At 36.6% G+C, this 72,089-nt stretch overlaps 4 protein-coding genes and 1 pseudogene across 4 annotated transcripts; 2 read left to right on the forward strand and 3 right to left on the reverse strand.

Moving 5' to 3' along the window:
* Positions 1 to 4,605: 4,605 nt before the first annotated feature.
* LOC140641051 (olfactory receptor 13D1-like) lies at positions 4,606 to 5,544 on the forward strand. The gene has a single exon (XM_072840339.1). It carries the CDS (start codon positions 4,606 to 4,608, stop codon positions 5,542 to 5,544), a length of 939 nt encoding a protein of 312 aa, XP_072696440.1.
* Positions 5,545 to 11,781: 6,237 nt separating this feature from the next.
* Positions 11,782 to 12,723, reverse strand: LOC140641052 (olfactory receptor 13F1-like). The gene has a single exon (XM_072840340.1). It carries the CDS (start codon positions 12,721 to 12,723, stop codon positions 11,782 to 11,784), a length of 942 nt encoding a protein of 313 aa, XP_072696441.1.
* Positions 12,724 to 21,543: 8,820 nt separating this feature from the next.
* Positions 21,544 to 22,524, reverse strand: LOC140641053 (olfactory receptor 13C2-like). Its single transcript, XM_072840341.1, has one exon. The coding sequence runs from the start codon at positions 22,516 to 22,518 to the stop codon at positions 21,544 to 21,546; it is 975 nt and encodes a 324-aa protein (XP_072696442.1). The 5' UTR covers positions 22,519 to 22,524.
* An 11,248-nt stretch (positions 22,525 to 33,772) lies between these two features.
* On the reverse strand, positions 33,773 to 34,729 carry LOC140640987 (olfactory receptor 13C9). The gene has a single exon (XM_072840322.1). It carries the CDS (start codon positions 34,727 to 34,729, stop codon positions 33,773 to 33,775), a length of 957 nt encoding a protein of 318 aa, XP_072696423.1.
* Positions 34,730 to 37,110: 2,381 nt separating this feature from the next.
* Positions 37,111 to 47,036, forward strand: LOC140641054 (BTB/POZ domain-containing protein KCTD5 pseudogene; annotated as a pseudogene).
* The last annotated feature ends 25,053 nt before the right edge of the window (positions 47,037 to 72,089 follow it).

Genomic DNA, 72,089 nt, shown 5'->3' on the forward strand with positions numbered 1-72,089 from the left:
TCTTATCTGAAAAATGCAAATGAAATTCAAATCCGTGGAAATTTTCTCTATTACTTAATAGGATGGAATGGTGTGGATGACTTTAAAGTCTAATCAGGAGGTAAGATAAAGAGAAAAGTTTTATTAGAATTATTTCAAAAGGAAAATATCCTGGAATTTAAATAAAAATGTATAAGAAAGCTATTGAAAATTGTACTTGATCTTTGAAATTTCAAACTCATTTCCTCATTGGTAAAATCCGTAATAACATTTGGGTTGTTTTGAAGGTTAAACTATATGAACTATATGAAGTATATGAAGGTTAAACTATATGAAGTGCCTCATACTAGGACCTCACATGACAATTTCTCTTCTCTTTGTAAGCTAAAATAATACATCTTTCCCTGTGGTACATCAATTGAAGATTAGAGTTTACAAAATCTATAAATTGAGGGTCAACAAATCCAGTGATTTTTTATACAGTATCAGTTGTCTTAATTGATATCTTTAGAAGAGCTGGAGAGAATAACAGGATTATTTCCTCTAGTGAGAATCTAGAGTGCAGATAGTGTGTGTTTTTCATTGAAAAGTCTTACCATTTTAGATATTAGATCTTCAAGTAGCTAAGTCAATAAAACAAAATGACAAGTTTATAGAAAGTTTCCTTCTAGAGAGTTAGAGAGCTTGACTTCTGGCTTGGATAAAAAGTCACAAACTTTCCTTACATCTATTACAAACTAACAGTGCCAAGATGACATCCCACAGCATTGAACCACAGAGTGGTTAACTCTTGTAAAACACCAGGGGTTGCAGGAGTTGGGAGAGTGGGATTAAGATCCAGGCCAGTTCAGATCCGTTACAAATAGGAATGTCATTTACTAAATGATAATTCTGTTCTAGGCATCATTAGCCTGCAATCTCCTTTTGTAACATATGATAAGGTCAAGAACTCCTTGGCATACCTCCTAAAAACAAAAAACACTGTTACTTGGACGATTTGGAGGGTAGGGATTATAAATGCTCCCTATCCACCAGAAATAGTAAGTTCCTACCAATAACTGCATAGGATACACCCCTACAGCTCAGCCTCAAAGTGTAGTTTCTAGACACTTAAGATAATCACTGTACTACTTAAATTGTTTTAACATTTTTTGTTCTGAGTTAGTTTTCCTAACATAACTGGAACCTGCATCAGTGTTTTTCTCTTTTTTAATAATTTTTTCTTTATATATACCTATTTTAAAATTTGGGGTAATTCAGAAAAGTAAAAAAAAGGTCTCTAAGATGACCATTAATGTATTTCTTTCCAGTCTTTCTATTCTATCTAGGTTATCTTGGTTTAGGCTTTAATTTGGCAAAAAATGCTGTTGTTTTGTTTCTGTTTCACTTAATCATTTTAACATAATTTAAGCATCATTTTTGTTTTAATGCAAATTCCACACAAATGTCATATTAATAAGTGCATAATGGCCCATCAAATTAGTCTGCTATGATCATTTAACAATTCCCATTGGCATTAGCTAAGAATGAAAAAGTGTTTCAAAAGATAATATTCAATAACGGCACAGATTTAGTTAAAATAGAATTGTCCGATATACACTTTGCATGGAAAGTGATTTATTTATTAGAACTATCAAGAATCTTAAAAATCTTCATTCCCCTGTTCCCAGGAATCCATTTTAGTGAAGTAAGATATAATGAAGAAAAGATTTCAGTCACAATGCTATTAAAGAGTACTGTCAATTGTTAAAAATCACACTAGCATTGCAAGAGTAATGAAAGTAACGTCCCCTGTACTGTCCATCATCCTTCCTCTCACCCTCCAGTTTATTTATTTTTTTAAAAAATATATTTTATTTTTGTATTTGAGAGAGAGAAAGAGAGGACAAGCAGGTGAGTGGCAGAGGGAGATGCAGGCTCAGTGGCAGAGGGAGAGGGAGAAGCAGGCTCCTCGAGGAGGGAGCCTGAATGAGGCTTGATCCCAGGACCCTGGAATCACAACCTGAGCCAAAGGCTGCCACTTAGACTGAGCCACCCAGGTACCCCCACTTATCCTCCAGTTAAAAAGCATAAAAGCAAATTGGTGATTTTTCTTATAAATGTTTGAAGTGAATTTTTTTTACAGCAACTACATCTGAACTGTCAAGATACTAAATGCACACCATGATTATTTTCTGCAAGTAATTTCCAAATAGGAATCAACTTGTCCCTAGAAAAGAAAAGAGAAGGTATTTGACATAGATTCACATCTTCCCTGACTCAACAGACCCCAGACACTGATGGTCCTTCAAAGCTTCTATCAGAATTTTATTTTCAGATTCAAAGTAGGTTGATATATGCACCTACAGTCAACCAAACTCCTATCTTAACACCAAATAGAAGTATATCCTGGCCTACTTAATCTTTCCTACTCTATTTGTAATGTATGCCTGCAAAGTACAATACCGCTTGAATTGGAGGAGAGTCCTCCTTTCCATGGCCAATAGGTATTTAAACATTATTTTATGCTCATTAATATGACTCTATAGTATTAACTAGAGTTGCCAATGAAAGCAGCATAACCTGTTAGGAAATGACTATTACAGAGAAAAATGGAAAACTCTATACCAGAAACAAAACCTTATTTAGAAACGCTAAGTAGAAACTCATCCATTCAATCAATTCTTTTCTTTTCCTCTAGGGATATCTTTCTACAGATCTATTTATTTGTTTGAGAGAAAGAGAGAGAATGTGGGAGGGGAGGGGCAGAGGGAGAAGGAGAGAGAGAATTTCAAGCAGACTCCTGCTGAGCAGGGACCCTGACTCAAGGTTTGATCCCAGGATCCTGAGATCATGACCTGAGCTGAAATCAAGAGCCTGACAATCAACTGAACCACCCAGGTGCCCCCCTCTAGGCACATTTTTAAGTTTGATAAGATACTTTGGGAATGAAAAGGTGTTTTCAGAATTATGTTCTTTGATTTATTTACTATAAAAAATGGTCATCTAGTAATATTCACTCTTTGTTTTTTTTCAAATTAAAGTTATTTGCTCCATGCTCTGTGATGCACAACTCAGATACCTGAGCTGACCACAAATTCCTTTTTTGGAAAATATTGACCCTAATTGCAAATTCAACAAATGGAAAAGAAATGACTTTAATATAGACAGAAATAAAAAGCAGTTTCTTTTGTATGCAATTTGGTCACTAATATACCTAAAATCTAAGGAATACAAAACTGACTGCAATATATTCACACAGATGTCTCAACTCCAAATCTCATAAAATGCTCAGTTTTTCATTATCTACTATTCAATCACAGTCCTACATTACAACGGAAGCACTAGTGGCACTCCACAATAGTATTGGGAGATGGTCTAAAACGCCTTGTGTTCATGTGAGTTCTGTAGACAGCAGCAGCAGAATCTGGGAACATGTTAATAAATTCAGATCTTAGAGTCCACTTCAGATCCATTGATTCAGACTCCTTTACAAAGACTCCCCACGTGATTTGTCTATATACCAAAATTTAGGCACTCTACTCGGCAGGTGGTTTTCTTCCACACTGCACATAAGAATCATCTGGAGAACATTATTATTTTTTAAGACTTATTTTATTTATTTGAGAGAGAGACCACAGAGAGCACAAGCAGCAGGGGCGGCAGGGGGAGAGGGAGAAGCAGGCTCCCCACTGAGCAGGGAGCTCAGTGCAGGACTTAATCCCAGGACCCTGGGATTGTGACCTGAGTCAAAGGCAGATGCTCAACCAACTGAGCCACCCAGGTACCTCCCTGGAGAACATTATTTAAAAAGATGTCTGATTCCCACTCCTTAGACAAGTTAGATAATTTGGAGAGGGCAATAGCACGTTGTTTAATAAGGGCAGGTGATGTAAAGTTAGATTACAGAGATTTGAATAGTGACTCACTCACTGTGATTTTTTGTACACATCTTACCTCTATGAACTTTACTTTCCTCAGGAAATTATAGTAGACATAAAATGAGTATTATGTGTGAACATATTTATAAATTATAAAGCCCTAAACCAATTATATTGTTAATGATTGCCATGACATAAAATCAAATACCTAGATATTTTAATAATAAATTTATTTTTTTATTGGTGTTCAATTTGCCAACATACAGAATAACACCCAGTGCTCATCCCGTCAAGTGCCCCCCTCAGTGCCCGTCACCCATTCACCCCATCCCCCTCCCTCCTCCCCTTCCACCACCCCTAGTTCGTAGATATTTTTAACCAATTAGGCACACTCTCTCCAAAATGATGATGTTCAAAAGTGGGGTCTGTGGGTCCAATAAATTGGAAATAACAGATGTTTGTTAAAAATGCAAATAGTTCTCCCTTGCTTCAGAACTATATATCACAATCTCAGGAAATGAAATACAAAAACCTATATTTTTAATAAGCTGTCAATGTAATTATTAGACATCTTTAATCCTCTCCCTTATAAGCCAGAGGAGAAATTCAAAAAGCTACACTCACAGCTGTTACCACAACTCCACTGGCACTGACACACTTGTTGCCCCTCCTCCAATGATCTCTCACTGCATGTGATAATAGGTAGAGACTCATTAAACTCACAGGAAGTTTTCTCTTCTGGATCACTCCAGGTATATAAAAGAAAATGGACAGGACAAATTGGACAGAGATTGAGTTCATTCTGCAGGGACTTTCTGAGTACCCAAGAGTGGAAAAACTCCTTTTTGTGATGTGCTTGATGATGTACCTGGTGATCCTGCTGGGAAACAGCACCTTGATCATCCTAACTCTCCTGGATTCCCGGCTCCATACACCCATGTACTTCTTCCTTGGTAATCTTTCCTTCCTAGACATTTGGTACACATCCTCCTTTATCCCCTCAATGTTGATACACTTCCTATCACAGAAAAAAACCATCTCCTTTGCTAGATGTGTTATTCAGATGTCTGCCTCCTACACTATGGGGTCCACAGAGTGTGTGCTCCTAGCAGTGATGGCATATGACCGTTATGTGGCCATCTGTAACCCTCTGAGATACTCCATCATCATGAGCAAGGCACTGTGTATTCAGATGGCAGCTCTCTCCTGGGGATTGGGCTTTCTCAATTCACTGACAGAAACTGTTCTTGCAATACGGCTGCCCTTCTGTGGAAAAAATGTCATTAACCACTTTGCTTGTGAAATATTGGCCTTTGTCAAGCTGGCTTGTACAGATATTTCCTTGAATGAGATTACTATAATGTTGGGAAATGTAATATTTTTATTTTCCCCATTGCTGTTAATTTGTATCTCCTACATTTTCATCCTTTCTACTGTACTAAGAATCAATTCAGCAGAAGGAAGGAAAAAGGCCTTTTCTATCTGCTCAGCCCACTTAACAGTAGTGACTTTGTTTTATGGGACAATCCTCTTCATGTATATGAAGCCAAAGTCCAAAGACTCTGCTTTTAATAAATTGATTGCTCTGTTCTATGGAGTAGTCACTCCCATGCTCAACCCTATCATCTATAGCCTGAGGAATACAGAGGTACATGGAGCTATGAGAAAATTGATGACTAAACACTCATATTGGAGAAAAGGATGAGAAACTTACTTCTTTGAGTTCATGCTCAAAATAAGCTCATAGATTCAAGGCAAATGCTTTTAATATAAGTAGAACAAAAGAAATATTGTATGCAGAATCACAGAATTTAGGAGTCGGAAAGAAATTTCAAGATAATAGTCTAACCTCACCTTTTTAATGAAAATGACTGTTATAAAAAATTTAGAGACAACTGGTATAAGACTTGAGAGTAAACTTTAAGAAATAAGAAAAAAAATAAAATTTGTCTTTTTCCCAGTAAATCCAGTATAGATCTTCTTCAACTGATGGGGTTATGTCCTGATAGATCCACTGAAAGTTGAAAATATCATAAGTCAAAAATGCATTTAGTATGCCTAGTCTACTGAACATCATAGCTTAGCCTAACCTACCTTAAATGCATTCAGAGCACTTACATTGGTGTACAGTCTGTCAAAATCATTTCACACAAGCCTGTTTAAAATTAAATATTGAGTATTTCATATAACAATAAATTATAGGAGGACTATACTGAAATTGGAAAACAGAACGGTTGTACTGGTACAGAATGGTTGGGAGTGTATTGGTTATTTACCCTTATGATCATATGACTTGGACTGGAAGCTGCGGCTACTGCCTAGAGTAATAGGAGAGTATCAAGAGCTGCAATGTTGCTAGCCCAGGGAAAGATCAAAATTCAAATCTCAAAGTACTGTTTTTACTAATCACATTTCACTTTCACATCATCATGAAGTTGAAAAATCCAAGTGAAACCATTTTAAGTCATGGACCATCTATACCTTTATCTACTGAGTAAGTAAAGCATTTTTAAGTTCCCTTTTGAGAGAACTACTTCAGCTTTTCTGTTTGTCTGTCTATTACTGACTTTTGTTTTACCCAAGGACATGATCTGGCCCCAACCTCATTTTTCATGTACATATTTCCTCTTCTTTCCCTCTTCATGTTTCTCCCACCGCCTTTAGTTCTCCAATTATATTATGTTCTTTCCATACCTAAAGACAATAGCATATGCCACTTCATCCCCATCATCACATTTCTCCTCATATGGTAACAATCTAGCAATCTCACTGAAGACAATTCAAGTGTTAGATCTGCAAATCCTTCCAAAATTTACTCAGTTAGTTAGTTGTTCCATCTTCTATTCTGCCTTTAATTTTACCTCTCTTATGGCAATTTTCCTTTTATATTAAATCATTTGTTAGATTCTGAAATCACCCCAATAGCAAAACTCACTGTTCTCTGTGTGAAGTCTAATGTCAAATAAACTTAAAACAGTAGGCAATAATTAACTACAGAATTAACTTACATTCTTAAAGAATAGTAAAATGTAGTCCAAGTACTTGATATAATACAGCGAGATAGAGAATTAGAAACTATGTATTATTTCATTGGCTAAATAAAAAATTCAAAAGATTTTGGTAAGGGATCAGCTAATTTTAAATGTATGGAAATATGAGGGCAGATAAATGATTGATAAATACACTGAAGAGGTCATCTGGACTGGGTAAGACAAAAATCATATCAATGTATAATTATTCTCTAATAAGCAATTGCTAAGAAAAAAGATCTCTCAGTTGCATAAATCTTTGTTTAAGAATACTGACAATTTCACTATTTCAGTAGCGATAGTTTCATTTTAAATATTTTCCTTTCAATAAAAAAAGAAAAACGCCTGACTGGCATGAGGTGGTATCTCATTGAAGTTTTGATTTGTATTTCCCTGATGCCATGTGATGAACATTTTTTCAAGTGTCTGTTGGCCATTTGTATGTTTTCATTGGAAAAATGTCTGTTCATGTCTTCTGCTCATTTCTTGACTGGATTATTTGTTTGGGGGGGTTGAGTTTGATAAGATATTTATAGATCTTTTAGACTACGCTTTATCTGATATATCATTTGCAAATATCTTCTCACATTCTGTAGGTTGCCTTTTAGGTTTTGTTGTTTTTAAAAACTTTTTATTTATTTATTTGAGAGAGAGAGAGCATGAGCAGGAAGGGAGAGGGAGAAGCTGGATCCCTGCTCAGCAGGGAGCCAAATGTGGGGCTTGATCCCAGAACCCGAGCTGAAAGCAGACACTTAACCAACTAAGCCACCCAGGTACCCTGCCTTTTAGTTGTATTGACTGTTTCCCTTGCTGTGAAAAAGCTTTTTATCTTGACGAAGTCCCAAGATTTCATTTTTGCCTTTGTTTCCTTTACCTTTGGAGATGTTTCTAGCTAGAAGTTGCTGTGGTCAACATCACAGAAGTTGTTGCCTGTATTCTCCTCTAGGATTTTGATGGATTCCTATCTCACATTTAGGTCTTACATCCATTTTCAGTATATTTTTGTGAATGGTGTAAGAAAATGGTCCAGTCTCATTCTTCTACATGTGGCTGTTCAATTTTCCCAACATCATTTTTGAAGAGACTGTCTTTTTTCCATTGCATATTCTTTCCTGCTTTGTTGAAAATTAGTTGGCCATAGAGGTGAGGGTCCATTTCTGGGTTCTCTATTCTGTTCCATTGATCTATGTGCCTGTTTTTGTGCCAGTCGGTACCACACTGTCAGGATGATTACGGCGTTGTAATGTAGTTTAAAGTCCAGAATGGTGATGCCACCAGATTTGGTTTTCTTTTTCAATATTCCTCTGGCAATTCAGGGTCTTTTGTAGTTCCATACAAATTTTAGGATTATTTGTTTCAACTCTGTGAAAAATATCAAAGGCATTTTGATAGGGGTTGTATTGAATGTTTAGATTGCTCTGGGAAGCATAGACATATTAACAATATTTGTTCTTGCAATCCATGAGCATGGAATATTTTTCCTTGTCTTTGTGTCTTCTTCAATATCTTTCATACGTGTTCCATAGTTTCTAGAGTACAGATCCTTTACCTCTTTGGTTAGGTTTATTCCTAGGTATCTTATGCTTTTGGTGCAATTGTAAATGGGATAGATTCCTTAATTTCTTTCTTCTGTCTCATTGTTAGTGTATAGAAATACACTGATGGGGCACCTGTCAGTTAAGAGCTGCCTTTGACTCAGGTCATGATCTTAGGGTCCCAGGATCGAGCTCCATATCAGGCTCCCTGCTCAGTGGAGCTCTGTAGTCTCACTCTCACTCTTTCTCAAGTAAATAGTCTTTTTTAAAAAAAGAAGAAATGCAGCTGATTTCTGTGGGATGATTTTATGTTCTACCACACTGCTGAATTCCTGTATGAGCTCCAGCAATTTTGGGGTGGAGTCTTTTGGGTTTTCCACATAGAGTATCATGTCATCTGTGAAGAGAGAGAGTTTGACTTCTTCTTTGACAATTTGAATGCCTTTTTTTTTCTTTTTGTTGTCTGGCTGCTGAGGCTAGGACTTCTAGTACTATGCTGAAGAACAGTGGTGGGAGTAGACATCCCTGTTGTGCTCCTGACCTCATATGTGGAATACAAGAAACAGCACAGAGAATCAGAGGGGAAGGGAGGGAAAACTGGCAAGAAATCAGAAAGGCAGACAAACCATGAGAGACTCTTTAACTATAGGAAACAAACAGGGTTTCTGGAGAGGAGGTAGGTGGAAGGATGGGGTAACTGGGTGATGGGTATTAGGGAGGGCATGGGATGTGATAAGCACTGGATGTTACATGCAAATGATAAATAAATGAATCTATATCTGAAACTAATGATGTGCTAAATATTAGCTAATTGAATTAAAATAAATAAATAAATAGAATTTTAAAAATCTCCTTTAAATTGCTAATGAACAATCATATGCAGTTTTATTTTGTATGAGATATCGTATCACGTTTATATGATATATAGTTGAGCTGCCTGGTAGTGTCACAGCCTGAACTGGATGAGGAGAGCATCTCATCAACAAAGCCAACCATTTCATAGACAATTGTCCTAAATTTCTCCCTAGATAACATCATCCACACCTAGGATTCAATTTCCATCTCTGTGCAAAAGACTTCCCAACCTATGTATAGCTTTGGTCCTGTTTCTCACCTGAACTTCACTAATCTGTCTTCACCTGGAAGTCTGACCATCAATGCATAGCAAACCAGGCAACCAATTTATATCCCTAGCTTCATGAAGTCATCATCCTTAAGTTTCTCCTCTCACTCAATCAAAGGCTGCATCTGAAATCTTTACTTAGACTAATGGACCAATCATCTTTGGTGACTATTTATTCATCTCTGAGAAATGAAATCCAGCCCTACAACCTTATAATTCCCATATTCACCCTATCTTCTTCATTCCATTGCTTTCTGGATCCAAGCCATCACAGCAATTTTGTTGACTCTGGTGACAATGTCATGATAAAGAGCAAATATGTTTTATACACTGACCTCACATTTAGACATCTGGTCCATAAAGTATACACAAACACTACAAATCCTGCTGAGTGTACAATTTTAATTCTTTGTATATTGTGGTTTATATAACAAGATATTCACGTATTTCAGTATTTCACACAATTTTAGTGGGTTTGGGATATTGTACATCTTATAATATACATATCATCCATTTTCTTTCTAAGTGCTGATGGGTTCATTTACACCCTTGGATTTAAGGAACTAGGTGTCAAGGGAAAGCACAATAAAAAAAGAGAAGGGTCGGGGCACCTGAATGGTTCAGTGGTTGAGGGTCTGCCTTTCGCTTAGGTCATGATCTTAGGGTTTTGGGATGGAGTCCCACATCAGGCTCCCTTCAGGGAACCTGTTTCTCCCTCTGCCTGTGTCTCTGCCTCTCTCTGTGTCTCTCACGAATAAATAAATAAAATCTTGAACAAAAAAGAAAAAAAGGGAAGGGTAGTTTCATGAAAACATCCTGTGGCTTCTTTGAATTCACAAAATAATGTCGGCACTCTAAGACCAACAATTAAACTTTCTGATATTTTTTTCCAGACCAGCACTTCTACCCCATTTCTTTTTTTTTTTTTTTTAAATATTTTATTTATTTATTTAGGATAGTCACAGAGAGAGAGAGAGAGAGAGGCAGAGACACAGGCAGAGGGAGAAGCAGGCTCCATGCACCGGGAGCCTGATGTGGGATTCGATCCCGGGTCTCCAGGATCGCGCCCTGGGCCAAAGGCAGGCGCCAAACCGCTGCGCCACCCAGGGATCCCTTCTACCCCATTTCTATTCATGATCTATTTGTGCAGACCTTTCTTACTTGTACATAGCATTCACATCACACACATCTATCTGCATGCACAAATATATCCACACATGTAAAACATAGTTACACTTTGTATTATATGCAGTTACTTCCATTAAATTTAGCGATGTTGAAAAAAAGATTGTACTAGTTTCCTACAGCTGCCATATCAAAATACCACAGATTGGTTGCTTAAACAACAGAAACATACTTGCTCATGCTTCTGGGAGCTAGAAGTCCAAGATTAAAGTGTTGGCATATTTGATATCTTCTGAAGCTTCTTCTTGGCTTGCAGATAGCCACCTTCTTGCTATGTCCTTTCCTCTGTATGTGAGCATCCCTGGTGAATCCATGTGTGTCTAAATTTCTTTTTACAATGACACAACTCAGATTGAATGAGAGCCCACACTGACAGCCTTATTTTAACTTAGTCAGCTTTTTAAAAGCTGTATCTCCAAATATAGATATACAATCTGAGGTACTGGGGAGTAAGAGCTTCAACACAAGTTTTGGAGGGACATAATTCAGCCTAAAACAGAGGTTAATCATAAATAAGCTAAAAAGTCTACTATAGTTATTACATTTGTATATTACATGCACATAATTTTGAATATTAACAATACACTAACTTAATGTTATGTTTATACTCTATAATCCAAAACAAAAATTAAAATTCATCATCATCAGACCTATTTGTATAAGATTTCAGATATGCTTATCTAAGAGGTATCTATATTATCTTAGAGTTTCAGCAGTCAGTCAAGGAGGAAACTTAGGAAATCATACATCTCATTTAAAATGAGTGTCTCTCTGGGGCACCTGGGGGGCAGAGTTGGTTGAGTATCCTCCAACTCTTGGTTTCAGCTCAGGTCGTGATCTCAGGGTTGTGAGATCAAGCCCCATGTTAGGCTCTGCACTCAGTGTGGAGTCTGCTTAAGACTCTCTCTTCCTCTCCCCCTGCCCCTCTTGTTCATGCTCTCTTGATAAAATAAGTAAATAAATCTTTTAAAAATAAGTGTCTTCCCCCATTATCCCAATGTTCTATTGTGTATTGACCACTAAAACATTCCTCAGGTTAATGTTTACTGATATTATTTGCTACTGGGGATTTAAAAAGCACAAAGAGGGTTCCTAATCAGCAATTTTTTCACAGCTGCTTTCACCTCTTTGTTCCGTAGACTATAAATGATAGGATTCAACATGGGGGTTAACCCAGCATATACCAGAGCTATAAATTTATCTATTTCTTGTGAATCCACAGCCAAGGGCTTCAGGTACATGGAGAGAGCTGTCCCATAGAACAAAACCACCACAGTCAAGTGGGCTGCACATGTTGAAAAGGCTTTGCTTCGACCATCCACTGAGCTGATTCTCAGAATGTTGGAGAGAATGAACGCATAAGATATACAAATGAGAAGCATCGGCATAGGAAGAAGAAGTACGCTAATCAACAGCATGATTAACTGCACCCTGGAAGTGTCTACGCAAACTAGTTTCAACACAGCCAGAATTTCACAAGTGAAATGATTGATGATGCTATTTCCACAGAGAGACTGATGCAGCACAGACATTGTTTCCACCAAGGCAGTGAGGCAGCCTGTCACCCAGGAGCCAGCTGCAATCTGCACACAAACCCTCCTATTCATGATGACAGGGTACCTCAGAGGGTTGCAGATGGCCACATACCGGTCATACGCCATCATGGAGAGGAGCACACACTCAGTGGAGCCCATGGCAAGAGAAAAGTACATCTGAATGGCACATCCTGAGAATGAGATAGTGTTTTTCCCCAGAACAAAGTTTGCCAGCATTGGAGTGAGAGCAGAAGAGGTGTACCAGATGTCTAAAAAGGAGAGGTTGCTGAGAAAGAAGTACATGGGTTTGTGTAGGTGGGAATCCAGGATGGTGATGGAGATCAGAATTATATTACCCAGCAGGGTGATCAGATACATCAGCAAGCATAGCACAAATACGATGACCTCAACTTTGGGGTAGTAAGTAAATCCCAGAAAAATAAATTTTGAAATGACTGTCAAGTTTGTCTTGATCATTTTATGCCTTTTTGGCTACCTGCAGTAGTGAATAAAAATATACATTGTATATATTTTAAAAATTAAATTCTACCAACTTTTCAGGGTTTTTGGTAGGGGTATTTCAAAAGAATCATTATTCTGGCAATACCATAATAATTATTCATTCATTCATTCAATATTTATTGAATACAAGTCACTGAAGATCTAGATTTGGATTACATAAAAAGCTGCTCTTGGGCAACTCACACTAGAATATCACACAGTCAAGTAAAGAAATAATTACAGTAACATGATATAAGTATGCCCTAGAGTACCAGGAGAGCACAAAGAGTAAGAATCCTAACTCTATGTTGGGATGTACTTAGTGAGACATTTTGAGACTTAGTTTAATCAAAAAATGCATTAGACCTAATGGAGTAAGGACCACAGGAGGTTTGCTGGGGAAAGAAAAAAATTTCATAAAAGTTACATTGAGGAAGGATTTAGTTGCATTTCATAAACCTGCCAATTACGTAATGTAATATAGATAGATGTGTTGTACACTAAGGAATATAAATAGATAAACATGCATCCAGTCACTACAGTATCACCTGATTTCCATCTTCAGGAAGGCATTTTTGAATATGGAATAATCCTGAACCCACTCATAGAAACAAAATCATTTTCAACGTTCAGTATTTTATGTTGCAATTCAATTTACTTATGATATGTGTCACAACTGGTCACGTATGGAGATGGTTTTTAAAACACTGTCCTACAAGTGGATTTCAAATGAAATCAATCACAAGTAGTCAGGCCTTACCTCCTCATCATTGCCTACTTCTCCCTCCTTCTCATCTCCCAACAATCCACCTCCACACTCTGCTCTGAAACAACCAATGTGTAGTTCTTCTTACTTACCATGCCATTTTATATTTTTATGTCTTTAATCAACAGTTTATCTACATGAAGTGGCCTTTGTCCCCAGCTCCAATTTGTCTTTCATGAATATTTACCCAGTTATCAAAACTGTATGCCAGTTTCTGAAGTACAGCTTCATTCTTTATACATACTTATGTTACTCAAGTATATTATACCAAACTGAGGCCATATATGCATGACCCAATTGCTCCCACCCTTGGTAAAAGTGAGTTTTTCAAGAGTTTGTTCCCCATAATATTAGAAAAGTAATAATTCACATTTAAGATTTTTAATAACGTAATACTCCCTTGGACATGGAAAATTTTGATACATATTCAAATAAGTACATTTTCACTAGCTCTCTGTGTCAAAACAAAAGCCTGAGGATTTCTCAACTTGTCACTTACACCTGCACTCTTTTCACAACATTAAAGAAACTAGTTCATTTAAGAAACAAAGATGATAAAAAAAAAGAAAAAAAAAAGAAACAAAGATGATAAGCTCTTAGCTTTAAATATGGAATGTACAGTGAGGCCAGGGGAGGCGATAACCACTTGTACTCTTAGAAGAGCTTGAAATGCTTCACAATCATGCTCTGTAGGGTTTTAGAGCACTGTCCTCTGAGTGTGAGAATTGGGCTTAAATCTTGCTGTGCTATTTACAAGTACACACAATTAGACAAATCACTTGGCCTCTTTGAAACTCAGTTTTCTAATCTATACAAGGAGGATGATAATTCCTAAATTAAATGTTTTAAATTCTCCCTCCACCACTCCATTCCATGAACTCTCTAATATTTCAGACAATCACAAAGAATTTATGATTTTGTGGTCTCCCTGATTTCCAGAACCATTGTTGCCCGCTATACTGACCCACTTCTGGTTCACATTGACTCAGATAAAAAAAACCTTAGCACCTTCTTTATAATCTTAAAATTTCAACCCCCAACCCATGGATGAATATAAAACACTTTACTGATCATTTCCAGAAATGTTAATGTTAAACATTTCTGTTCTTTAGTTCACCTTGGTCATCACATACCACTGTTTCAACTGAGGCTTTCTCTATTATCCTTCCCCATTTAGCACCTAATTTTCTTGCTCTAGCTCTGGCTTCCCTTGCTTTCTTTAGTCTTCTTTCTTCACCACTCTCTTTCCTTTCTCTCTTAAACAAAACAATGAGGTCTCTTTTTCTCATGCAGATTGAGTTCCTACTCATTCCCTTACCCTTATCTCATATCCTTATAAGGGTCTCACCAAACCTGTCATTTTATTGAGATACTTTCTCTAAAATGATTTCTGATTCCAGTGCTATGATAATTAAATGTTTTCTAACAGACTTTCCTCTTTCTTTCTAAATGTCAGAGCCAGAACAGACTCCGAGTTCTAATCCAACCCTCTTATTTTAAAGTTGATGGATGTTTGAAGGCATTTAATGACTTATTTGAGGTAAGAAAACCGAAAGGATAAAGCCAAAAGTCTTATCCCATATTCAGGATTCATTTCAACTCGGAATTTTTCCTACCAACTAGTTCCTTTTTAAAGAAAATATCTCTATTCCAGTTTCCTGGCCTACCTGAAACCCATTAATAGGTTTTATAAATCTGAGAATACTGAAAGAAATAAAATACATTTACCATAGCACATGTGATGAGCATCTTCCTTTTTGATTAATGTATGTTTCCATATTTAAACTTGATCTCCAGCATGGTCTTTCTCATGAATCTTGTGTAGTGCTCAAAAAAGTAAAAGAATCTGAGTTTTAAATTAGGACAATATTCCATGAAAATATATCAGAGTGAGTTGTGCAGAGGTATTTTTATTCAGAAAATTGCAATGAAAAAGGATATGGATGCTGTTAGTTTGCAAAAAATCAACCCAAATCTTGCCCGATTCATAAATTCTCAACATACAGAGCTTTTGCTAATTAAAAATATAAAAATAATTTCTTAAGTAAAATAATGACATACATATTTGTTCTTCCAAACTCACCCCCCTTGAGCTGCTCCCCAAAACTTCCAAAGGGTTATAACTGTTCTAAGACTACTAAAGTCTCCTGTTGCTATTAGGGACCTTCCAATTCCCATAACAATTTAGTGTTGTGATTCTGAAACATACAGAAGTTAAGAAACTTTCTAGTTCTCCAGGGTATGTTTCTCCAACTTCCATTAACTAATTGAGAACCAAAAATATTAGGTAAAAAAAAATAAATTATTTTAAGTTATTTGGGTTGAGAAGCATTTGTGCAAGCAGAATTAGAGGAGACTATTTGCCTATTCCATTCCTTCTGTAGATTGCCCTTGAATTACACAGCAAACTGCAAATAACTGTAGAAATGCCTGCCTAAATGGCATCTGAGCTTGTAAAATAACCAATTTATTTTCAGAAATCCACCCAAATATTTATCTGGGAAATAGAAGATAAAACATCCTTCCTGAGCTTTTAAATGGCCACAAAAAGAGAGCATTGATCAATAAAATAATTTGTTACTGTCAAATGCCCATAGATAGACTGTTTCTAGCACAATGTTGTGATTTTATAAAGATCATACAGTAATCTTTGAAGGAATAGTGCATTGGAGTGAGCGCTAGACTTAAAGAGTTATGGGTTAAACTTTAGCTCAACCATTGATTAGGTAAGTGATCTTATACAATTGTAGTATATTAATTGCATTAATGACCTCTATTCTTCATTCCTTCACAGGTCCACCTACTCTGATTTTGGCTCTACAGATGTGACTTGATTTGATCACTGGAGCATTAGCAAATATAATGAAAGCAGAGACTTGTAAAGCTCCTGCACAATTAGGTTAGTCCTCTCTTTTCCATCTCTGCTACTATCATGAAAATATGTCCAAGTTAGCCAACTGGAGGATAAAATGCACACTAAGCAGAACGGAGTTGCCTCAGTTGCCAACAGTCAAGGCTGCCCTACGTTAGCCAGCAGTCACTCAATCCCCAACAAATGAATGAGTCCTAAAACAATCAACAAACCAACTCACAGCTGATTTAAGATAAAAAGATAATTTAGTTGAGATCTCCTGGCTCCAGGGGGTCTCATAGACTTTAATAAATGTTTACTTTGTTATGCACTAAGATTTTATGACTGTATATTAATTACCCTGTACTATTGTAGCAATGTAAGACTAATGTAGCAATAGATGGTGTCACTGCCTGTCCATCACTGACGCATCTGGTCTTTATCCTTCTTAAAAGAATCATACTTTTATTCATTTGTCTATCCCATTTTATGCATAGGAAAATATCCTGATAAGTCCAAGCCTCTTATCTTACTTTCTAAAAGCTTTATATTTTTACCTTTTATACTGAGATATATATTCTTCTAGAATTAATCTTTGTGTATGAGTTGAGGGCAAGATTTATTTTTTACTATGTGCATACTATTTGACTCAACATGATTTTATTGAAAAAGTCCCTGTCCCACTGCACTGCAGTGTCACTTTTGACATTAATTAATTGACCATATGTGTTTGGATATGTTTTGAGCCTCTTGTTCTGTTCTACCAGTTTATTTTTCTTATCCTTGCACCAATATTCCATTGTCTTATTGGCTATAGCTCCATTATAAGTCTTGATTTTGGTCCTCTAAATTATTTTTTTCTTTATGAACGGATTGGCTGGTGCTGGCATTTATTTTAGCATCTGCTTTTCAATTTCACAATATACCTGCTTGTCTTTTAACTGGGATTGCCTTGAACCTCCATTTCAATTTAGAGAGAATTGATATCTTTATACTATTGTATCTTCTAATTCATTAATTTAGGTCTTTTTAGATTTCTCTCAATAATATTATATTGTCTTCTTGTATAAATGACTTACACAAACAAATAAAAATGTCTTACACATACTATATTAGATTTATTCATATAGCTTTATATTTTTGATGCTATTATAAATTGTACTTTAAATTCTCTTTTCTACTTTCTTGTTATTGGTATGTAATAATTTTTCTTTTTTTTTAAAGATTTTATTTATTTATCCACAAGAGACACAGAGAGAGAGAAAGAGAGACAGAATCAGAGACAGAGAGAGAGAGGCAGAGACACAGGCAGAGGGAGAAGCAGGCTCCATGCAGGGAGCCCAACATGGGACTGGATCTCTGGTCTCCAGGATCAGGCCCTGGGCCAAAGGTGGTGCTAAACCACTGAGCCACCCGGGCTGCCCTGTAATGATTTTTCTATGCTAAATTTATATTTAGTAATCTTGGTAAATTCACTTTTTTATAACAATTTTAAGAATATTTAATGAAGTATAGTTTACATTAAATCCACTTATTAATTCCGATAGCTTTAGACCATCTGAGTATTCTGTATACATATAGTGTCATTCATAAATAAGGATAGCTTTGTTTTTATTATTTATATCATTTATCATTACTTTTAGTATTGATTATGAATTCTGACACTATTACAATGTCACATTCAGGAGCTGAGAAAAATAAGGTAAAATGAGAAAATTTCATTTGAAAAATGTAATGGTGCCTGAAGATGGCTATGGACTATTTAAACCTAGGTTTTAGATTACTTAAAAATTAAGATTCCTCCTGTAACACAAACAAGCTGATTACAAAAGACATCAAATATTTCTAGTTCTTTATAGCAAATATAAAGTTTATTTTCTTAGTACTGGGTATAAATGAGCTCCCAGGCATCCTGTAAAATGCATTTCTAATGATTTTAGTGAGACAGAACATAAAAGAATAAAAATATATTTTTAAAAATCTGTCACGTTAAATGTCTAATAAGTATAAAGCAAATTGACAAATTTCAAAGTAAATTATGGAAAACATCATCATAATAGAATATCTGGGTAGAGCTTATCTAGCCAACAGATCTGCAATATGGGCAGATTCTGAGACAGAATTACTTGTGTCCAGGTGATGGAGATGCAGTACCTCAATAGAAAACTTCACATATTTAACTCAGACCAAGGTCAATTGTCCTGATGATTTTATATTCCAAGCTACTTTCTGCATGGGGTCCAATTAATGGGCCCTCACATATCACAGTGCTTCTTTAAAAACTTAAGGTGAAAAAAATATACCTGAGGATAAAACTATTTCCAGAAAAGATGAGAAACTGCTCTGATCTGCACTAGTTGAGACAGCATTATTCATGATAGGTTAGCATGCCTTCTAACTGAACCCAAACATCTAAAAACAAGCACACCGATACTCCTCAAAAAGTATGGATATTAATTTATTAAATTTCGTGTCAAAATTGCAATGACAATTTGCAATTGCATTTTGCAATTCCAGGAGCAGCTAAAGACTTGACATATTTATGTTTCAGGTCAATATTTTTTTATGAGTATCAAGCAAGCTATAGACACAAATCTATATCTGTCCAGAGTAACCCTATTTATTGACATATGGAGAAATTTGGCCCCCCCCCAAAAAAAATATTTATTTACTTGTAGCTTTAGTTGATCTTCCCCCATCATTCATTCCATGTGCAGGACATGGTTTCCTCAAGTCTCAAGGTAACTTAAAAAGCCAGTTAATAGCCCGTTCATAGGAACTTGAGAAACTTCTTATCCTTCTAAAGTCAAGATATTTCATGGATGCAATAACTCAAGATTATATTAAATAAGTACATTTTCCCTGGCTTATAAAATCCCAGAAATTAATTTTCCCGAATCTAGTGAAGAGTAGAAAGTATGGCTTATAATGTCAATCTTTTCAGTCATAGCAAATACATCTTGATATTTTCAAGCTACCTCAGAACTTATGGAATCACAAATGACATCTCATTTTTGAAGATTCCAAGTTATTTATCCTTTAAAATAATAGGAAAATCTCTCATGGCCTTAAAAGTCCATTAGCAAGAAGAATATCAAGGATGATAAAACAGTCTCTGAGCAATGAGAGATACAAATAAATGGAACAAATGAAAACCCATGTGTAAATGCATGACCATCAATCCATTTAACCTTCAAAGAACTGTTGAGTCTTTAGCAATGATGGTGAATAGGGAAGTATTTGAAATTTTTCCTCTTTTCCTGGAGATATTACTCTATTACATTTTAATATTTTTAATGTTAAAGATGAGTAATGGGCCAAAGTTTACAAGGTTTAGAAGATTCCCACATATCCCTCACCTCATGAGAGGCAAAGCCAAAGACTGATCTTCTGATGAAAAAGCAGTGTTCTAGTGAGAAAACAGAGTTGCTTTGCTTTGGATCCTCATTCTTTTGTTATTCAAAAATGACATACCATTTTAGATGAATTGGCTGCCAGTCCCTCCACAATAAAAATGAAAAGGACAAATAATTTTTTATAAGCATACAATACAGTTTTATTATCTTAACAAGGAGCTACCAAAAATAACAATCATTCTAGTTAATTATTGTGTGAAAAAAAGTCCACAGATCCAAACAAAGTTATTATTATGGGTAGATATTAAGTAATTTTTCAGGGACAACTGAAATCTAATAGAGTATCTCCAAATTTGATAAAAGAACCACCCATTTAACCTGAAGAGTCCTTGGTAGTATCTTGCATGTGCTGATATTATGTGTTCACTGTCTACTTTAGGACACAGATATCACAATGTTGATCTCTATCACAATGATCTGCTATTCCTATCATTTCCCTGGATTCTGATGCTCCTGCTGCTTCTAATAGACCCTACTTTTAGGGTGTCCATATATTAGATCATCCAAGCTAGGCTACTTCACAATGAAGGGGAGAACTAGTACTACTTACACCTGGGAAACTGGCATTAAGTAGACTAGTTCTGAGCAAATAGAAATATCTGCTCACCATTCCAAGGTTGGCTCTATTAGAAACATCATGTTCCAAAGACACAAGATGTTTCATTAAAAAAAAAGCAGGCATCATGCTCTGTTTGTGCCCTGGCTGACAGCAACTACTTAAGCTTTGGTCTGAACCTGATGTCTTCCAAGGTCCAGATCTAAGTTCATGGAGTCAGGCTGCAGAAGAAACAATCTCTGGGCAGATATCATGTTTCTCTGGGACTCAGAGTGATAATAAATTTAAGATACAATTCTAATCTGAGACACACAGTGAATGTACCCCATTAACATAACAAGAGACAAGGGACTAAGGAAGGAGTTGGACGAAAAATAATCTTTATGAAAGCTCATGGTGGAGACTAGGAATAGTGAGAACTGAAGTCTAACTAGGGTTTTTCTTTTTTCGTTTTCTATGCTGTCATTCCCTTATATCTTCCTCAAACTTTCAGTCAGTAAATAGAAGCTCAGAGCTAGCTATAGTTCAGGTAATGAAGGAAGTGTACATCCATGCATGGAATGAAACAAACTGGACCAAGAACTGCATCACCATTGATGACATCAAAGAACAGGCAGAGATGACTGGCTCTGAAGCCTAAATAGTGGTGTGGAACAAGAGATCAGCCACAACCAGTAGTCTCTGAAGACGCCCATTCAGTCACCCTTCACCTATTCTATCTCCCTCTGAATGGCACATTCTCCTCTCCTAAGAGAGTCAAGTAAAGTTTATAAATTGATAGTCTCTCTTTTTCCTAAGTATTTTTCAAAGAAGGGCCAATCTACAATATGGTGGTTCCACTTTCTGGGTTGCTACAAAATGACCAGGTCTAAATCCAACAATCCAACCATGAATCAGTGAAACAACTCTGATCCCATTTTTTTTAAGTCTTATTTGGACAAACAAGGTTCTAGCCAGTTTCTCACTGACCATAAAGATGAGAGAAAGCAATGCCAAGGAGTGACACAAAAAATAATATATATGACCTATCTGGAAAGAAATTCCCAAGAACTCCATCTTGGGAATAAATATATTTCATGTGTATCATGTTGTGAACCTGTTCTACAAAACCTTGAAAGTTTTGAGAGATGAATTTGACACAGCAGCAAGAATCTATCTGTTTGGCTCTTTGGTTTCCCTAACTGATTTCCACATTGTGATTATAAAATTACTTGTCCCTTTCCCATTTACTTGTTAAACACATTTTCTTCAGTAGGTGTTTAACTGCTTCTTTCACATCCTTGTTTCTGAGACTGTAGATTAAAGGATTCATCATGGGAGTCATAACCCCATAGAACATGGATATAAGTTTGTCAGTCGCATCCAAGTCATCTGAATTGAGTGTCTTTTTAGATTTGGGCTTCATGTACATGAAGAGAATGGTTCCATAGAATATTATCACCACAGTCAGGTGGGCTGAGCAAGTGGAGAAGACTTTGCTTCTCCCCTCAGAAGTGCGAATCTTGAGGATACTAGAGATGATTAATGAGTAGGAGATAATAATTAATAGCAGTGGTGTCAATATAAACAATGTCGTGGCCACGAGCATGATGAACTCATTGCCTGAGATGTCAGCACAAGCCAGTTTCATGACAGCCAGAATTTCACAGGAGAAATGATTGATGACATTATTCCTACAGAAAGGCAATTGTACCACAAACGCCGTTTGTACTGCAGAGTTGACCAGTCCTATGATCCAGGACCCAGTTGCCATGGGCACATAGGAGTCCTTGCTCATGATGACAGGATATCTTAGGGGGTTGCAGATAGCCACATACCGGTCAAAGGCCATCATGCCCAGGAGCACACACTCTGTTGTCCCCATGGCCAAGCCAAGGAACATCTGCACTGCACAGCCAGAGAAGGAGATGGTCTTTCTTTCTGAGAGGAAGCTCACCAGCGTGGAGGGAATGGAGGTGGTGGTGTAGCAGATGTCCAAGAAGGAGAGGTTCCCCAGGAAGAAGTACATAGGGGTGTGAAGGTGGGAGTCCAAGACGCTGATTAAAATAAGGGTGCCATTGCCCAGAAGGATGACAACATACATTATTAAGATCAGCACAAAAAAGAGTAGCTCAAGCTTAGGGTAACCAGAAAGCCCCTTCAAAAAGAATTCCACCAGAATGGTTTGATTTTCCCATTCCATTTTACTGTTTCTCTTTTACCTGTAAGACATTAGAATTTTTTAAAGCAAAATATGTATTTTGTTATGATTACTTTCAAATGTGTATCAGTTTATAAGTACTATATCCCCAGAGAGGAAATTTTTTTAAAAAGGAAAACATTAGGGGCAGCCCGGGTGGCTCAACGGTTTAGCTCTGCCTTCCACCCAGGGCGTGATGCTGGATATCAGGGATGGAGTCCCATGTCAGACTCCCTACATGGAGCCTGCTTCTCCCTCTGCCTGTCTCTGCCTCTCTCTCTCTGTATCTTTCATGAATAAATAAATAAAATCTTTAAAAAAAAAAAGGGGGGGGGGAACATTAAAGAAAAAAAGTAAACAAAAGTGAACCAAAGAGTGGTAAAATATGAAAAAAGGGGGGAATGGAAAAAGGAAACTAACATGTTTTAAGCCACATGCAATATACCACGCAAATTACTTAATCTCATCAGTGCTAGGAGACAGGTATTATTATCCACATTTTACAGATAACTAAAATGTAAATATTAAGTAAACTTAACTAAAGGTAAATATACAGCAAAGCAAAGTACGATTCAAACGTAACTGTCTTCCTTGTTGAAGCCTGGGCTTTTTGTTCTATTTATCATCACATATGTAAACTAGAAGTTGTAATAAAAATTAGCATTGCATTATGTGTAACTGAACAATAAACCATTTTTATTGACTACAAACCACCACACAATAAATCAATGATCTTGCCACTTCTTGAAATTATGTTGTTTACTATCTGTCTTGCATTGTAGCCTGTAAACTTTATAAAGGTAAGTACTTTTTTTGTTTACTTCCATAGCCCCAGTACCTACCACAGGGTGGACACAGAGATAGTCATTCAAAAGTATTTGTTGGATAAAGAAATCAAATGAAAGACAAAATAATGACTAACATTTCTCACTTTGGGTCAATCCTCTGTTAATGGTTTGCTTTTGTATTACCTAAATTAGTCTGAATAGCAACCCTATTAGGCAATTACTATTATTAGCATCATCATCTTTATTAATAGAGAAGGAAAATAAAGCACAGAAAAATTGAGTAATTTGCCTAAAGTCATATAGCTAAATAAATGGTAAAACACAAGCCAGATGGCTGCAGAGTATAAATTCTTAATCGTTTGCAGAGAACTTGGTTTGCAGACTAGAATACCTTGTAATCTTATTGACAATACTAATATTTCAAAAGAAATATCAGACCAAGAAAGGTGACTGTTCAGAAAGAAGCAAGATTTCAACAGAATGATTTGAGAGAAATTCATCTGGATACTTTATATTTTGCTACAAATGTATTGTCATAGAGTTGCATTTAATCCTTATAATCTTTGATTTCCCTTGTGAGAAGTTCTATCTCCTTTTTCATTGCTATTCTTAAGTGATTTTTTTTCTTTATTAGTCTCACAAGGGGTTTTCCTATATTATAGGACTTCTCAAAAAAAGGGAAATGTAAAAAAAAAAAGGGGAAATGTGAAATGTTCTTTTCATTGCCTTCTAGATGATTTTTTTCCTTTCCTTTTCTTCTTTAATCCAACAGGTGTGTATTCTTTACACCAACAATCCAACCATGAATCAGTGAAACAACTCTGATCCCATTTTTTTAAGAAAAGAATACACACCTAGTCATTAGAATTTTGTGTTCGATTTTTGTTATTTACAATTTTATTTTATTATGATAAGAAAACATGACCTGTAATTCTCTATTTATGTAGAGTTTGGCAGCCAATCACTTGATCCATGTTATAAATATTAACAAAAAATACGAATTCTCTTTGGGAGAGATATATAATTAAATATAGATATACATACAGGCATACATAAATACATATAATTAAGTTTATTTAATGTATTATTCAGATCTGTGAAATAATTATATTGTCACCTATATTTAATCAATTCTATATAAATATTTGTAAGCATGCTCGGCCCGTATATATAGGATTTTTTTAATATGCATAGCTTCTGTGTTGTTTATGGCTGATAATCTTTATAAATTGTGAATGTTATTAATTGACCTGTCTTTATCATGTTTTGTACTTTAAATTTCACTTTTATGATAATGTTATTACACTCCCGCTTTCTTTTAGGTTGCTTTGCTTTTGCCTGTGCTTTACACATCCCTTTATTTTGAACTTTTCTTTCTCACTTTGTTAAGTACCCTCCTTGCAGGCAACATATATCTGGGTTTAAATATTTAATCTCCTCATATAGTCTATGTCTTTTATGAGTATCCAATCCATTCACTTTAAAATACAATCATTAATGTACTTCATTATTTTCTTTCCATATGCTTTATTTTTATTACTTATTTTGCATTCTCTTTTTTCCCACTTCCTTATTTTTGCTGGTTAGGTTGTCATTTACTATTTGTTTTCATTAATTCTACTCACTTTTGCCATTCCATATGTGGTTACCTTCTCTTTGACTACACTCGTAATTTGACTTACAGGACCCAACCATTTGCTCATAAAAATTAACTTTTTTTCTCCTAGAGCATTATCTAATCCTCTAAATTATCCCTCAAACACTAAATGAAGACAGAGCTATCAGAATTCTTTTCTTCCTCCATCTCTAGCCTCAAATTCCTGAATGTCCTCAACTATATCAAATGTGAGACAATGTAAAAGTGCTTATAATTTCCTTACAATGTGTCTTTTTGAGAGCTCTTCCTCAGCCCTTACATTATACGTATTTGAACAGTCTTTATCAATGTATTTACCTCTCTGTATATCTGCTCATTGATCACCATTGATTCCTCTCTCTTCTTTCTCTTCTTTCTTCAGGACCATATTTTAATTTATATTTTGGTTGGGTTAGAGTATATTTCAAGAATTCTCCTCAGATGAGAATGTAATATATTATATGAATTCTTATAGGAACCAAATAACTTCCTTTTTTAAAATTGCATAAATTTTTAAAAGCATAACTTTTTCTACCAAATTCTACATCTAAGACTATATACCAAGGAAATAATATACATAATTATGGAAGCAAGAGCTCTCCTGAACAGAGATCTCAGAAGCACCCAGAGAGGCCCCAGGCAGCTTTGGACAATATATGTATATATACAATATATGGTCATATATGTTGTATAAATATATGTATGACATGTAACATATGAGTATATAAGTAGAAAATATATATTAGTAATACATATACATATGTATATATGAATTGTGCCTGTTTATTGACATCTTTATGTCAGTTGGTACATTAAAATTTATATATATGATTACATATATAAGTATAAATATATAAACATATTAAATAAATTATATATTTATATGTGTGTATTCTGAAAAAGGTTTTTAAGAAACACAGTGAACAAAATCACAGGGAATATCTAGAGAATTTCCCTAATATCTTTCACTGTGACCCATTCTTTAGGTGGCTATGCACTGATATCTTATAGCAAGGCATAGTTTCACCTCTAATGACTTGCTTCCTAAAGGTGATGAGACAGGAACTTCTATATATCCTCTGTGGAGGACAATTTGGCAACATCTACCAAAATCACCAAAGCATACATGCAACCTTCGGCTTCAGATTTACTTCTAGGTAATTATCATGTGCCAGTTATGCTGGCACATATGTAAAATGATTTACATTCAACTTGACTCATGAAAATATTATTTCTCTTAGCAGATGCTGAAACAATTTAAACATCCAGGAAAAGGGGACATAGAAATAATGGAATACTATTCTGCTGTCAAAAAGAATATGGGGCTTTTTGTGCATTGATGTGGAAAGATCATTAAGAAATATTAAGTGGAGGGGCGCCTGGGTGGCTCAGTCAGTTAAGTGTCCAACTCTTGATTTTGGCTGAGGTCAGGATCTTGGGGTCATGGGATCAAGCCCCAAATTGGGTTCTATGTTCAGTGTAGAGTCTGCTTCAGATTCTTTCTCTCTCTTCTTCCCCACCTGCCCTTCCCCACTTCCTTTCTCTCTCTCTTGCATGCACACTCTCTGAAATAAATAAATAAATAAATAAATAAATAAATAAATAAATAATCTTTAAAGAAAAATTAAGTGGGAAGGTAATACTCAAAATAGCATATATGACACACTAACATTTCTGTAAAAAAAAGTATTATATATATAGTGTTTGAAGTATGTATACACACACATAGAAATTTTTTTGGTCACACATAGAATATCTCCAGAAGAAGAAACAAGAATAGTTATCTCCAGAAAAAGAAATGGACAGTTTATTCACAGGAGTGGAAGGTAGGCTGTTTACTATACATCTTTTAGCACTTTCAAAATTTTGGCACTGAATGAATATATTTCTTATTCATAAAATAAACAACATTTAAGCTTTTGAGATTCATAGCCTACTTTCACTGTTCTAGCATTATGCTACATCAAACCATCCATTGCCATAAGGCACAACCTTGTATGTTTAAAATTGTTCTAACTTGCCCAGTATTACACACTAAATGGGAACTGAAGACTCATAGATACTTTACATAAAGTCACACTCTCAATACTCAGGACTCTTTACATAATATCATTAGGATTTCTAGGCCCATCACCATCTCCTGTCCCACTACCAAGCTGTAAACCATTCTTTGACTTGATTAAGGGTCTATCCTTCTATCCAATGTCATTTCCTTTCCATTAAATGCATTATTGCTTTTATGAGCTAGTAAAATTCCTGAAACAAAATTATAGCTCAATAAATGCTAGCTATTATTCTTGTTCCATTCTCATGGCCAAAGAGTCCTCCCTCTCCAAAATCCTTCAGGATCCTTCAGTATCTAACTTTCTATGGTATTTTGCTCTGACTCTCAGGTCCATTTTCTCATTTTCAGGACACAATTAGTCTCCCTGAGATCACCCAAAGCCCAATCTGATTTTCCTAGTCTAAACTTCTCTCTACCCCAGCTTTTCAAATTCTTTCTTTAAAAAAAAAAAAAAGATTTTATTTATTTATTCATGAGAGACACAGAGAGAGAGAGAGAGAGACAGAGACACAGGCAGAGTGAGAAGCAGGCTCCATGCAGGGAGCCCGACGTGGGACTAGATCCCGGGTCTCCAGGATCCTGCCCTCGGCTGAAGGCAGGCACTAAACCACTGAGCCACCTGGGCTGCCCCACTGAGCCACCTGGGTTGCCCAAAATTCTTTCATTTTTGATAGTATTTACATTTTATAGACTTTTTCAGATTTTCTGGGTTAGGTGTCAAACCACTTGAAATCCCAAAGGGAATTAGGGACATGAGGGCTTTTTTTGAATAGTGGAGAGTAAATGCACACCTATAAAAAATCATCTCTGCAAAACCCATTGTTCTATTAGCTATCTCCATGGTACACGATATTCTATCAAGCGCATTCCATAATACTGTCAAGAACACAGGCCTTGCAGGCAGGCTTAAGTCAAACACCATCTCTGCCCCTTATTAACTAGATGGCCTGGGCATGTTTCTGATTATCACATCCCTAGCTATAGAATGAAGATAAAAACACCTATGCCATATTATTTGTTGGCAAGATTAAACGAGCTGGTATATGTCATTCAATTAGTGTTAACAGTGGTTCCCACTGTTAGTGGAGTTTCTCTCATGCCTCTCTGTTAATTTCTTCCTTCTGTTAGACTCTTTTTACATCTCTTAAATAGTCATCATTTTTTTCTGTAAGATCAGGTATATGTAGCTTAAAAGCTTAATCAGATCACACATAGCATTCTGACAAATGGTTTTATTTTCATCCTACATACAAATTCTAATACACTTTATCACACTCACTCTCATCCCCTGGAAACCAAAAAATTAGGTGCCAAAAAGGAAAAGTCATCCAAAAGATATACCTTACAACAAATTCAATTCACTCTATAAAAAGATAGGGTTGTAGTAAGGTACCAGTGTGTTCCTTGTCTCAAAACACATGACTTTTTTGACCAAGACTATTTTAACATTTTTAGCAAGCCTCTTAACATAAAAAAGAAAAGGAAAAGTTACTCAGTTTTATAATTATAACCTAATGACTGAAAAACAAATATTAAAAATAGTCACCAATATTGCATGCAAACACACTAGAATAATGCCCGAGCGGGTCTCTTTCTGGCTATGCACAGCTTTGGTAAATTATCTTTTTCAGATCTCAGGAAATGATAGTGTTCAGATTTTTATTTTTTAGATCCACATTGGTCATAGTATCGTCCTCATATGTGATCTCTGTATAAAGAGGCCATAGGACAGTACCTGGCACATAGTTCGCCAGGTTTTCAGCTGACTGAAGCAAATGCAACTGAGTTTTTGCCAATGGGATCAGTGAAGACTTGTTTGTTATTAATTCTATAGGACAGAATATATATATATATATATATATATATATATATATATATATAGTCTACTATATACCCTGCAGTGGGCCTCAATTACCTCAAATAGGTAATGGTATCCAAATACTTTGTAATGAACTATAAAACTACACACTGATAAAAAAGTAATTCATACCTTCTGGGCAAATTCCTTTCAGTCTGTTGCACAATGACCTTTGCATACAGAAGTGCTCTTTTGGTCTCATAGCTATTTTTTCCCCACTATATCTCAGTGAATAGGCCCTTAAATCCCATTCCTAACAGTCTCTTCTCAGTGAGAAAAACATCCCATTTTCAAACTTGACACCTCTAACCCATCAGACCAATTTCTTGCTTATAGGTGATGAGTTTCTTTCCTTTCTTTGCAGTAACTTACCTTCAAACCAGATACTGTCTGTCTTTCTAGGTTGCAGCAACAACAGATAATTTCATCCTGTTTTTCTATTTGCAGCCAATCTTCATGGCTCCTCATTAGTAGCTGAGCCTCCAAAGAGGCTGTTACTAGTGTGTAATCGTTTTGTCATAGAAATTCATTGATTGACATTTATAGAAATATGATTATTATAAGTGTGATTATGAAGATAAATTCTTCTAGTTCAAATAAAGCATCATTAAATTTCTCTAGTTGAAAAAATTAATAAATTAAAATGTAGCCATAAATTTTAGGAATGGGGAAATTTGCCCATGAAGCCCGGGCTGAAACACTACCCCATTGTGGAAACCCACAAACACCTAAAGAATCTGCTCCACACTTTAGGACACAATTTAAATGTTCTTAAGGACTTCTCTAAGCCTCTATGTACAACTTTAAACTGCTTCATAAATGAAATATCTATAAAACATATGAGACTTCAGAAAGAAAGCCCTAAAGACCTAATTATAGGAGGCCTATTACTCTGTTCCACACAAAAATCATAAAAGAGCTCATGTATTGTCATCAAAATTTCCCCAGCTGAATTCTCTCTCAATCTTTGATCCTTTTTCTCCCTCTCTTACACACATACAAACACACACACAAGCATTCAGATGCACACACATACAGAACCATTTTGGAAGTATGGATTATTTACTATACAATTTTATGTTCACTTTATAATTTAGCTTATAGTAAAAGTTGACTTTCTAATAAACATATGTTTACATTGTAAATACTCCAAAAGTAACACACACTCATTGGAAAAGAAGGAGAATTTTTTTTTAAAGGAAGGAAGCAGAAAGGAAAAGAAAATTAGGCAAGAAGGAAAAGATATGGTCAGGTAATACATAAAGGTTTAAAACGCAAAGCTGAAAATAAACTATAATTAAACAACCTACTGATAACCATAGTTCAGAAAGGAGCCTGATTTTCATTATAAAACAATGTAATAGGGGGCCTAGGTGGCTCAGTTGGTTAACTCAAACTCAGCTCAGGTCTTAATCTCAGGGTCATGAGTTCAAGTCCTGAACTGGGCTCTATGCTGGGTGTGAGCCTACCTAAAAAAAGAAAAAAGATAAAGAACAATATAATAACTCAAACTAAAATCATTTGCTCCTCTGAGAATTAATGAGGCATCTTAAGGCTGGTTACTTTCAACCAATTTTTTTTCTTTTTCTTTATCTTCAAATTTTATTTATTTTACTTTTTATTTTTTATTTTTTAAAGATTGATTTATTTATTTTAGAGAGAGGGAAGGGGCAGAGGGAGAGAATCTCAAGCAGACTCCCACTGAGCATGGAGCCAGACATGGAGCTCAAACCCAGAACCTTGAGATCCCAGCCTCAGCTGAAATCAAGTCAGATGTTTAACCAACTAAAATTTAAAGGCACCCTTATAAATTTATTTTTAACAACATAAATTCAAATTATGTTGTTAAAATAGAATTCCAGAAGTTAAATGATTTCATCAAAATAAATGAAGATTTTTATGAATCTAAAAGATAAGACTAATTTATGCTCCTACCAGTATTACAATGTTGCTAATTTTCTCTTGCTCTTATCATCACTAGACACTGACCATTTAGTTTTTCTTTTTCTAAACTAAAAGGCTTAAAACAGTATCTCTTCATTGCTTTAAATGAAATTCTTAATTACTAGAGATATTTAACTTGTGTGTACATCTTAAATAGCTGTATTTTCTTTTAAATGCATTCTGTACTCATGTCTTCTACCAATATTTCTATTAGGTGTTTTATATTTTCTAATAACCTCTGTTTACATGACATTTATTGCACATCTACTCAATGAAGCTGATAGTAAGAATCTCTGTAAATATAAAAATGCCCAAGATGGAGTCTCTACCTGTCCTGAGAAAAATATCCATGTAATCAGATGATTTTAATAAATGGGGGTAAATGCTTCAATATCATTTTAGGTGGTTTAGTGTGCCAAGGAAGTATAAGTGACAAGTAATTCAGAATCAAGACAGAATTTCCAGGACAGGTGATACCTGAACTGATTCTTAATTTGTGAGTGAGACTTTGAGAGGTAAGTAATCTAGAGAACATTCCAGGGAGAGAAAACAATAACAACATGGTGTAAGACAAGAAATAGCATGATGGAGGCAGGAAAATAAAAATAACTCAGCATCACAAGAAAATAAATAAATAGAAAGTCATATGGGGGTTGGTGGAAGATGAAATAAATAGACCAAGGCAAAGAGGGCTTCATATGCCATATGTATTAATCGGGGTTTAGTTGGAAGTGATAGGATACACTCTGGATGGTTTTAAACAGAAAGAAATTAAGTCATTTTACTTCATTTACTATTGTTAAATGATAGTGTGGGAGTGTTTCATTAAGTAATTCCTTCCCAGTATTCCCAGGAAATTTATGTGTTCCAAACCATAAAACTCTAACTAAGAATTGGAAAAAACAGAATAATTTTCAAAATAAATTTTCTGAATGGAAAACGTTATAGAGGCTCAAGTATTAAATAAAGCATATCAGTATTGTAGTGATAATGTATTTGCCCAGCAAATGTAAACACATGGATACATCAAGATAGGTGATTTGCCCTTTTTTTTCTTCAGCCCTTTATTCTACAACCCTGAGAGGGAGGAAACACTCCTGGTCTTTTCCTCTGAGAAGAAATATGCACATTAAAATTTCTGCTTTCTGTAATTTTCTATCAAAAACGTGTAAGTCTGGGGACCTGGGTGGCTCAGTGATTGAGCATCTGCCTTTGGCTCAGGTCATGATCCCAGGGTCTTGGGATCGAGTCCCACATTGGGCTCCCGGCAGAGAGCCTGCTTATTCCTCTGCCTATGTCTCTGCCTCTCTCTCTGTCTCTCATGAATAAGTAAATAAAATCTTTTAAAAAAAATTTATAAGACCAGAACCTAGATCAGTCATCCCAGATAGCTTGGAAGCAGTTGGTTTTAAGCTTTGAGAAAAAAAAAAGTAGAGTCTGAGTATCCAAGATGGCCGGTGGATTAAACACAATATGCTTGACTCTAGAGATTTTCTACCTAACTGGAATTCTTAAGGACAAAAAAAGTCATATGAGCATGTATATGGAAACTGATAGGTTTTTATAGCATATTTCACTAAGGTGTGAATCTGAGACATCAATATTCTTAGCCTTTGCCATTAAATTTAATCTGTGATTAACTATGATTGAAGCTGGAGGTAATTAAATAGACTTTATGATTGATACTCCTGCCAATAAAATTAAAAGTGAACTTGGAAAAGAGACATTAATATACCTCAGAATCCCACAAACATTTCTTACTTGCCTGTGTAAAATATGTTAATGCACAACATCCTCTGAATTTACTGCTCCATCAACATAAAATTTATCCAGGCAAATGGATTTCCTAGAATGTGGCTCACTTGTGAACACACTTTCTCATTCCTGTTGGCTTGTAAATTAGAAATGTTCTTCAAAAAAAAAGAAAAGAAAAAGAAAAAGAAATGTTCTTCAAATAGAGTAAAAATTTGAGAAGAACATCAAGGAAAATCAAGATAATACCACATCCTGTCTGACATCCCCCAATCTTCTTCCTCCTCGGATTACTAAGGTCACAAGGCTATTAGTAACAGAGACAAGACATCAGTGCGGGACTACACTAAAAATCAGGAACTTAGATATTCTTCTAAGTTTTGGAAAAATATTAGAATAACCTTAGGATATCAAAGAAATAAGTCTTCTTCTAAATAAGGCACAGATACGACTCCTTCCAACTCAACATTTGTCCACTTTATTATCTAGACCAGTAGCTTGATTTTCCAACCCAATTTTAATTTTGCAAAGAAAAAAAATTTATGCTAGAGCTAACATGGAAGCTGAAACAAAGAAAAGAGATAAAAGAAGGATATCCTAATTCATTACATAGGCTCCACCCTAAGGCTCATTTACCCATTACCTCAATAGTCTCAAATGCTCAGCACCCTTAGTTACACAGGGAAAATACTCTAAATATTAAACAAGGAAATACCATCTAAAGACAGGAGGTTTTTGATATTAATGTGAAACTATAACACAGGGCTTTCCACCAGAGAATGTGGGTGCAGTGTTTGGGTTTTTTCTGTTTTTTGTTTTGTTTTGTTTTCACAAAAAGGAGCTTATTTATTTTGAAAATTTTGATGGAGTGATGCCTATGAAATAAGACTATGTAAAAAAGTGAACATAAAATGACATATAATACCCATTTCAAAAATTGGAGTATACACAGAATATGAAATATTGTTCAAAATGTTTGAAAGTAACCATCTCCTAGTGTTAATCAGTGATCTCTTTATTTTCCTCACCCTGCTACCCTATATCTTGCAAATTCTCAATAATGAACATGTAATGATATTGTAAAGCCGTATGTCATCATAGAAAATGTTAAATAATATATGAAAGTTCAGAAAAAGTAAAAGCAACCAAAATTCCAACATAATAATAAAGTTTCAACCATATCCAATGTGTTCACAATCCAATACCTTTTCTATTCACTTGCTAAAGAATCTTCTGCTAAATAGATGTTTAACTGCCTCCTTCACATCCTTGTTTCTGAGACTGTAGATTAAAGGATTCATCATGGGAGTCATAACCCCATAGAACATGGATATAAGTTTGTCAGTCGCATCCAAGTCATCTGAATTAAGTGTCTCTTTAGATTTGGGCTTCATGTACATGAAGAGAATGGTTCCATAGAATATTATCACCACAGTCAGGTGGGCTGAGCAGGTGGAGAAAGCTTTGCTTCTCCCCTCAGAAGTACGAATCTTGAGGATACTAGAGATGATTAATGAGTAAGAGATGACGATCAAAAGCAGGGGCAGCAAGGTGAACAATGTCGTGGCCACGAGCATGATGAACTCATTGCCTGAGATGTCAGCACAAGCCAGTTTCATGACAGCCAGAATTTCACAGGAGAAATGATTGATGACGTTATTCCTACAGAAAGGCAATTGTACCACAAACGCCGTTTGTACTGCAGAGTTGATAACCCCAGCAAACCAGGACCCAGTTGCCATGGGCACATAGGAATCCTTGCTCATGATGACAGGATATCTTAGGGGGTTGCAGATAGCCACATACCGGTCAAAGGCCATCATGCCCAGGAGCACACACTCTGTTGTCCCCATGGCCAAGCCAAGGAACATCTGCACTGCACAGCCAGAGAAGGAGATGGTCTTTCTTTCTGAGAGGAAGCTCACCAGCATGGAGGGAATGGAGGTGGTGGTGTAGCAGATGTCCAAGAAGGAGAGGTTCCCCAGGAAGAAGTACATAGGGGTGTGAAGGTGGGAGTCCAAGACGCTGATTAAAATAAGGGTGCCATTGCCCAGAAGGATGACAACATACATTATTAAGATCAGCACAAAAAAGAGTAGCTCAAGCTTAGGGTAACCAGAAAGCCCCTTCAAAAAGAATTCCACCAGAATGGTTTGATTTTCCCATTCCATTTTACTTTCTCTTACCTATAAGAATTCAAAGAACTTTTTTAAGCATAATAATTTATTTATTATGGTTAAGTCCAAGTTCACCAATGCACATATATGAAAATTTGCAATGAACCCAATAAGAAGAAGGAAGAAAGAAAATAAAGAAGGGGAAGGATAAAGAAAAAGTAAAGAAGTGAAATAAACAATAAGGGAAGTGAAGTATGAAGGAGAATCTGTTGTATCGACCATTCTGGGCCAGCAATTTGTAAGACCAATTTCACACATGAACTCACTTAAACCCCACAATTATGATTATTTGAAAAATAAGAAATTTATCTAAGTTAACCAAAGCCTAAAGTCATATAATTAATATGTCACAAAGCCTAGGCCCAAACTGAAGCCTGCTTTGGTCCCTAATTATCTGAAATATTTTATGAACTATAAAAGCAATAAGGAATGCATTATATCAGAGATTTGGTTAGTTAACTTGTAAAGATAGCCTGACTCTTAGGAAGACATTCAATAATAACCCATTGCACATTAAAACGTGGAAAATGTGTTTATCGGATGGGACAATGGTCAGCAATAAACCCAGCCAGTGTTTATTGACTGCCTGATTATTCAAAAAACAAGTACAATCCTGTAAAACCCAATTATCTGAAGTCTTCTTGTTACAATACAAATATCCTTTTTTTTTTTTTTTTTTTTTTGGTGAGAGACAGAACAAAATTTTGATAATTGTCATACAGAAAAAAACATGTAGTAAAATTGCTTTTGCCTCTTTTAGTGTATAGTTCTATGATTTTTAAGACATTTATAGATTCAGGTAACAATCGTCATAATCAGAACACAGAACTTGTCTATCACCCTCAGCACTCCCTTGTGCTATCCCTTGTTAGTTCCCTTCTTCGGTCTACTCATAAATCCTTCAAAGACTAATATGCTCTTTATTCTATAGTTTTACCTGTCCCAGAATATCATATAAAATTAATCATATGACCCATCAGTCTCTGCCTTCTTTCTCTTAGCATAAAGCCTCTGAGATTCACCCAGGTTGTAACACTGAGTAGCATTCCACTGTATGGATGTACTAGAGTTTGTTTATTCACCTTCTGAAACACATCAGTTGTTTCTAGTTTTTGGCAATTATGAATAGAGCTGTTATAAAATTTATACCCAGATTTTTGTGTGAACATAAGTTCATTTTTCTAGGGTAAATTTCAGAGTGGCATAGTGGATAAAGAATTATGCATATTTATAAGAAACTGCCAGTTTTCCAGAGTAGCTGTATCAGTTTTGCATTCCTACCAGAAACGTATGGGAGTTATAGTTGCTTTTCATCCTCATCAACACTTGGTATTGTCAATATATAAATATATATATACACATTCTTATAGGTATGTAGTGATATTTCATCATTAATTTAAACCTCATTTCTCTAATGACTAATGTTTGGGAGTTTTTTTGCCATCCTTATATGCCCTTTACTAAAGTGCAATTCATATCTTTTGCCCATTTTAATTGGATTGTTCATTTTCTTATTGTTGAGTTTTGAGAATTCTTCATATATTCTGGCTATGATTAATACATTGGATATATGACTTGCATATATGTTTACAAGTTTGCGACTCGTATTCTCATGTTCTTAATGCAAAAAAAATTTTCATTGCCACTTTATCCAGTTGCTGCTTAAGTTCAAATGAAAGAACAACTGACCAAAAAGACATTTTCTAAAAAGGCAGTTCTTTGACACATCTCACCTCGGGTTATTCTTCAGGGAAATATTCACTGCTAACACTCAGGGATCGAACCAATAGGTTTTGCATCCAAAGACTTTGCCTCATAAAGTCTCAGGCTATTTCCTTTCATTTCTCTTCATAAATAACACCCCTCCCACACACACAACACAAATTTTCTTTCTCATAGACACAGAATCCATTGCAGACTCTAATTCACTCAAATAAAAGGGTACCTAACATGTAGAATATTTCTCTCTATTCAAGAAACAATGTGAAATTTAGGTCTGAATCCTTAGGACTCAATTCAACTGGCTTCTAATTATGTATATTTGCCTTTGGTCATTATTAGGGCACTACTTTCATCCTATTTTTGTCCTTATTTCAATTGACTTCCTCTCTTATGGATTTTTTATACCCTAAGGAATGCATGCTTTTTTATTCTGAGTCCCAGATTCACCTTCTTTAATGTGAGGCAGCCAAATCTCAATTCCTTGCTAAATGATGACTAAGAAATTTCACTCTGCAAGCTTGCTTTGTCTATTAAATGTTTGTCTATTAAAACAAACATTTTTTTATGAAATGTAGGTTTTTACTGACATGCAGATGTGCATTAGAGTTAATGTTTCTACAAGAAGGTTCTATTAGCAATAGAAAACTTCTAACATGAAGTCACAGGATGTTGAAATATTACAACACAATAAATACAACAGCACCCTCCAAAACCCAACTACAGAGAAAAGTAAGCATCTGTCAAGTTTGGAAGAATCTCTACCTACAATTTCCCCAGCTTTACCTCTTCCCAACCCTACCCTGCCTTGGTAAAAGCTGTAGCTTCAGTACACGTTGCTCCACTCAGTCATCACTGAAACCCTCTTGTCAGTGGGTTGGATCGGTAACAGGCCTGAGTCTTTTTTCCAGAATACATGGACACAGGTTCCTTATGGTTCTGTATGGATTAAGCTTGGCTATGGCCAGCAATGACCTCAGGTCACATCCATGTCCCCTCTGCTTTCAAGGCCAGTTACTAGCTATGTGACCTTGGATAATTTACATAATTTCTGTGTCTCAATATCCTCATCTATAATTAATAGTATTGCCGTGATGTTCCTGGGAGAATAAATAGTGCAAATTAGGCACCTAGCATATACTAAACACTATTTTGGTTTCCTTCATCTTTCTTGACTTATTCTTTTTTCAAATTCTTTTACATGTCTATCCCAAGTTTCATGCTCCTACAAGGGTCACATTAGATTTTTATCAATCAGACCTCCTCAGGTATCTGGTCTTTTCTTAGCCATACAGCCTATTAATTTTCATCGCCTGGATGAAAATTTTCATGACATAGATGGGTGTTATATCAAACTCTACTCACTTTGTAATGAGTCTATGCCCCTATAGCAAAGGCCAGCATCATTTAAAACACGAAACTCAGGTTGACATTTTTAAAGAAAGGCTATTTCAATTCATTCACATAAAAGTTAAATAAGCGTGTGTGTGTGTGAGTGTGTGAGACAAATATGAATTTCAAGTTACCACAGGAATGTATTACCAGCAACGACAAAAAATTAAAAGTACACAAAACAATTCCCCAAATACTCTTATAACACTGATAATCAAAATTCTTCCCTGTTAGCCAAGGACTTTTTGCTCCTCTTCATTTACTTTTTACACAAATCAAAATATGTATTCAAGAGCAAGTAATAAACTTTTCTAAATAGCACCCCCAGTGAAAGGCTCCAGGACAAGGACTGTTGGTTCATGATTCACACCGGATAAACATTTGCTTAACAGAACCAAAGAGAACTGAACTGGTGCTATGGTAAATTTTTATAGAATCAGAACACTGGTGACACAAACTTACTTTACATTCTGGATCAAGAGTGCAAATCTGCTACCTATTAATACAGCAACCTCACTGGACCAAAGGGAAATGACACCATTAGACATGTAGGCATTACTGAATCAAGGACCCAGATACTACATTCTGACTGAATAAAGTTTTATTCCCAGTAAAATAAATTCTAGACCTAAATATCCATCTTTTTGGATATTCAAATTATTCTTTTGGTAATATTTTTAATTTTGTCTCCATTTTCTCACTATATCAAAGAAAATCCTCTTGGAATTTTTTTGTTCCTATTCTCTATAGACTTTTTATAGCAAGAAATATTTTATCCCCCAAACACATGGCTATTTCGACTCAGTTCATTGGACTGCCATCCCCTTGGATTTGTTTTATTAGTATGTTTTCAGCAATTACCTCTAAACGGAAGATCAATTCACCTCCTAGGTTGTAACACACAGCAGACTGTTTTGCCTTGATCTTCTATTTACAGCCCATTGTACAAAATTTTCCATAAGGTTAATGAATGTCTGAAGGTATTACCACTGAGGGACCATAATGTCATAGGCCTTGTTGTGTAGAAAACATTGATGGCAAGGGTACTATTTCAAAAATGTTTTAAAAACTTCTATACATTATAGCCAAATATGACTAATTAAAAATGGAGTATATTTTGACTGTGGTAATTCAAAAGTAGGATAAAAATACATATCTGAGAATATGGAAGATTTCATTTGCCCTTGTTCAAACCCAGGTGGAAACACTGCCCTACTGTGAAGACCCAGAAAATTCTTCTAAGAATTTTCTCTGGGCTCAGGAAGACAATTTAAATATTTCTTACTCTAGGGGACTTAAGCATTTTTTCTAAGCCATAGCTTTAAATTGCTTCAGGGGAAAGACGTTCAAAACTTTTGAAAACTCCAAGAATAATCCCCTAAAGACTTAATTATGTTAGATCGATACTGTATTTCAAATAACCAATCAGGAGTCTTGAGGATGTGTCTTAACCCATTCTTTATTATCATTTACTGCTGAAATCCTTAATCCAAATATATTCCAGTGGCTTTGTCCATACCTTTGTTCATCCTATCATGTCTTATTGATGAGATAATAGAAACATCTCATTTAGTTAATTAGCTCTTGGTTATTAATATAAGAGTAAACATTTATAAATTTCTAGGCATTAAGAATTATATATATAGAATTACATATGAATTCTGTAAGAATTCTATAAGAATTCATATTACATAAGAATTACATATATAGAATTACATATATTATATATATAAGAATTATATATATATAGAATATACATATATTCTATATATAAAATTTAATTCCTATTTGTTTAATTAGTGAGTGAAGAGAAAAAGTATTTTATTGTACAAAATAATCTAAAAATTACTGAAGTTGAAAATCAGAATCTACTTATGTGAATATGAGTGGCATTTTGAAACTCACAACAAATTCAGAAATTTTGCAACCATTCAATGAAAACCTAGAGGCCATCAAGCTATTCAGTTTTTTTTTGTTGTTGTTGTTTGCTATTCAGTTTTCTCATTGCAATTCTACAACCTAATTTGTAACTCAATCCTACTCCATACTGTAAACATCTCCAAAGAATTCACCTAAAGAGGAGCACCTGGGTGCTCAGTCAGTTGAGCCACTGACTCTTAGTTTCAGCTCAGGTCATGGGAACAAGCCTCACCCCACTTGTGAGCAAAAGTGCATGTGCCCTCTCTCTCTCAAATAACTAAATATTAAAAAAAAAAAAAGAATTCACTTAAACAGATATATCTATCACCCACATTAATTGGCATAAAATTACTATTTATCTAATATAAACAATTAGGAGGTAAAGGTGAACATATGTATAAAATCCCAAGTACACTCAGTCAACTCTTTCTGAAGGGACTTCTCTCCTTTCCTTGAACTGCTTCACCAAACAATGAATATAATTTGTTTACCACAAAACCACTATCCAGGTAAAATAAACTTTCACTACAAGTCTAAAGACAGTAGGAAAAAATTACAGCACTGAACAAAAACAAGTGAAAACTGGGTTTCCAAAATCATTGTTTCTGAAGTTTACTGACCTGACCACAAGAACTTGCTTCCTGGACATTTATTTTTTTAGATCCTGATCTGTTACCACATAACTAAGCTTTCTCCCCAAGAACAGAGCTCTTTACCCATTTTTTCCTTTCTTCTCAAGTCATAAGGGACCCTCAAAATCCTCTATCCAACATTACTTAAGTGAACACCCAAGTAATTCATATCAGAATAATATTTCAAGAAAATAACATTATTCTTTTACTTCTTTTACAATGAAGTTTTAGTCATTATTTTTTAACCTATCTCATCAAAGCTAGGACATGGTCATAATTTAATAAAACCAAAGGGCTCATTAAAGTGTCCCCCACCAAAAAAAAAAAAAAAAAAAAAAAAAAAAAATTTAACTATAGTTATCTTTTCTGTCATCACTTAGGACGTACAAAACATCCTAATGGGCATGCAGTGCAACTCAGCCTCAATGTGTAATCTCCAGACCTAAAGAAATTGCTTAAATTATTTAACTTGAGATTTTACATTATTTTACTATAAATTAATCTTTCTAACAATTAGGCACCTACCTTAATTCTTTCCTCTTTTTAAAATTGGATTTTCTGTTTTCCATATGTATATATGTTTATTTGAGAAACTTAAGACAATTCAGAAAAAATGCCATAGCTATGTTTTTAAATATATCTTTCCAGCATCTATCACACATAAGTTTTCCCGGTTAGGTTTTGGCTTTGCAAACAATGCTGAGAACTAGTTTTTGTTTTTCTTTCAAGTAACCATGCTAACATAAGTATTTTTGTATTAATACAAATTCTTTAAAAATATTATTCAATAGTTGTAAAACAATCCATCAAATGATGTACTATGATGATTTCATAATTCCCCTCCATCAAAATAGACAAGTGTGAAAAACTACTTCAAAAGGTAGCAAGTGGGAAGATGACACTGGAATAGGAGGACCCTAGGCTTGTCTCATCCCACAAACACAACTAGTTAACTATCAAATCATCCTATATCCCAGAATCAACCTGAAGACTGACAGAAAAAACTCCAAAACTAAAGGAAGAGAAGAGGCCACCTTGAAGAAGGTAGGGAGTGCAGAGACATGATTTAGGGGAGACAAAGATCAGGAATGCTACAGAGGGGAGGGTGTCTTGGTCATGCAGAAGAGTGAGAGAGAGAGAGAGGAGCAAACAGATAAAAGTACAAGGAGAACATTTCCCCAATCCATTGGGTGGGAAAACTAGAGGGGCTGAATTTTGAGAGTTCTTGCAATTGGTGGGCTTAAAGCCTAGAGTTTTAAAGGCTTGGCTAGGATAGTACCCAGATGGCACTGAATTGCTCCTGGAGAGAAGACAGGCAAACAGTCCAGAGGGGGAGATGGCATGGAAATAGCAATATGAAGAACATCTGGGGCACACAATAGGGAGACTATTCACTCTTCTAGGAGCATGTCCCTGAGACGCAGCACTCACAGAGACACCTCTCTGGGAACAAAGGAGCTGGCTGGCACCATTTCCCTCCTTTGCCCCTCATCATAAACACGGAGCCACCTGCAGGAAACAGTACAGCACCTACACTGGCTGCCTAACTTTCTTTTCTTTTCTTTTTTTTTTTTTTTTTTGCCTTTCTTACACCAAGCCTGGTGCCCTCTGGCAGGACTGCTCTTCTCAGTCACTTGCCTCTGTCCTAGCATGATGGGCCTCTCCCACAGAAGACAAGCACAAACTCCAGCCTAAACCATGTCTCCCCACCAGAGAGTTCTGAAGGCCTCAGTCTGGTGGAGTTGGTGTTCAGTCTCATATCGCAAAAGCAGACAAGAGCACATTTAGTTAAAACTCACCCCATTTAAGCCAAGAACCAAACATTGTCCACAATAAGCAAGGAGAGCTTCTGCAAATGATTGGCCTGAACGATAGAGCAGCCACAACACAACAGTAGAGTGCACGCAATACATGCTGGAGATACTTCCTGAAGTGCCCAGCCCTGGGCACTGTATGACCTATTCTTCATAAGGCCATTATTTTCAGGAACAGGAGACATAACTCCCTTTTCTAATGCAAAGAAGAAGGCAGAAACTTAGACAAAATACCAAGATTGAGGAATTTCTCCCAAATGAAAGAAAAGAATAAGGCCATATCCAATGATCTAAGCAAGACAGTTACAAGAAGTATGCCTGATGGAGAATTTATTTTTTTTCTTTTTTTTTTTTCTGATGGAGAATTTAAAACAGCAATCATAAGGATACTCACTGGGCTTGAGAAAAAAAATAGAAGACACTAGTGGGACCCTTATCACAGAGATGAAAGAGTTAAAAAAAAATCAGCAAGAGATGAAGAATCCAATCCAATCAATGAAATTAGAAACAGGCTTGACCCAATGAACAGAAAGCTGGAAGAAGCAGAAGAATGAATTAGTGATATAGAAGAAAAAATAATGGAATATAGTGAAGCTGAACAAAAAAGAGGAAGAAGAATTATGCAACATGAGAATAGACTTAAGGAACTCAGTGACCTCATCAAATGTAATAACATTCATATTATAGGAGTCTCAGAAGAAGAGAGAAAAGAGGGCAGGAAGTTATTTCAAGAAATAACAGCAGAAAACTTCCCTAATTTGGAAAACATTCATCCAGATCCTGGAGGCAGAGAGAACTCCCATCAAAATCAACAAAAGCAGGTTAACACCAAGACATAGTATAATGAAATTTGCAAAATAGACTGATTTAAAGAAAAAGCTGCAAGACAAAAGAAGTCCTTAACTGACAAGGGAATATCCACAAAGCTATCTGGAGATTTCCTTTAAAAAAAAAAAAAAATTATTTATTTATTTATTTATTTATTTATTTATTTATTTATTCATGAGAGACAGAGACAGAGACAGAGACAGAGAGACAGGCAGAGGGAGAAGCAGGCTCCATGCAGGGAGCCTGACATGGGACTGGATCCCTGGTCTCCAGGATCACACCCTGGACTGAAGGCAGTGCTAAACCACTGAGCCACCAGGGCTGCCCTATCTGGAGATTTCTCAACAGAAACTTGGCAAGCCAGAAAAGAGTGGCATGATATATTTAAAGTGCTGAATTGAGGGGCACCTGGGTGGCTCAAATGTCTGCCTTCAGCTCAAGTCATAATTCCAGGGTCCTGGGATTGAGCCCTACATCAGGCTCTCTGCTCAATGGGGAGCCTGCTTCTCCTTCTCCCTCTCACTCCCCATGCTTGTGCTCTCTCACTCTCCCTCTGTCAAATAAATAAATAAAATCTTTTTAAAAACAAATGAACAAACTAAAGTGCTGAATGGAACACATCTGCAGCCAAGAAGAATACTCTATCCATCGAGGCTATTATGCAGAACAGAAGGAGAGACAGTTTCCCAGACAAAAACTAAAGGAGTTTGTGACCACTAAACCAGCGCTGTAAGAAACATTAAAAGAGACTCTTTGAGTGCAAAGGAGAAACTAAAAGTGACAAAAGCAAGAAAGGATCAGAGAAACTCTACAGAAACAATGATAAAACAAGTAATAAAATGGCAATAAACGCATATCTTTCAATAATCACTTTGAATGTAAAGAGACTAAACATTCCCATTAAAAGACATAAGGTGTTGGAATGGATAAAAATCAAGGCCTATCTATAATGCTGTCCACCAGAGACTCATTCTAGATCTAAGGATACCTGCAGTTTGAAAGTGAGGAATGGAGAAACATTTATCACTGAAATAAATGTCAAAACAAAGCTGGAGTAGCAATACTTATATTGGCCAAACTAGGCTTTAAAATAAAGGTTATAAAAAGTGACCAAAAGGGCATTACATAATCATAAAGAGAATAACACAAAAAGATGATATGACAATTATATATATTTATGCAACCAACATGGGAGCACCCAAATATATAAAGCAATTAATAACAAACACAAAGGAATTAATTGATAATAACACAATAATAGTAGGAACTTTAAGATCCCATTTACATCAATGGATAGATTATCTAAACAAAAACTATACAAGGAAACAATGGATTTGAAAGACACAATGCGCCAGATGGACTTACATATGAGGGAAGTATATAGTAATACACATCTATTTCAAGAAGAAAAAAAAATCTCAAATAAACAACCAAAACTTACACCTAAAGGAGCTAGGAAAAGAAAAACAAATTAAAATAAAACCAGTAAAAGGAAGGAAATAATAAATATTAGAGCAGAAATAAGTGATATAGAAACAAAAAAAATAGAACATAATGATGAAACTAGGTGCTAGTTCTTTGAAAAACTTAAAATCTCTAACCAGACTTATCAAAAAGAGAAAGGATCCAAAAAAAGAAATCACAAATGAGAAAGGAAAAATAACAACCAACACTGCAGAAATACAAACAATTACAGGAGAATATTATGAAAAACTATATGCCAATAAATTTGACAACCTGGAAGAAATAAATTCCAGAAACATATCAACTACCAAAACTGAAGCAGAAGAAATAGAAAACTTGGACAGACTAATAACCAAGAAAGAAACTGAATCAATAATTAAAAAACTTCCAGGAAACAAAAGTCCAGGGCCAGACAGCTTCACAGGGAAACTCCACCAAATATTTTATAAAGATTGTATTTATTTATTTCAGAGATAGAGAGAGAGAGAGAGCAGAGGGAGGGGCAGAGACAGATAAAGAGAGAGAATCCCAAGCAGACTCCCCAGTGAGTGCAGTGCCTGATACAGGGCTTGATCCCACAACCCTGAGATCATGACCTGAGATGAAATCAAGAGTTGGATGCTTAACCAACACAGCCACCGAGGTGCCCCTCTACCAGACATTTAAAAGAGGGCTAATATTTATTCCTCTATAACCATTCCAAAAAATAGAAAAAGAAGAAAAACTTCCAAATTAATTCTATGAGGCTAGCATTATCCTGATAGAAAAACCAGATAAACACTCCACGAAAAACGAGAACTAAAGGCCAATATCCCTGATAAATATGGATGCAAAAATTCTCGATAAAAATATTAGCAAACCAACTCCAACAATACATTAAAAAATCATTCACCACAATCAAGTGGGATTTATTCCTGAGATGCCAGAGTAGTTCAATAGTTGCAAATCAGTCAATGTGATACACCACATTAATGCAAAAAAAGGTGCAGAAATGATCATTTCAATAGGTGCAGAAAAAGCATTTGACAAAGTGCAACATCTCATTCATGATAAAAACCCTCAACAAAGTGAGTTTAGGGAGGAACATAATTCAGCATAAGAAAGGTCATGAAAAACCCACAGCTAATATCATCCTCAAATGGGGAAAAACTGTTCCTCTACAGTCAGGAACAAGACAGAGATGTCCACTCTCATCACTGTTATTTAACATAGTACTGGAAGTCCTAGTCACAGGAATCAGACAACAAAAAGATCAAATCAGACAATAAAAGGCATCCAACTTGGCAAGGAAGAAGTAACACTTTCATTTTCTCAGTTAACTATGATACTCTATATAGAACCCAAAAGTCTCCATCAAGAAACCGTTAAACTAATAAATTCAGTAAAGCTGCAGGATACAAAATCAATGTACAGAAATCTGTTGCATTTCTATACACCAATAATGAGACAACACAATGAGAAATTAAGGAATCAATCTCATTTACAATTGCACGAAAACCAATGAGATACCTAGGAATAAACTTAACCAAAGAGGTGAAAGATCTGTATTCTGAACACTGTAAAACATTGATGAAAGAAATTGAAGATGACACAAAGAAATGGAAGGACATTCCATGCTCATGGATTGGAAGGCCAAATCTTGTCAAAATGTCTATACCACCCAAAGCAATCTTCACATGTAATGGAATCTCTATCAGAATCTCTATCAGAGCTAGAACAAACAATCCTAAAATTTGTATGGAAGCACGAAAGACCCCGAATAATCGCAGCAACTTTGAAAAAGAAAAGCAAATCTGGAGCTGTGGTGGGGCTTGCTGGGGTCACGGTGGAGAATCACTGCGAGCTGCTGCTGCTGCAAGCCCGGGGTGGCCTCGGGGCGGGCTCGGTGCCCTGGCCCAGGACCCCCGCCGCGTGTCCAAGTGGGTCCGGCTCAACGTTGGCGGCACCTACCTCCTCACCACCTGGCAGACCCCCTGCCGGGACCCGAAATCCTTCCGTCCTGTCTGTGCCAGGCCAACCCCGACCTGGACTCAGACAAGGATGAAACTGGTGCCCATTTAGTCGACAGAGACCCCTACTTTGGGCCTGCGCTGAACTACCTGAGCTCAGGAAGCGGGTCATTAACAAAGATCTCACAGAGGAAGGAGTGTTGGAGGGAAGGGAATTTTACAATATCACCTCACTAATAAAACTTGTAAAGGACAAAATTCCAGAACGAGACAGCAAAACCTCCCAGGTGCCGGTGAAACACGTATACCGTGTGCTGCAGCGACAGGTGGAGGAGCTCACCCAGATGGTGTCCACCATCTGATGGCTGGAAGTTCGAGCAGCTGGTCAGCGTCGGCTCTTCCTACAACCACGGGAGCCAGGACCAGGCCGAGTTCCTCTGCGTGGTCTCCAAGGCCAGTGAGCCCAGTGAGAAAGCCAAGATTGTGCAAGAACGGGGTTCAAGGATGTGAGAAGCACAGCGTTGACAGCTGAAGGCACATTTTATCTTGTCCCAAGTTGCAACGATCTGCCATGTGGAGGAAGCTTGGCCCTGCGAAGAAACCTGCCTTTGACAATTCTCCATGGAGATCTGGGTGTGGATCCTTCTTTTTGCCTCTGAGGTGGGCGGTGAGAGAGGGGACCACCTGCCTGAGACCTTTTCTTGACTCAATATGCTACCTCTAAAACTACTTTTGTTTTTTTTTTTTAATTTTTTTTTTAATTTTTATTTATTTATGATAGTCACAGAGAGAGAGAGAGAGAGAGGCAGAGACACAGGCAGAGGGAGAAGCAGGCTCCATGCACCAGGAGCCCGATGTGGGATTCGATCCCGGATCTCCAGGATCGCGCCCTGGGCCAAAGGCAGGCGCCAAACCGCTGCGCCACCCAGGGATCCCTAAAACTACTTTTGGATAAAAGTTTCCCATTAATTATTCATATCCCAATCCAATAATTTAAGTATATTTTCTTTTATTGCTTTAGTATGTTTAACCAACTTGGAAGATTTATTAATTCAATCCCCCCTGGGAGCAGGCGTGCTAGCCAGGTGGGTGTCCCCCTGGGGGCCTCTGCTCAGTGTTCCCCATGCTGCATGGGCCCAAGGCAGGAAGCTTCCAGCCAACCCCTGTAATCACAGAAGGTCATTTGAAGGACAGCACTCTTGGTGCTAACATAACATAAACAGTCTGTGACAGAGCCTGGGCCTTGCTGGTAGGAAGTGGCTGCAGCGCCGTGGCCACAGGCTCTGGGTGCCCACTGGTCACCGCACACGTGCACCAGGCCCTGGTCCTCGGGTCAGGGAGTCCACTCTGCCTTCCAGGCAAAAGAGGTTGGCAGTTTCTTGCAGCCCCAGCAGGTGACTCCTGAGAGGTGGCCTCCGCCTTCACTACTTCCCAGGCCTCATCCCCAAGGCCCGGCCTCCTTCAGAGCCAGGCTCCCCCTGCCTGACCACATCGGGAACAGTCGAGGCTTCTCCACTTACATTTTCCAGGCAAGAGAACTTTGCATCCCTTCTTCCCCAGGGTGGACAGACGACCCAGCTTTTTTACTTTTTAGAGATGCCTCAAAGTGTTGCTGATGCGTTAAGTCATTGAAGGGGTAGAAGACAAGGTAGAAGCTTGTCGGGTTTGGCCCAACCTCGGGCCTGAGTCCCGGGGCTGGGACTCCCGGTCACCCTGAAAACCAGATATTTACAATGCATCACAAATCTCTCCCTCTCGCTGGCTCGCTCGCTCGTCTTCTTTGCCTAACTATGCAGTTCTCTCTGGGGTTTGAGACTCACACGACCTGCACGGGCTCTGCCCACGGGACATGACGTTGGACCTACTGGAATCCCTGCAAAAAGCACTGCTCGCAGGCTTTGAGGACAGACCTTTCCTAGCTGCGGGGGGCTGCAGGGGGGCAGCTCTCCGCTTCCTTGCCGGGGCCACCCCCGGGTGCTTAGTTTCCAGGGCTTCTGGAGGCTCCGCCTGTGTCCTCTTCTTTGCCAATAACCTGATTAACCAAGTTCTCCGGCACCTGGGACTTAGCTCCTCCTTCCTGTGCGGTCTGTTGTCTGTTGTTAAATGTTTGGCTTCACATTCATCCCAGTCTTTCTGGAGGACACATTTGGGCCCGGCAACCGCCCCCCAGGGGTGCCCGGGTGAGAGCAGCCCCAACCTGTGCATGCTCTTGGCCACGTGGCGTCGTTGGATTTGTGATCTTGACATAATAGATAGGCTTGTGGTTTTTTTATTTAAAGATATTAAGACTTAATTCACTAAAATTTATTCTGAGGGGATATTTATACTTTTATACTTTTTTAGGTATCCGTATTTTATCAGCTTACAGTTTAATGCCTAAGTTTCCCCTGAAAATAGCAAATAAAATTGTGTATTTATGAATGAGAGAAAAAAAAAAAAAGAAAGAAAAGAAAAGCAAATCTGGAGGCATCACAATTCCAGGCTCCAAGTTATACTACAAAGCTGTAATCACCAAGACAATATGCTATTGCTACAAAAACAGATCTATAAATCAATAGAACAGAACAGAAAAGCTAGAAATGCATCCACAATTATATGGTCAATCAATCTTCAACAAAGTAGGAAAGAATACGCGATGGGAAAAAGTCTTCAACAAATGGTGTTGGGAAAACTGGACAGCAACATGCAAAAGAATGAAACTGGACCACTTTCTTACACCATGCACAAAAACAAATTCAAAATGGATGAGAAACCTAAATGTGAGGCAGGAAACCATCAAAATACTAGAGGAGAACATAGGAAGTAACCTCCTTGACATAAGCTGTAGCAACTTCTTTCTAGTTATGTCGCCTGAGGCAAGGGAAACAAAAGGAAAAATAAATTATTGTGGCTACATAAAAATAAAAAGCTTCTGCACAGCTAAGGAAACAATCAACAAAACCAAAAGGTAACCTACAGAATGGGGGAAGATATTTGCAAATGACATGTGATAAAGGGTTAGTATCCAAAGTAAAGAACTTATCAAACTCAACTCCAAAACACAAATAATCCAACTAAGAAATGGGCAGAAGACATGAATAGATGTTTTTCCAAAGGAGACATGCAGATAGGGATCCCTGGGTGGTGCAGTGGTTTGGCGCCTGCCTTTGGCCCAGGGCGCGATTCTGGAGACCCGGGATCGAATCCCACGTCGGGCTCCCAGTGCATGGAGCCTGCTTCTCCCTCTGCCTATGTCTCTGCCTCTCTCTCTCTCTCAATCTGTGTGACTATCATAAATAAATAAATAAATAAATAAATAAATAAATAATTAATTAATTAATTAATTAATTAAAAAAAAAAGGAGACATGCAGATAGCTAACAGACACATGAAAAGATGCTCAAGGTCACTCATCATCAGGGAAATACAAATCAAAACTACAATGAGATATCACCTTACACCAGTCAGAAAGGCTAAAATCAACAACACAGAAAGCAACAGGTATGGGCAAGACTGTGGAAAAAGGGGAACCATCTTACACTGCTCGTAGGAATGTAAATCAGTGCAGCCAGTGTGTGTGTGTGTGTGTGTGTGTGTGTATATATATATATATATATATATATGTTTAGAGGGAATATAATTCAACATAAGAAAGGCCATGAAAACCCCTCATGTATTGTGTATATATCTCATGACCCTTCATATATATATATATATAAATATGTATATACATGAATTCATATATATAAATTATATATACATATATAAAATAGGATTATACACACAATGGAATACTACTCAGCCATAAAAAAGAATGAAATTTTGCCATTTGCAACAACATGGATGGAGCTAGACAGTATTATGCTAAGTGAATTATCAGTTGGATGAAGACAAATGCCATATGATTTCCCTCATGTGGAATTTAAAAAAAACGAATGAACAAAGGAGGGGAGAAGGACAGAGAGACAAAACAAGAAACAAACTCTTAACTATAGAGAACAAACTTATGGTTACAAGAGGGGAGGTGGGTGGAGGAGGAGCTAAATCGGTGATTGGATTAAGGAGTGAACTTGCAATGAGCACTGGGTGTTGTTGGGAAGTGTTGAATCAGTATATTGCACACCTGAAACTAATATGACACTGCTGTTAACTAACTGGAATCTAAGTAATAACTTTTTTAAAAGTAGCAGGCAATGATGGCAAAATTACCTAAAACTTCAAATCCTATGGGAAATAAGTAGAAATTTCTAGGTACTGTCAATATTTTTTTTTTCTTTCCTTTTCCCAAACAGATTCTGGGTCTCCATCTTACAAAGAATTAAACAAAAATACAGGAAGCATTTCAAACACAAATGTATTTAAGACAGTACTCTTTTGAAGAATGGAATATTTGGAATCTATCAATTACCTTTAAAAGGAGGTACTCTAACATTGCAAGAGAAATATAAATAATGACCTATGCTCTTCGTTTAAAGCATAAAAAGAGATGAGTGGCTTCCTGTAGGAATTATTGTAAGTAAAATCTTTAGTCAGTAACAATTTGGGGACTGAGTACCAAATATAGTCTCAGCATAAAATAATTATTTTCTGAAAATAATTTCCAAACAGAAATAAACATTTTGGACATTTTAAAAGGGAAGAAATAGCATTTGACCTGATCTGTATCTTGCCTAAAATGGTGTCAGTATAGACTCCAGATTACTGATGCTTGTTCAAAGACTCTATCATAGAGTTTTACTGGTGAACTAAAAGTAGGTTGATTAGGCTCGTGCAGTAACTCAAATTTCATTCTTAAAGAGTACTGAACAGGAGTATATCTTGGCCTATCCACCTCTTTGTGTTCTCTTTGTAAACCTTCATAGTTTGGTGCAGCTTACATTAGATAAGGGTTCTCTCTCCCATAGCCAATAGGGTTATAAACTTCCTTCTAAACTGACTACGTGGTATGATCATTGTTTCCTTAGGGAGCAGCACAACTTACTGTCAAATGGCTATCACAAGGCAAATCCTATACCATCTCCCCAGCCTTTGTTTGAAAATACTAAGTAGTGATTCATCCAATGGATCAATTAATTTATGTATCTAGGGAAATATTTTGTAACTCTGGTTAAAAACATACCAAGCTGTTTTGAAAATGTCATTCTGTGATTCATTTACTATAAACAGGGAGGTTATTTGTTAATATTTACTGTCTAATCTTTTTTCAAATAATAAAAAAAAAAAATTGTTCCATGCCCTTTGGCACACAACCCAGGTGCTCACCCAAAGTTCTTTCTTTAAAAAAATATTGGCCCTAACTGTAAGATGAATAACTCAGATGGATGGCCTATGCGCGTGCAATTTGGTTGTTTGTACATCTATAATCTAAAGAACATGAAACTGTTTGCAATAAAGTACATAGAACTCTTACTGCCAAGTCTTACCAGAATGTTCAGTTTCACACTGCCTACTATCCAGCTACTATTACACACGTAACTGAAACACCAATGGCTCTCCAGAGTATTAGAGAGAGTTGCATAAGAGGCCTTGTGACTCATGTGTGTTCTGTAGAAAAGCAGCATCGGCATCACACATTAGTAAATGCACATTTCAGAAGCCCCTTCAAACCAACTGAATCAGAATCTATATTCTTCAAAGATTCACTCAGGTGGTTCACATATGTCCTAAAGTCTGTGAGATGCCCCTAGATCAGTGGCTTTCCTCCTTATTTCCATATTTAAATCATCTGGAGAGCATTATTCTTTTTTTTTAATAATAAATTTATTTTCTATTGGTGTTCATTCTTAAAAAGGTTTCCCACCCTTTAGCTAACTCATAGAATTTTGGGATGACAATAAAGTGTAATTAAAAAATACATGAGATTTAAAATCAGAAAAACCAGATTTGAATAGCAGCTTATTCACTTATGATTTTATATAAATTTCTTCTCTCTGGATTTCATTTTCTTCAGAGAATTATAGTGATAATAAAATAAGTAATATGTGTGAACACATTTGTAAGCTATAAAACTCTAAACAAATGATACTGTTAGTGACTGTCAAAGTGTAAAATCAAGTAAATCTTTGTTGGGAAAAATAAAGTATGCTATCTCTAAAATATTGATTTTTAAAGTAGAGTTTATGGATTGATTGCATCAGAAATAGCAGATATTTGTTAAAATGCAAATCATTCTTCTCTGCCTCGGACCTTGTGCATCACAATCTCAGAAAACAGAACACGGAAGCCTGCATTTTTAATAAGTTACCAATGTGCATCAGCTGCTTTATGAGCTAGAAGAGGAATCCAACGAACTAATCCCACTGCTGTTACCACTACACCAGTAAGGCTTACATAGTTGTTGGACCTCCTACCTCACTTACCTTTTACTTTATATAATATGGGACCACCCATTTAACTCCTATGTTGTTTCTTTTTCTGGCTTATTCCAGGTGTGAAAGAGAAAAATGGAAAGGATTAATTGGACAGCTGAAATTGAGTACATTCTGAGAGATCCCTACGAGTTCCAATGAATTGACAAAAATTCCTTTTTGTCATTTGGTTAGTGGTATCCCTGACAATCTCCCTAAGGAAAAGCACATTGGTCACCTTAACCCTCCTAGAAGACTGCCTCCACATGCCTCTTCATCCTGGATATCTAGTATACATTCTCTTTTGTACCCTCGATGTGACAAATTTCCTACCATTAAAAACAAAAACAAAAAAAAACCCTTTCATTCACAGGTTGTATTAGATAAACAACTCTCACTTTATGTAATGGGGTCCACAGTGTGTTCCTGGGAGTGATAGCATATGGCTTCTACATGGTCATTGGAAAATCTCTGAAATAGCCCATCATCATAAACAAAGCACTTTGTGTTTAGTTTAGATAGCAGCTACAGACATGGTTTTCTTTTTTTTAAGATTTTATTTATTTATTCATGAGAGACAGAGAGAAGAGAGACAAGCAGAGAAAGAAGCAGGCTCCATGCAGGAGCCTGATGTGGGAATCGATCCCAGGACAAGGATCATGCCCTGGGCCGAAGACAGGCACTAAACTGCTGAGCCACCTAGGGATCCCCAAGATTAGGTTTTCTCAGTGGAATGACTCACATTAAGAGTCTTCCTTCATGAAAGAAGTGTCATTAATCATTTTGTGTGAAAATACTGACTTTAATAAAGCTAGCCTGAACCAGTGTTTCCTTGAATAATAGTATATTAATGTTGGAAAATGTAATATTTTCATTTGTTCCATTCCTGCTAATCTCCTTTTCTGTATTTTCATCATCTGCATTTTACTGAAAATTACTTCAGCTAAAGGAAGAAAAAAGGACTTTTCCACACATGGAAGAATGGTGACTATATCTTATGCGACAGTCCTTTTCATGTACATGAAGCTGAAGTCCAAAGATACAGACTTCAGACAAAGTGATTACCCCTTTCTATGAGGTAATCAACCCCATGCTCAATTTTATCATCTATAACCTGAGAAATAAGGAATTACTTGGGGCTATGAAAAAACTAAGTAGACGCTGGTTCTGAAGAAAATGATGAGAAACTGACATCCTTGAGTTCACGCACAAAAGAAGCTCACACATTCTGAGGCAAAGTTTTTCAATATAAAGAGAACAAAGGAAGGTCATATTAGACTCACAGAACTTCAGAGTTAGAACTTCAAGAACAATGGTCTAATTATGTCACTGTCTGAAAATGACTATGACCTCATGGAAAGGTAGGGTTAAGTAGTCTAAGAAATATAAGTAAACTTATGGGAACAAAACAAAAAAATATTTGAAATTAAGCCTTTCCAAGAAAATCCAACACATATAGCTACTTAACAAATAAAACATATATTTTTAGTAGCTTTTACTTGAGATACTTTTGATATATTTGTTTGTCCTTATTTTTTTTTATTTTTTTTTACCCAGAGACCTCATTTGGCACCAGCCTACATTTCCAACTACACATTTCACTTTCTTGTTTCCTGCCTATAATGCCCCCATCCCCTTTGTACATACTGTACTCCACTCACTGGATAGTTATCTGATTATTTCATGTTTTTTCTCACCTAAGGACAAAAGCAAATGCTATTTCCTCTGCATTGTCATATTTCTCCTTCTCTAATGAAGTCAGCAATGACAGAAGAAATAGGCCAAGTGTTATGTCCTCTGTAAAACCTTCCAATAACTCCCTTGAGTCAGGTCCTCCCTTCTCAATGCTATCCTGACCCTTACCTCCTACAGCAATTTTTCTGTTATATTATAACCATTTGTTAGCTTCTGAAATGTTCCCAATGGCAGAACTATGGCTCACTGTTCTCTGTATTAAGTACAATGCCAAGTTAATTAAAACTAGTGGGTAGTCATTAACTGTTGAAATGGAAAAAGAATAGAAAAATTACAAGTCCAAATATCTGAAATACCACTTAGGGAAATAAGAGAAATGGGCTCTATCTATTAGTTCATCTCCAACTACAATTCTGAGTACTTTTGTAAAATAGCAGCTAATCTTTAAGTGTAGGAGAATATAGGAGACAATAAAAGTAGAACTGAGTAAAATATGCTGAAAAGGTCCTAAAAATGTCTTCTTTGCTTGACTATTGAGTTGTAATATGTAGTGGTGTTTTGTAAGGTAATCCCCTTGGATTTTATTTCTACTCTAATTCTGCACTATAGACTCAGATTTCATTTCTAAGAACAAATTTTAAATTAACTCCACATACAGGGTGGTGAGATTTCTGAAGAATGCTGTCAAAATCCCTTGGAAGACAAAGATTTTTGGTTTTGTTTCATTTTTAACACACACTGTCCCACACACATTTTGTTTGCAGCACAAATGAAAAGACCCTGATTCAAAATCAAAATTCAGAATCAAAATGGTAATTCTCTTTCAGAGAAATGGTAACATCAGTAGTAGACAAACTTTTATTCGCTTTTTAAGAATTTCTCACAGTTTTTTGTTTCCTCCTGATATATTGCTTCATATTTAATTTACTCCTCAGTAAATTAGCATAGGAAATATATACAGAAAATAGACTTAACTTTTGGCTGCCATTTAAGAACTATGCAACCTTTATATGGGCCTAAATTTTCTTATGTGCCTTACAAAGCCATCTGAAGCTAATCTGTGACGATGTAATTGTCAGCACTGAATCACCAGCTCCTACCTAGTACATACACTTTTGAATAAATAAGAGATGTAATCAACACAAAAATGAAGGCAACGTTGGCATTGACAATATTGTCATTAATTAATGAAAATAATTTTAAAATATTACATATTATGACACCTAGCACACCACATAGTATATATTATGCACTTATTAAATAATATTGCCTTATCCATCTATTGTCTTCCTCATTTGCTCTCTGATTTCTTGAAAATAAGACGTTAAACAAGAACTCCTGGGTGTTTATATTTGAATAAGACAGTGAGGGAAAATCATATGTTGCATTTTCCACCAGCATTAGTTAATAAAAAGGAACTTAATTTTTTTAATAAAAAAGAACTTTAAATGGCATATATAACTTATCTAGTTACCTTGCACATTTTACATACATATGCATTATTTAAATTTACTTCTCATCCCTTTACTTACCTCCCTTATTTCTTTTCTGACTTCTGGAAAATAAGGCAATTAATTATTAAGTCCTAGATAGTTATATTTGAATAAGGTACAAAAAGGAGGGAGCATTAACAAAAAGTGACCAAAGAGGATGACACACTTAAAAGCAGGTAACTCTGAAAGTCAGACTTCATTTTATCTAATCAAGGAAAGAATGCACTTGGGTTATACTAAGGGTACAAAGAGACTAAAAATCAAACAGAAAAAAGGAAGATAATAAAATGTAATAAGTCCCACCCATGAGCCAAGTGCCTTCACATAAAGCCCCATTTAACCCTCAAAAGGATAATAATACATCCAAATTGGACTTCTGAGTTATTCTATATTATTTAACCTTATGGTTATGCTCGATTCTGGCCTCAGGAGGATTTCAAATTCATTGTACTCATTCCAAATATTAGTTTTACTTCATTTATGAGGTAAATTAAAAAACAATTCTGTACTCTGAATTATAGAACACTTATAAAAGAAATTAAAGATGACACAAGGAATGAAAAACATTCCATGCTCATGGATTGGAAGGACAAATATTGTTAAAATGTCTATACTACCCAAAGCAATCTACACATTTAATGCAATCTCTATCAAACTACCAATAGTATTGTTTGCAGAGCTAGAACAAACAATCCTAAAATTTGCATGGGAACCACAAAAGACCTTGAATAGCCAAAGCAATCCAGGAAAGAAGAAAAGAAGAAAAAAAGAAAAGAAAAGAAAAGAAAAGAAAAGAAAAGAAAAGAAAAGAAAAGAAAAGAAAAGAAAAGAAAAGAATAGAAAAGAATAGAAAAGAAAAGAAAGAAAAGAAAAGAAAAGAAAAGAAAGAAAAGAAAAGAAAAGAAAAGAAAAGAAAAGAAAAGAAAAGAAAAGAAAAGAAAAGAAAAAAGCAGGATCACAGTTCCAGACTTCAAGATACATTGTGGAGGCTGAGAAAATTAAGGCCATTCCACCTTAAATTCAGCATTAGCACAAGTAAAGCCATTTCAGGCCCCTGTGAATAAGAGCTGAACTTTACCTTACTTCAGTTACAGGAAAAAAACAGCTTAACGCCTTTGAAAGCCCCATATTAGAATGAAAACAGAGCTTAATGCCCTTGAAAGCCCCATATCAGAATGTAAACAGAACTTGAGAAATTCCTCCACCCCTCTGGAGGTCCCCTAGACCAGCTCATAAAACTCAACTGGAACCCACCTCAGGGTCCAAGTCCCTGCTCCAGTTTACTTGGACCCAAGCTCCAGTTTGTTAATAAAGCCTCCTGTACTTGCATCGGTGCCGGCTCCTTGGTGGTTTCTCGGATTCACAATCTTGGGCACAACAATATTACAAAGCTATAACCAACAAGGCAGTATAGTACCAGCACAAAAACAGACTCATAGATCAATGGAACAAAACAGAAAACTTAGAAATGCACTCACAACTGGGGCACCTGGGTGTCTCAGTGGTTGAGCATCTGCCTTTGGCTCAGGTCATGATCTCAAGGTCCTGGGATTGAATCCCACATCAAGCTCCCCCTGGGAGCCTGCTTCCTCCTCTGCTATGTCTCTGACTCTCTCTGTGTGTCTCTCATGAGTAAATAAATAAAATCTTTTTATATGGTCAATTAATCTTGGACAGAGCAGGAATATCCAATGAAAAAAAGACATCTCTTCAACAAATGGTATTGGCAACACCGGACAGCAACATGCAAAAGAATGAAACTGGACCACTTTCTTATACCATACACAGAAATAAATTCAAAATGGATGAAAAACCTAAATGTGAGGTAGGAAACCAACAAAATCCTGGAGAATACAAGTAGAAACTCCTTGACCTCAGCCATAGCAAGTTCTTACGACACATGTCTCCGGGGCAAGGGAAACTAAAGAAAAAATGAACTCCTGGGACTTCATCAAGATAAAAAGCTTCTGCACAGTAAAGGAAACAATCAACAAAATTAAATGGAAATCTACAGAATGGGAGGAGATATTTGCAAATGACATGTGATAAAGGATTAGTATTCAAAATATATAAAGAACTTATCAAACTCAACTCCCAAAGCATAAATAATCCAATTAAAATGGGCAAAAGACAAGAATAGACATTTTTCCAAAGGAGACAAGCAGATGGCTAACAGACACATGAAAAGATGCTCAATGTCACTCATCATCATGGAAATATAAATCAAAACTACAATGAGATATCACCTTACACCAATCAGAAAGGCTATAGTAACAACATAGGAAACGGCAGGTATTGGCAAGGCTGTGGAAAAACATTACACTGCTCGTGGGAATGTAAACTGGTGTAGCCAGTGTGGAAGAGTGTGGAGATTTCTCAAAAACTTAAAAATACAACTATCCTATGACCCAGCAATTGCATTGTTAGGTATTTACCCAAAGGATACAAACATATGATTCAACATATGCACATGCATCCCATTGTTTATAGCCACATTATCAATAATAGCCAAATTATGGAAACAGCTCAAATATCAACTAATGAATGGATATATAAAATATATGTATATAAAATGGATATGTATATATACAAAGAGGATATATACACATATACACACAATGGAATATTACTCAGTCATAAAAAGAACAAAATCTTGCCATTTGCAATGACATGGATGGAGCTAGAGTGTATTATGCTATGCAAAACAGGTCAGTCAGACAAAGACAAATATCATATGATTTCACTCACATGTGGAATTTAAGGAACAAAACAGAAGAACAGGGGGAAGAGGGCGAAAAAGAGAGAGAAACCATAAGAGACTCAACTACAGAGAAGAAACAGGATTGCTGGAAGGGAAGTGAGTGGGGGATGGGCTCAATGGGCAATGGAGAGTACGAAGGGCACTTGTCGGGATGAGTACTAGGTATTATATGTAAGTGATGAATCATTAAATTCTACTCCTGAAACCAATATTACATTATATGTTAACTAACTAGATTTTAAATAAAAATTTGGAAAAAGAAACAACATAAGTATGATCACTTAATGAATGAGGGAGCAGTCCATCACAGAGAAAGTCAGAGATGCAAACATTCTAGTCATAAAATATGAAGGAGGAGGGGCAGGGCAGGATGGCGGAGGAGTAGGGTCCCCATGTCACCTGTCCCCACCAACTTACCTGGATAACTTTCAAATCATCCTGAACACCTACTAATTCGGCCTGAGATTTAAAGAGAGAACAGCTGGAACGATATAGAGAGAAGAGTTTGTGTTTCTAACAATGTAGGAAGATGGGGGCGGGGGGATAAATAAATAAATAAATAAATAAATAAATAAATAAATAAATATCCAGGGGGGAGGGGCCCCACAAGGAGCCGGCTAAGGTGGGCGGCGGGAGCCTCCAGGACTAGGGGAGAAGCGGGAACTTTACCAATCTTCCCTGACAGAGAGGCACTCGCAGGGAAATCGGGCAGGATCCCAGGAGGAGCGGGGGACCCCTCAGGCTCCTGGGTCACTAACAGAGGAGGGGTGCCCCGGGGGAGAGCGCCCCGCACCCTGCGGGCCAAGCTCCCTAAAGGGCTGGAGCAGCTGGCAGTGGCTCCGCAGAGGGGGCTGTGCGGCCTGGAGCGCGATCCCAGCAGTGCGGGCAGCAGAGCTCAGGGCGCGGGGAACACAGCCAGGATCCTGCACTCCCCCCGGGACAGGCAGAGGCCCGGAGGGCCCAGGACAGCGAGGTCACCCCTGCCACTGGGCGCCCCAATCTGTGCAGGTCAGCGCCCCTCGCCCCCGGAGCATGCACCCCCCTGCGGACTGGGAGCTGTGGGAGTTACTGCAGGAGCCGACTCTAGAGCTGGAGAGCTGGCTGCCGCCACTGTTGTTGTTCCTCCTGGTGTCACCTTGTTCCTGGGAGGGTCGGGGCCACCAGGAAACGGAGCCCTCACGGGATAAACAGCTCCCACTGAACCCGGCACCTGGCAGGGGGGCGGGGTAGCTCCCGCAGGTGCTCACACCTAAGAGTCAGCACAGCAGCCCCTCCCCCAGAAGACCAGCTGGAAGGACAGGGGAAGAGCAAGTTCTCGATGGAGCAACCCTGGAAAGCTCCAGAGGAATTTGAGGGATTTACAGTATATAGAACCAGAGGATACCCCTCCTTGTATTTTGTTTTGTTTTGTTTTTGATTTTTCTTTTTTCTTTTTGTTCATTTCTTTGTTTTTTCCTTTTTTTCTCTTCTTTTTTCTTCCTTTTTCCAGTACAACTTGTTTTTAGCCATTCTGCACTGAGCAAAATGGCTAGAAAGAACTCACCACAAAAGAAAGAATGAGAAACAGTACTCTCTCCCACAGAGTTACAGAATTTGGATTACAATCTGATGTCAGAAAGCCAATTCAGAAGCACAATCATAAAGCTACTGGTGGCTCTGGAAAAAAAACATAAAGGATTCAAGAGACCCTTATGACTGCAGAATTTAGATCTAATCAGGCCAAAATTAAAAATCAATTAAATGAGATGCAATCCAAACTGGAGGTCCTAACGATGAGGGTTAATGGGGTAGAAGAAAGAGTGAGTGACATAGAACACAAGTTGATGGCAAGGAAGGAAGCTGAGGAAAAAAGAGAAAAACAAAAGATCATGAGGAAAGATTAAGGGAAATAAATGACAGCCTCAGAAGGAAAAATCTACATTTAATTGGGGTTCCAGAGGGCACTGAGAGGGACAAAGGACCAGAAAGCATATCTGAACAAATCATAGCTGAGAATTTCCCTAACTTGGGAAGGGAAACAGGCATTCAGATCCAGGAGATAGATGCCCCCCCCCAAAATCAATAAAAACCGTTCAACACCTCAGCATTTAATAGTGACTTGCAAATTCCAAAGATAAAGAGAAAATCCTTAAAGCAGCAAGAGACAAGAGATCCCTAACTTATATGGGGAGAAATATTAGATTAATAGCAGACCTCTCCACAGAGACCTGGCAGGCCAGAAAGGGCTGGAAGGATATATTCTGGGTCCTAAATGAGAAGAACCTGCAACCAAGAATACTCTATCCAGCAATGCTCTCATTCAGAATAGAAGGAGAGATAAAGAGCTTCCAAGATAGGCAGAAACTGAAAGAATATGTGACCAACAAACCAGCTCTGCAAGAAATATTAAGGCGGACTCTGTAAAAGAAAGGGAAGTACAAAGAAACAATCCACAAAAACAGGGACTGAATAGGTATTAAGATGACACTAAATTCATATCTTTCAATAGTAACTCTGAACATGAATGGGCTTAATGATCCCATCAAAAGAGGCAGGGTTTCAGACTGGATAAAAAAGCAAGACCCATCTATTTGCTGTCTACAAGAGACTCACTTTAGACAGAAGGACACCTACAGCCTGAAAATAAAAGGTTGGAGAACCATTTACCATTCAAATGGTCCTCAAAAGAAAGCAGGGGTAGCCATCCTCATATCAGATAAATTAAAGTTTATCTCAAAGACTGTAGTAAGAGATGAAGGGGACACTATATCATACATAAAGGATCTATCCAACAAGAGGACCTAACAATCATGAATATTTATGCCCCTAAATGTGGGAGCTGCCAAGCATATCAATCAATTAGTAACCAAAGTTAAGACATACTTAGATAATAATACAGTTACACTGGGAGACTGAAACATAGCACTTTCTGTAAATGACAGATATTCTAAGCACCATATCTCCAAAGAAACAAGAGCATTAAATGATACACTGGACCAGATGGATTTCACAGATACATACAGAACTTTACATCCAAACGCAACTGAATACACATTCTTCTCAAGTGCACATGGAACTTTCTCCAGAATAGACCACATACTGGGTCACAAATCAGGTTTTAACCGATACCAAAAGATTGGGATTGTCCCCTGCATATTTTCAGACCATAATGCTTTGAAACTAGAACTCAATCACAAGAAGAAATTTGGAAGAAATTCAAACACGTGGAGGTTAAAGACCATCCTGCTAAAAGATGAAAGGGTCAACCAGGAAATTAGAGAAGAATTAAAAAGATTCATGGAAACTAATGAGAATGAAGATACAACCGTTCAAAATCTTTGGGATACAGCAAAAGCAGTCCTGAGAGGGAAATACATCGCAATCCAAGCATCCCTCAAAAAACTGGAAAGAACTCAAATACAAAAGCTAACTTTGCACCTAAAGGAACTGGATAAAGAAGAGCAAATAAGTCCTACACCAAGCAGAAGAGAGCTAATAAAGATTCAAGCAGAAATCAATGAAATAGAGACCAGGAGAACTGTGGAACAGATCAAAAAAAAAAAAAAAAAAAAACAGGAGTTGGTTCTTTGAAAGAATTAATAAGATGGATAAACCATTAGCCAGCCTTAATTAAAAACAAAAGAGAAAAGACTCTAATTAATAAAATCACGAATGAAAAAAGAGAGATAACAACCAATACCAAGGAAATACAAACGATGTTAAAAACATATTATGAGCAGCTATATGCCAACAAATTAGGCAATCTAGAAGAAATGGACACATTTCTGGAAAATCACAAACTACCAAAACTGGACCAGGAAGAAATGGAAAACCTGAACAGGCCGATGACCAGGGAGGAAGTTGAAGCAGTCATCAAAAACCTCCCAAGACACAAATGTCCAGGGCCAAATGGCTTCCCAGGGGAATTCTATCAAATGTTTAAAGAAGAGACAATACCTATTCTACTAAAGCTGTTCGAAAAGATAGAAAGGGATGGAATGCTTCCAAACTCATTCTATGAGGCGAGCATCACCTTAATTCCAAAATCAGACAAAGACCCCACCAAAAAGGAGAATTATGGACCAATATCCCTGATGAACACAGATGCAAAAATCTCAACAAGATACTAGCCAATAGGATCCAACAATACATTAAGAAGATTATTCACCATGACCAAGTGGGATTTATTACTGGGATGCAAGGCTGGTTCAAATCTCATAAAGCAATCAATGCGACAGATCCTATCAACAAGAGAAAAAACAAGAACCATATGATCCTCTCAATAGATGCAGAGAAAGTATTTGACAAAATTCAGCATCCATTTCTGATCAAAACTCTTCAGAGCGTAGGGATAGAGGGAACATTCCTCAGCATCTTAAAAGCCATCTACGAAAAGCCCACAGCCAATATCATTCACAATGGGGAAGCACTGGGAGCCTTTCCCCTAAGATCAGGAACCAGACAGGGATGTCCACTCTCACCACTGCTATTCAACACAGTACTAGAAGTCCTAGCCTCAGCAATCAGGCAACAAAAAGAAATAAAAGGCATTCACATTGGCAAAGAAGAAGTCAAACTCTCCCTTTTTGCAGATGTCATGATACTGTACATAGAAAACCCAAAAGCCTCCACCCCAAGATTGCTAGAACTCATACAGCAATTCGGCAGTGTGGCAGGATACAAAAATCAATGCCCAGAAATCAGTGGCATTTCTATACATTAACAATGAGACTGAAGAAAGAGAAATTAAGGAATCAATTACACCCATTTACAATTGCACCCAAAAGCATAAGATACCTAGGAATAAACCTAACCAAAGAGGTAAAGGATCTATACCCTAAAAACTACAGAACACTTCTGAAATAAATTGAGGAAGACACAAAGAGATGTAAAAATATTCCATGCTCATGGATTGGAAGAATTAATATTGTGGAAATGTCAATGTTACCCAGGGCAATTTACACGTTCAATGCAATCCCTATCAAAATATCATGGACTTTTGTCTGAGAGTTGGAACAAATCATCTTAAGATTTGTGTGGAATCAAAAAAGATCCCGAATAGCCAGAGGAACATTAAAAAAGAAAACCAGAGCTGGGGCCATCACAATGCCAGATTTCAGGTTGTACTACAAAGCTGTGGTCATCAAGACAGTGTGGTACTGGCACAAAAACAGACATAGATCAGTGGAACAGAATATAGAATCCAGAAATGGGCCCTCAACTCTATGGTCAACTAATAGTTAACAAAACAGGAAAGACTATCCACTGGACAAAGGACAGTCTCTTCAATAAATGGTGCTAGGAAAATTGGACATCCACATGCAGAAGAATGAAACTGGACCATTCTCTTATACCATACACAAAGATAAACTCAAAATGGATGAAAGATCTAAATGTGAGACAAGAATCCATCAAAATCCTAAAGGAGAACACAGGCAACACTCTTTTTGGACTTGGCCACAGCAACTTCTTGCAAGATACATCTATGAAGGCAAGGGAAACAAAATCAAAAGTGAATTATTGGGACTTAAGATAAAAAACTCTGCACAGCAAAAGAAACAGTCAACAAAACTGAAAGACAACCTACAGAATGGGAGAAGATATTTGCAAATGACGTATCAGATAAAGGGCTAGTATCCAGGATCTATAAAGAACTTATTAAACTCAACAGCAAAGAAACAAACAATCCAATCATGAAATGGGCAAAAGACATGAACAGAAATCTCACAGAGGAAGACACAGACATGGCCAACATGCACATGAGAAGATGCTCCACATCACTTGCCATCAGGGAAATACAAATCAAAACCACAATGAGATACCACCTCACACCACTGAGAATAGTGAAAATTAACAAGGCAGGAAACAACAAATGTTGGAGGGGATGTGGAGAAAGGGGAACCCTCTTGCGCTGTTGGTGGGAATGTGAACTGGTGCAGCCACTCTGGAAAACTGTGTAGAGGTTCCTCAAAGAGTTAAAAATAGATCTGCCCTATGACCCAGCAATTGCACTGCTGGGGATTTGCCCCAAAGATACAGATGCAGTGAAACACCAGGACACCTGCACCCCAATGTTTATAGCAGCAATGTCCACAATAGCCAAACTGTGGAAGGAGCCTCGGTGTCCATCAAAAGTTGAATGGATCAAGAAGATGTGGTCTATGTATACAATGGAATATTCCTCAGCCATTAGAAATGACAAATACCCACCATTGGCTTCGAGGTGGTTAGAACTGGAAGGTATTATGCTGAGTGAAGCAAGTCAATCAGAGGAGGACAAACATTATATGGTCTCATTCATTTGGGGAATATAAATAATAGTGAAAGGGAATAAAGGAAAAAGGAAAGAAAATGAGTGGGAAATATCAGTGAGGATGACAGGACATGAGAGAACTCTGGGAAACGAACAAGGGGTGGTGGAAAGGGAGGTGGGGGGGGTTGGGGTGACTGGGTGACAGGCTCTGAGGGGGGCATTTGACAGGATGAGCACTGGATGGTGTTATGCTATGTGTTGGCAAATTGAACTCCAATAAAAAAAATATTTAAAAAAATATGAAGGAGGAACTTCTGATTTCTGCTGCTTTCACTATGGCTGAATAAGCTCCCATCAGACTCAAGCATCACAGAGATGATAAATTTTGAACAAAATTTTTATAAGAAATCACTGTGTCAAAGTAATTTTTCAGGGTAAGTTTCACATTTTTATTCCTATGGGCTCAACTAGGCACTGTATGAAATAATAAAAACCGTAATAATAAGCTAGCATTCCTTCTGGATAAACCTCAGAGTTCAGGGAAAACACAGCCAGTGTAAAGTCAGGGGAGAATTCCAGAAAGGGAAAATACAAAAGAGGAAACATTAAATTCTGTGTAAAAATCTTGGTCCAGTTCTCTGCCCCCTGTGCCATGTATGCACAGTCCAGCTAAAGATGAAAGAACAAAAATCTTGAACTAAGATGTGAACTGTTAACAAAAGACTGTTAACATTTTGAGTCAAATCAGGTTTATCTTTTTTTTTTAAGAGTTTATTTATTTATGCATGAAGAGACATAGAGAGAGAGAGAGAGAAAGAGAGAGGTAGAGACACAGGCAGAGGGAGAAGCAGGCTCCATGCAGGGAGCCTGATGTGGGACTTGATCCTGGGTCTCATCCAGGGTCACGCCCTGGGCTGAAGGCGGCACTAAACCACTGAGCCACCCGGGCTGCCCAAATAGGGTTTATCTTAAAACCAAAACCTCAAAACTATTCAGAGGAATTTAATAGAATTCAGAATTTCCACCAGATCACTTTTACAATGTCCAGGCTACAATCCAGAATTACTCAGCATACAAAGAATCAGTAATGTGTGGCGCACTCTCAAGATAAAAAGGCAATCAATGGAAACCAAACCTGAGGTTGCCTAAAGGTTGGAATTAGCAGAAAGGGTGATAAAGCAACTATTTAAGCAACTACTGATAACTGCTTAATGACATAAAAGAGAATATGCTCACACACACAAAAAAGACATCAAATTTCAGTGAAGAAATTAAAACTATAAAAAGAACCAAATGAAAATTCTAGTATAAAAAAGTATATAAAAAAAGTATATAGCAGAAATTTAAAAATCTACCACATAGGTTCAACAATAGAATAAAAGTGATAAAGAATCAAATACCTGGAGACAAAATCAAAAGGCCTAACACACATGTAATTAGTATAGAAGAAAGAAAGAAAGGAAATAATAAATCAATGAAATATCAACAGGCAAAATCTTTAACAAAATATTAGCTGAGCTCAATCATACATTAAAAGAATAATACACTATGATCAAGTGGAATTTATTCCAGGAAAGAAAGTATGGTTTAACACTCGCAAATCAATCATTATTATACATCACATAGACAGAATGAAGGATAAATTCATGTGATCATCTCAATAGATCCATTAAAAATATCAACAGTCAACATCCATTCCTGATAAAAAAAAAAATCTCAATAAACTGAGTATAGAGGGAACATGCCTCAAAATAATAAAGTTCATATATGACAAGCCCTCAGCCAATATCATACATAATCAGTGATGAAAATCTGAGCTTTTCTTCTAAGATCAGGAGCAAGAGAAGGATGTTCAATAATCCCTCTTTTTTTTAACATAGTATTGGAAGTCACAGAGTAATGAGGCAAGAAAAAGAAATAAAAGCCTTCTAAGTTGGAAAGGAGAAGTAAACTGTCTCTATTTGCAGATGACATGGTATTATATATAGAAAACCTTTACTAAAGGCTCCACAAAGAAGTTCAAAACTAATAAATGAATTCAGTAAGGTTGAAGGATGCAAAATCCATATACAAAAATCAATTATGCTTCTACACACTATTAATGAACTAGCAGAAAGAGCAATTAAGAAAACAATCCCATTTACAATTGCATCAAAAATAAAGTACCTAGAAGTAAACTTAACCAAGGAGGTGAGAGAGACTAGTACACTGAAAACTATAAGACATTGATGAAAGAAATTAAAGACACAAATAAATAGAAAAATATTGTGTTCATAGATTGGAAGAATTACTAATGTTAAAAGGTACATACTACCCAAATCTACAGATTCAATATGATCCCTTATCAAAATTCCAATGGCATTGTTCATTGAAATAGGAAAAAAAAATACCTAAAATTTATATGGAACCAAAAAAGACCCCAAATAGAACAATCCTGAAAAGAAGGTTTCTTGTTTAATGTCCATTTAAAATACCATCAGTGGAGTCTGGGTCACTCAGTCTATTGAGCATCTGACTCTTTTTTTTATTTTTTTTTTTAGTTCGATTTGCCAACATATATCATATCACCCAGTGCTCATCCCATCAAGTCCCCCACTCAGTGACTGTCACCCAGTCACGCCACCCCCCACCCACCTCCCTTTCCACTACCCCTTGTTCATTTCCCAGAGTTCTCTCATGTTATGTCACCCTCTCTGATTATTCCCACTCATTTTCTCTCCTTTACCCTTTATTCCCTTTCACTATTTTTTATGTTCCCCAAATGAATGAGACCATATAATGTTTGTCCTTCTCCGATTGACTTATTTCACTCAGCATAATACCCTCCAGGTCCATCCACGTCGAAGCAAATGATGGGTATTTGTCATTTCTAATGGCTGAGGAATATTCCATTGTATACATAGACCACATCTTCTTTATCCATTCATCTTTCGATGGACACCGAGGCTCCTTCCACAGTTTGGCTATTGTGGACATTGCTGCTATAAACATCGGGGTGCAGGTGTCCCGGCATTTCACTACATCTGACTCTTAATTTCAGCTGAGGTCATGATCTCAGAGTAGTGGGATCAAGACTTGCATGGGGCTCCACACTCAACACTGCTTGAGATTGTCTCTCTCCTCCTCTCCCTCTGCCTCTCCCCGACTCACAAATCTTTAAAAAAAAATAAAATTAAAAACTACCATCAAAAATACTAAAGAATAAACAGAATTTACTTCAAAATAAGAGTTCTATATCAAAACTGCAAAACTAGAGAAATTAAAGAAGAGTAAAATAAATGGATAGACACACCATATTGGTGAATTTGCTTAGTATTTTTGAACTAATTCTCCCAAAACTTATCTTTAGAATTAACATAATCTTAAGCATAACCCCAGTAGCTTTTTCTGTACAAATTGATAGATGATAATAAATTTTATGCTGAAAGAACTTGGCTTTCCCACAAACCTCTTTGTATTATATTTATGTTCTATTCTATTTAGTTTGATCAAAAGATAATATTTTTTTTCAAAAGATAATATTTTGGAGGATGGAACAATGAAAAGGTCTAGCCACAACAATGCATATCTAAGAAAGTACAAATATTGCATTAGTACATCACGAAGAAAGAAACTCTTAGAATTTACCAATTTCTCAGCCTGGTAGAAATTGAAAAACAGTATTTCTGAGCAACTCTACTCTGTGACCAGGGCCACAATATCATTTATCATCCAAACCAGCAAACTTTTGAACCTGAACCAGGGTGTTACTAACAGTTATACTGGGACAGCAGACATAACTTAGACTATTGCATGCAAATCAGGTTATATGATCATGCATAGATTATGTCATCAATACAAGTTAAAATAAGACATTCTTATGGTGTTCCTGGCATATTTTATCAACAAAAGACCAGTAATATTCCTTCTAGCTTAGATCCTTGATCCTTGATAGCCTTGAAGTCTATGTTTCGGAAGACTAAGAAAGCTTTCCACCAAAAAGCCTGAAGCCCAAGAGCTAATATCCACCTCACTTTACAAATCCCAGTCTGTGGATAAATGACACATTTTTCAACCCATACAGATGGCATCTTGTTAGTAAGACACTGTACATGAATTTAGAAGAAATCGAACAATCCAGAAATCTCTGTCTTCATTTGAAACTACTACATTATTTTTCCTTTAATAAGGACAGGAATGTATGTGGATCCATAAAAATAATTTAAGTCATTCATGAATATATTAGATGTGTCCTTTTGTATGAAAAAGGGAAGGGGGCTAATTATGCTCTATTGGTCCTTAACCATTGCCCCAGCTTAAGACTCTTAAACCAGAAGGAGCATAGCTGTGAGCAGATCTGGAAAGAAGAACCCTCACTTGGACTTACCCTCCTGGGAAGTTTTTTCTCAAAGAAAATCACAGGAAAGCCACAGCAGTGTGGCTCTCTTCCAAGAATAAGTGTTGGAGTCTAGCAGGACTTTAAGGGAGCAGAAAGAAGCCAGTTCTGAATTCATGAAATCTTTCTATTGGGTCCATCTTATTAGTCCTTTTAGTTTTTATTCAGAGTTAAAAACATATCCCTGGTGACCTCTTACAAATAAAGCACCAAAACCTTGTTCTGACACCTGTCTTTCAGCAAACTTATGGATTAAGTCCCTGTCTTCCTTTGAAAATGTTGTTCTGTTGTGCTCTTCACATGGAATGTCTGTCCCCTACTTTGCACTTGGGAAAAGATTACTTATCCTTAAGACCCAGGTAAAATGTTTATGACTCACTCCTGGAAAATGTTTTCCTGTGACTTTAGTGTTTTTAGTGTGATCATGGATTTTAATCACAGTGTATACTGGTTTTATTTAATTTTATCCCATTTCTGCCACTGGAGGAACACTAGTCAAGAGCAAGATGCAAAGCCTATTTGTCTTTACTTTTCCATTCCTTAGTAAAATGCATTGCTTTTCCACACTCTGGAGATTTGGGTCTTTGAGTAAAAAAAAATATATATATGTCTTAAACATCACTTTCGAATGTTTTTCTTCTGAAAAGTATTATAAGCTCTTCTAGTAGCACATAAAATCAAATTATATCTGACAGCATGCACAAATTCACTTCTATTCAGCAGAAACAAATCTTTCAGTTTCTCAACAGAAGCATTTATGTCTGTCTTTATTTTCAATTATTTTATCTTTTCATTCACTTTAGCATGACAAATGCATCTCTTCCCCAGTATATTCTATATTCAGTTCAATCAGCAAATTTCCAATAAATCAATCAACTAACCAAATATTGTATTTGTTGAGTTCTGGTAACAACCTAAAAGCACTTATGGAAACTATGTTATATTACTAGGCTATAGTAGGCCATAGAAAAAATAAAGGATCTAGTCCCTGCCATTGAAAAACTAATGAATAAAATAATTAATGATATCTATCATTTTCTAGTACTTGAAATTCTCCAACATAAAGGATTTTCACATAAATGAGTTCGTTGGATAGCCATCTCACATTGACCAAGTGATCCATTTAAATTGGATTTTAATAATTATGAAAGTTCCAGAAAATAAGTGGATTCAGAAATTTTCCAATAACATATGCTCCAGATCTCTTCACAATGTCCTTTACATTGTCATGTGTGAAATATCTGTAAGCACAAATGAATATACGTAAAGCAATGTGAGTACTAAACAGTTCAGGGGAGAACAGCATAGGAATTAGTCACTTACATTAAGCACCTGGTGAAGTTTAAATCCAAATTTAGAAAAAAAGAAACAGAAACATAAAGAAAGAACGAAGAAGCTTGCACTGAGGAATCAAATTGGCTCTTTACATCACATGAAATATTTAAGCAATACCATCTTCAAACAGCATAGAGCAAAATAGACATTGGTGCATGATTTGAGGCATTTTTCTTTCAGATTTAAGGGCTGGGAAGATTTTCCACTGAGGAAAAAGATATGACTTCTTGGAATGTGCTCAGCTATGTGGAGACCTGATGTATCCTCCTGGGCTCCAGAGAAAGAGGGTCATCACCTCAAACCTATAGAAATATTGACTTCCTATCTTAGTATCTGAAGCCTGAACAATTTGGCTTCAAGTTGCCCTTCCAATCTTCTCCTCTGTTACCAACCAACAATACAACCCAAGATCAAACTAATCGAAACCTTAGTTGTGGTCTATATCTTGCCACTTGCTATATTCTCTGTCTGAAAAATTCTTCTGCACAAGACTACTAGAATTGTTTTCCCAGTTCAGCCAAGCAGAAAGTCCCTTTACCTTCCTAGAACTCCCTGTTCTAGAGGAATTTTATGTATCCTCTTTTAACAGCACTAAACACACGACATTATAATTGTGACCCACTTAAGTTAACCAATCTTAACAGCTAGTCGCAGTATGGAGAGATGACAAAGGAAATGGAATCCATCACTAAATGTCTTAAAGAATACTTCATATCTTTACTGAAATTTCCACGAGATAGAGAGAGACACTGAAGATGGGTCACAGAACACCAGTACCAAAGCTTTCTATTTAGCCATATTTTCCCTTTTCTCTGATTCTATTTTTATGATATCTCTTTAAGTATCTCCCATATCTATCTTCCAAATCTTTAGTATGCACTGCTTTCTTCCTCATTGCATTATCCCCTCTTTCTCATTGTTCTCTCTTATTTCTTTCTTAGAATTGGTCCAAGTCCTTTTAGATGAAGATCAGTTTACTCCTTTTAAGCTACTCCAAGTCCACCGTTACTCTGCTTAACCCAATAAAGATCCAACATACTATGAATGCAAACAAAAGATCCAGCTTAGAAAGTAGGGGAAAGGGAAAAGCTATGAAAAGTCTTTAAAATTTTTGTCCTCAATTTAAGTGTCAGTCTGCATTCTCAGGGACTGTGCACTCCTTGATCATGTTTTGGGTTTTGTCTCAATGTGTTTAGTTTTTTGATAACACCAATAGTTAGCATAATGGCTGAGACAAAATAGCTCTTCAGTAAATACTGGTTACTTGAATAATTAAATAAAGGAATAAATGACTGAATGAATAGAAAGCTCATATTCTACAGGAAATTCATGTAACTGCAAAAATACCTAATTTATGACATTCTAAACCCATTATTACCATGTTCTCAGAGAATTATGCAAATAAGTTCTTTGGAAACTA

Source organism: Canis lupus, chromosome 10 (assembly GCF_048164855.1).
Source record: "Canis lupus baileyi chromosome 10, mCanLup2.hap1, whole genome shotgun sequence".
NCBI lineage: Eukaryota > Metazoa > Chordata > Mammalia > Carnivora > Canidae > Canis > Canis lupus.

Bases quoted from the DNA above. Each gene is read 5' to 3' on its own strand.
- LOC140641051 (XM_072840339.1), top strand. From the start codon at position 4,606: ATGGACAGGACAAATTGGACAGAGATTGAGTTCATTCTGCAGGGACTT.
- LOC140641052 (XM_072840340.1), bottom strand. From the start codon at position 12,723: ATGATCAAGACAAACTTGACAGTCATTTCAAAATTTATTTTTCTGGGA.
- LOC140641053 (XM_072840341.1), bottom strand. From the start codon at position 22,518: ATGGAATGGGAAAATCAAACCATTCTGGTGGAATTCTTTTTGAAGGGG.
- LOC140640987 (XM_072840322.1), bottom strand. From the start codon at position 34,729: ATGGAATGGGAAAATCAAACCATTCTGGTGGAATTCTTTTTGAAGGGG.